This window comes from Puntigrus tetrazona, chromosome 24 (genome assembly GCF_018831695.1).
Source record: "Puntigrus tetrazona isolate hp1 chromosome 24, ASM1883169v1, whole genome shotgun sequence".
In the NCBI taxonomy this organism is placed as follows: Eukaryota; Metazoa; Chordata; class Actinopteri; order Cypriniformes; family Cyprinidae; genus Puntigrus; species Puntigrus tetrazona.
The window spans coordinates 9,464,796-9,536,884 of NC_056722.1; the positions used below are offsets into that span (position 1 = coordinate 9,464,796).

Sequence of the window (72,089 nt, forward strand, 5' to 3'; positions counted from 1 at the left end):
TAGTGTAATTAATAGGCTACAGTTTACTTTACAGTTTGTTCGTTTGGTTATTTTTTTTATTTATAGTTAACAGGAAATAGCTTCGGCGTATAAAAAATGCTTTAGCGACTAGTTCAGCATTCAGTACGGTGGTATATCCATTTAACTCACGAAAACAAATCTCATTATGATTTGAGAAGGCGGCAATAATCTCCACAAGAGTCTCTGCCTCCTGCAAGAGATTTGTTTTAATCCTACTATGATGAAAACCAGCCCTTATGAATATTAATTAGGACGCGCTACGCGTTATACCGAATTGATATTCATGAGTCAAGCCTTTCCTGGCGCTCACTTTCAAAACAACTGCCTTTCAGCCAATCAGACGGTACTACACGGTGACCGTTACGATACCTAATTAATATTCATGATCAAAGGCTTACCGTAGTAGGATTTGTTAATTCGCTTCCGGGAAATCTCGACCGAAGCGTAATGACGTATAAATGAGCTTTGGAGCACGTGAGCAGCATGTCAGCCAATAGGATGAGGCGTATAATATGGGGCCGAGTCTCTTAAGTCAGCCCGTTATAGTCCTTATCATAAGAAGACGCAGGTGAGTTTTGATCTTGTAAATATATTTGCGCAGCAGATTTAACGCCCCGCGGGCGTCATGCTGCTTATAAGCCATGCTTTTAATTTTTATTTGTATGAGACAAAATCTGGTCGGTCACTAGAGGCAGATCAGCCCGGAACGCACTTGCTGCATGACATGAACTGTTGTGTTTCTTTAGGTCCTTTTGCTATAGCATAATAATTTGAAGACAGAATGAGATTAATTATATTTCCTCTAGTCTCTAGGCTATTTATAAAACCATACAGTATATTTAGATTTAAATAGCATCGTGTGTTTGCCTGGTTCTATGTCTTCTGGACGTAGTCATCTAAATTTAGACGACTTCTATGTTATGGTATTTTCTCTCAGTGCATAATTGTTTAAATGTTAACCTGCTGAAAATATAGATTTTTGATCATTATTATTGTCGCAAAACTTTCAAATTCTTGAATGCTCGTGCATACAGATCTAACGACTCACTTCTCAATTCATTCCATGGTATATATTCTACCCTACGTTTCATTCGTACAAAATATTTTGCAATGCTGCAGAACTATTTATGTTCGTGTTATTTGCTAAAATCATTCACAAATGTACGTTTTTTTTATTTCTCGTCTTCACCACAAGGATAAGGCAGCCATGCAGCCTATGAATATGTATATGGTTCCCAATCCAGGAATACCAGGCTGTCCACCGGGATTAGAATACCTGACACAGGTTACTTAACATTTAATAACAATAATAATAATATTAATAATATGTGTGTGTGTAATATTTGAACACAAAAAAATTATATATATATATATATATATATATATATATATATATATATATATATATATATATATGCTTATTGAAATTATATTAAAAAAAAAAAAATATATATATATATATATATATATATATATATATATATATATATATATATATATAGTGATTTAATATTGTGCATGCTTTCTGTGACATTGTATTATGTTGAAAATGAAAGCCTTTTGTGTATATTTGTTAATGAGGGTTTGCGAACACATCAGTGTTTTTAATTTAAAAGTTAATTTAAGTTAATTTAAGATTAATACATAATGATGTAATAAATGGGGCTATTATTCAATACTTGCAAGATTTAGATACTTTAGAATTTTTTTACTTTCCATTAAATATATATAATTTTTTTATTATTATAATTTTATTTTTTTTTTAGGTAGATCAACTTCTTATCAAACAGAAAGTTGAGCTCATCGAAGGTTTGTATAACAGTTTATCACAGACCTATTCCTAATACGAAACGTGTATTATGCAATGAACACGACTTGTGCGGTTCCGTGCAGCTCTGGCAGGCTTTGAGAGCAACAACAAATATGAGATCCGTAACTCCGTGGGTCAGAACGTGTTTTACGCGGTGGAGGAGAACGACTGTCTCACCCGTCAGTGCTGCGGCCCGCTGCGATCCTTCACCATCCGCGTCCTGGATAACTACGGACAGGAGATCATCACAGTCAGCCGTCCTCTGAAATGCATGTCCTGCTTCTTCCCATGTTGTCTGCAAGAGGTGATCTGCCTGGATGCCAAAAAAAGCCAATTCAGTTTTGAGAATTGCATAATGTTTGCAGATGCCAGTCACTTTGATATAGACCGCAGAGAGAGTGTTTATGATCAATAGAGCAGTTTTGACCGTCTTCTCTCTCTTTCTTCCTCCCGTCTCAGCTGGAGATCCAGGCTCCTCCTGGAAACACAGTGGGATACGTTCTACAGCAGTGGCACCCTTTCTTCCCCAAGTTCACCATAGAGAACGAGCACCGAGAGCCGGTTCTTAAGCTCCAGGGGCCGTTCTGCGGCTGGAGCTGCTTGCCAGACGTGGACTTTGAGGTATAACAGCTCCGGCACCTCGCGATCAAACGGTCACAGACAACAACGATGGCTAACCATCACTGAAAATGAATGGCTTTGTCGCCGCATCACACAGCCTTTAATTCCCTCGAAAGCTTTGTTAGGCTTCTGAGCTTAAACCGGTGTTTTATCAAAAACTACTTTGCATAAATAACAGAAAGCCTATTTTTATGCATTATTAAGCCTATGTTTAGCATTATTTTCAATTAGGCACGTGATCTTCTCAAATTCTTTTTACTGTAAGGTGAAAAAAATTGCAATACTTTGCAATAAATACAAACACGTGCATGTAAATATTTAAGAAATATATATAAATATAGTATAATATAAAAATATCAATGTAATAAAAAAAAAAAATATATATATATATATATATATATATATATATATATATATATATATATATATATATATATATATATATATATATATATATATATATATATATATGAACATAAATATTACACAGTACACATAACTAACCAAAACTATTATTTTGGATGCGATCACAATTAATCGTTTGACAGCACTAGAATCTAGAAATTATTATTTTTTTCTCTCAATTACGAATCTATATATCTCATTTCTTTGTTTTCTTGTGACAGAATTAAAAATGAAAAAGGTAACTGCAGCCTTTAACCTCACAATTCTGTCATATTTCTCTCACAATTAAAAAAATGTGAGATATAAACTCATAATTGCAATAAAAACTGTTTTTTTTTCTCCGCATTTTAATTTGAAATCCTGTAATTCTGTTTGCTTTTTATATGAAAAAAGGTAAAAAAAAAAAAAGACAAAAAGTTCTCTTAATACACTTTTTTTTTGCAATAGTTAATAATTCAGCTCTGTTAAAACAATAGCATTTAACTGGAAAGATACAGATACTTTTTCTCACTTTCTATTTATGTCTACTGCCCATTCTGTTCTTTCTATAAATTCCCACTAGGGGGAACTGTTGTTCAGGGGATGCATTATTTCAAGTTAATATGCGTGGATGTGCACTGACATATTAGTATCCAACAATTTAAATATGTAATATTTACTGCTTATCACGTCCCTTAAAGATTCTGACCATGGATGAAGTCAGTATTGGAAAGATCAGCAAACAGTGGACAGGACTTCTCCGGGAGGCGTTCACGGATTCAGACAACTTTGGGATCCAGTTCCCCATGGATCTTGATGTGAGAATGAAGGCAGTGATGATCGGGGCCTGCTTTCTCATTGTGAGTACGAGAGCACGGAGAATACGGTTCGAAGCGGCTCGTGAATGACGTATTTATTTTATTGTTCATTTTTTTTAGGACTTTATGTTTTTTGAGACGAATAACTAGTCGCTACGCAGACAGTGTTGCAGCTCTGTGGAAACGGGTGAAAAGAGAAGACGTTGACCCCTGCACATCATACATCTGTGAAACCCAATGGAATGCATGTGAATATGAAGCCAGCGGTGTATAAGAACGGTGTATGTTGATTGATGTGTGTTATTGTTATTATTTTCTCTCTCTCTCTCTCTCTCTCTCTCTCTCTCTCAAACTCTCTCTCTCTACATATATAAAACAGATTAATATAAATAATTCATGCCATGAATGCATTTGAAGGAATAGCTCACCCCAAAATCCTTTAAAAAAAGTTTTAAGACATTAATCAATCTGCCACTTTTTATTCCAAAGTCACGTGACGTTCTTTTCATCATTGTCTTCCATCGTCTAACATGAAAGGAGCAATTTAATAGCGCGTCCTGGTCTGATTTTTGGTTTAAAGCAAACAGCCGTGCCCCCCAAAAAAACGCTATAAAAGAAGCCATATCTCATTTGCGTGAGAATTTCAAATTGAAATAGTGAACTATTCCTTTAAATCGAAACAACTATGCATATAGCATTTTGCGGTGAATGACCAATATGCGTCTTTACGACACAAAGTTATATTTTAGTGTAAAATAGTATTTTTCAGAGCTTTTCATTTTAATCAATAACCCCCCTTTCCCAAAAAAAACCATGTTTTGCAGGCGAACAGATGGTCAAAGCGGTCACGGGCGCTCAGAATCTAGCGATTTGTTATTTATTGTATGATTTACTTAGCTTACGTATTGTTTGTTTGATTCGTAGTGTTGTCAAAAAGCTTAAATAGGAATATGTTTTTTAAAGAATTTGTGAGCTGTGTAGTATTCAGTGTCTCCAGAAGAGGGCAATATCGATCTTTAAGTACACAAACTCTTTAGCTCCTTCAGTGCTGGTCATGTTTTTCTTTTTTAAGACCCTGGTTTGCAGTTTTAACATATCTACTGTATGTGACGCTTCACGAATGCCTGTCGTAGTTGATGTCTGACTAACACAGAATGTATTTTGAACTGTTTTTTTTTTTTTACTATTTATTTTGACATATCACTAATTCCAGTGTTATATAGTGCAAAACAATTTTATAAACCGCACATGTTTGTCTAACCGTCGTGCAGGCAATGTACTGTTATTTGTGTTGCTTTTAGCAAAAATTCAACTGAACCGAAAAAAAAAAAGAAAAGAAAACGAACCGCCACAAAATCGCGTCTTGCGTAAACCCTTAACCGAACGGAGATATTTAGTGGAAGCTGAAGTTTTTGTTCTCCGGCTGCAGTCAACGACCTGGCAATTATGCCTCGTAATGAGCTGCGAGTTATGAAAGCTGATGAAAGAGAACGCCGCGCGAAAGCTGTTTATAGGTTTGAGAATTATTTCTTTTTAATGCCATTTAGCAGTCGAGCGTGCCATCGATGCGGCCCTGGCTTTGATCTGACCTCGGCTTGTGAAGAAATTAACATTTTAAAACGGTATTAGCGTGATGAAAACGCACGAGGCGCCGAAGTCTGATCTGGAATGCAATAAAGAGAATTATTTAGCTGAGGATTCATTTCTCCTGGGCTCTGATATTCAGTTCTCATCCCTCGTCCTGCAGGATAATGCCAAGCGCATCAAAGCAAATGCTGCTCATATGCCGATCATTACGCCGTAATGCTTGTTTTTTTAATGGAATTATATTGAGTTGCAAACTAGAAAGCGGCATCCGATATTTCTGGGAACTGTTCGAATGAAGCCCAAAATGAAACATTTATCGTCATTTACATCGTTTATTTCTTATATAAGACTCAATCGAGTCTCAATCAAAGCAGTGAAAAACATTTAGTTTTGCATTAAACATTTTGCTCAACGTCTAACTTTTACTGAACGGAGAACAGCAGCTTTTGTCGTAAATATTTGTGTTCCTGAGTAGAGAGGAGCTGGTGTGAAGAATAAAGGTAAATGATGACAGTATTTCTACGGTAGTGTTACCGTAATGTCATCTGTACTGTTTTTATGCACCAAATGATATTTTATAGTCCATTACACTTCCATGTATATTTAATCACCCATGTCTATGGGACACCGGGTGTTTGTATTCATTTGCAAGAACTGTTTTCAAGGAGCAAAACGGATCTTAGGCTTGATGAAATAGTATTGTCTCTTGGACTTTGGAGGATCTAATGTAACAAAAAGAAATATCTTTAAAGTCAATCGGATCGACTGGCTTTTATGGTTTCCTCAAAATAACAAGATCGGACCGGGCCAAATCGGTCTGCCAAGCAGGGTTCTGTGACGTGAAGGTTTCCTCTCGGATGCTCCTGTGAAATACGGGTGAAGCTCGGTCTGTGCGTGCTATATTCAGTTGCGAGATTTCGAAAGATACGCAAAATGGATTATAATTGCTCAGGTAGCATTACAGGCCAGTGTTGCGATGCTTTACCACAAACCGCTATGAGGAACAAAAAAAACGGGTGACTGATTGAAGCAACCCTGGGCCCTTTGAAAACCCTGCCTTTTTTCAGTAAACTGTATTTATTTCTGGCTAAAGGAGTTTTCCAAAGAATATACTGAAAACCGTGTCAGGACCAGTATGTAATCATGTGCACTGACCCAGATTTTACGATTTAAACATTTGTCTTTGTAATCGAATCATCAAAGCATTCGAGAGCCATTTTGTGCTATTTTGAAGGAAGACTCACGGTTTTCTTCTCTGCAAGACAACGGCATTTTTGGATTTTTTCGGACAAGGACTAATGTATACATACCCCTGAAGCTGTACTGGATTCTCCAGAGATGGGGGAACGGTCTAAATAAAGCGTTAATCAGGCAACGTGTCAAACTTTAAGAGCGAGGTTGAAACGGCTAAATGTTTTGTTAAGCCGCTATCGGCGCGAGAAGAACATCTCTGGCTTGGGTCTCCTCTCGTGTGTTATGACAGGGAAAGAAAATAGCAGCTGGAAGTGTCGTGAATCCTCATTGAAATCCCAGAGAAAGATTTTCTGTTGGTTCTGGAACAATCCCTAACCACTATACGGACCACTAAATCAAAGCAAACTGGTTGATAAGAATGTCCTCGAAGAAAAGTCTATTCTTCCAATACCAAAAAGGATGTTGATCCAGGAGCGTGTCCTAATAGCTAAATCTCAGTAGTCCACCCGAGATAATATAAGAGACCGCAAAAGTAACTTGTACGAGAAATTGTTTTGGTAACGCTTTACAATGAGGATCATTAGTTAACATTGGTTAACAACATTAGTGAACTAAGAATGAACACTACTTCCATATACAATACTTATTAATGTTAGTTCCAGCATTTACTAATGCATTTGTTAAAATCGAAATATGTGTTCGTTAACATCAGTTGATGCACTGTGTGTGAACTAACGTGAATATTTTCCTTGACTTACATCAACACAGTTTAATAAATGTAATAAATGCATTGTTTGTTCATGTTAGTTAATACATTAACATATGTTAATAAATGACACCTTATTAAGTGTCACCAATTTCTTTGTTTCACATATGACAACAAAGTTTACTTCTTACTTTAAATACTTAAATACAGATCTTTCAAATATAGATGAAATATCCCCATCGGATACATGAATCACTCCGTAGCAGAACTTTGGACATGTTGTATTTGCGACATACTTAATACTAATCATAACACCCATACTTAATATAATTAGTATACCCATAAGTATTTCCAAAGTATGATTTCTCTTGTTTTTTTCTTTCTCAGAACAGTTCTGATACAGTGAACAACCAACTCATACTTCAAAGCTTAATAAAACCCAGCATATCTATAGCGTCTATCATTCAACAAAGACATTTGGATTCTCCTAGCTAATACTTTATACCAGAACACCCCTACACAAGAGCGGGGCATCCACATTACCTTCAGATTGGGTGAACTTTAATTTAATGGCAAGTTCGATTTCATACAAGCCTTATTAAAATGTCATGGAAATGCTTTAGCATGACGGAAAATGTGCTATTTTTGTGAAACTGGATTATCACGTATACTTGATGATCGGTCTTTTAATAGACAAACGGGCAAGCAAATCCTTTAAACCTTTTCTTTTTTGATTACAAGTTGTGCCAAGTCTACTCGAAAATACAGATAAAAGCTAGCTTGACCACCGTATGCGAAAAGTTCTAACCTTCTGGAGGAGGTTACAGTTATTGTTCCCTGGGAGTGTGACATTCAACACTTATAGCGCGACAGTTTGTAGCTATTTTACATTTTGGCACCCTTGTAGTGAAGTCGTTTGATTTTATGATCTCATTTGTATGTTTTGATACAATCAGCTCTCACGCCCCACTAATAGTTAGGTAGGTTGTTGGCACTGCGTGCTTATTTTGGTAACACTTTATTTTATGGTGTCGCTATTAAACATATGCTTACTTTCACTATAAAAATTAATGACTCAAACCCTAATTCCAACCCTAACCATATGGTAAGTGTACGTAGTTTAATATTTAATATTTATTTAATATTACTCTGTACTTATATTTGTATTACACTGTAGTAAGAAAAAAGTATTTAAAAAATGCTTAAAATCAGTGGGAAGTAGGCTAATAAGAATGTTGTTTTATGGTAATACTGTTCTATGACCAACAATGATACTGATCCAACATGAATCACGCTGCTCAATCAAGAAATCACTTTCCACATTTGGTCTATGATACAGTGAATTATATTGTATTATCCTATAGTTAATAGGTTATATAGTACCATGGCTACATCCACAGATACTCCGAAAGGCATGCTGGCATTCAAATCGTTTAAACATTTGATTACATGTTATGTCAAGTTTATTTAGACAGACAGATGAAACTATAGCTTAACTACACGAAAAACCACAGCAGCTCAATTATAATGTGCATTAAAACCTCTTCCTTGAAAGAAAACATTCCCTGGAAGTGTCAAATCGTGACCATTCGTAAACACATAACATTTTGGCAAATTGGTGGTGAATTCATATGAAGTTTTATGTTTTCGTAAGATCTGCCTGCTGAGCGTATAGGTAGATTAACCGCATGTCCTCTTTTTCCTGGATATGTTCTGGCCGGGATTTCTAACTTGCCTAAAATGTCTGAGTTTTGGCTTTGCTGAAAATATTTTGCAGCCTTCAGCAAGTATGAAAGCAACAAGAAAACAAAGCCAAAACCTGTACATTTTAGTCAACTCAGAAATCCTGGCCAGGACATAGACATTGTATGCCACTTAAAGCAATATATTTAAGTATCCAAGAACATTGTAGTCTGTATTCGACTGTATCTATTCATTCATAAATAAATACATACATACGTGCAGTCCAAATCCGAGTAACAAGTACCTTTATTATAAATGTATCATCCTTCCAATTCATCCTTCATTACATTAATTCTACAATAGACTAACAGACATAAATAGTATCTTGGTTTCATCCAACATACTGTATATACGATTGGCCTCAATGTTGTCAACATTGTCTAAAAGACAGACAGGCTTGCATTTGATTACGTGTTGCGTCATGCCTATTTAGAAAGACCAATGAAAACTAGCTTGACTATGTAAAAAAATCTGTGTTGGGACAGACAGATAAACCTATAGCTTGACTGCACAAAAAGCCACTGCAAGCCAGTTATTTCCAATGCTCCAGAATATCCAATGCTCAGATTCAACACCCGATCATAATCAATCGTAACCAATTTTCGATTTTGGCACGTTGGTGGTGAAATTGTAAAACAATTATATGAGTTCATAAGATCTGCTCTACTGAGGGTTAGGTTTAGGAGAGGTTAGGTTTAGGAGTGAAGCTTGAGCTTCATGCTTTTTTCTAAAAACCATACACTTTTGTACAAATCGAATTGTACAACATCCTTCAAAAAGGTTTTCTCATGAGATTAGGTTGGTCAGAGTTTATGTATGCAAGTACTCTAATCAAGATCCTACTAGAGAAAAATGTTTGGTTTTAGAACAATTTTTTTTGCCCTTGTTTTTATGTTGATGTTTATGTTGCACCTTCTTGCAAGCCATGATTGGTCAATTATGCACAATACACACTAGTGGTCAGACTACCGTTCAGGCATTACCCCAGTCAAGTAGGAAAACAAAGCCAAAACTCAGACATTTTAGGCAATTTATCATGAGATAAAGTTGGACGGCAGATGTATAAAATTCCTGGATAAACATATTTTGTTGGTTCAACTTTTTTTCCCAAAACGACTCAAACCCTAACCACTATCCTTAAAATCAGTGAGAAATAGTTTGATTAAAAATGTTGTTATATCCCCAATCTCCCCAAAAATCTAGTTTCTAAGAATGCTGTTCCAAAACCAACAAGATTGCTGATCCAGCAACATGTCCCACATCACAGTAAGCCGCCCAGAGCAATATGCTTAAGTGACTAAATCAGCATTAGGCCTGTGATACAATGAACGATAGTATCATCCTTCGAAAATGAATATAACCTTACACATCCATCACTTTTCTCATTAAATGAATTCCGTGATAGACAACGCTAGCCGATACTAAAATACCAGAACACCCCTACACAAGATGGAGAGATTCACATTACCTCAGCTCCAGATACGCTGTGCGCCTTTCCTTGATTTATAGGGTTCAGCACAAGCGCACATATCAGAAATGATATGACTGATGGCTGGGCTTTAGGAATGTTTAGAGACGGAATACTTGCAAACTATTTAATTATGTCATTGCTTGAATATACAAACTACAAGGAGCCATAGAAACAACAAGGAATTTCCTGTATCTGTGTGTGAAGACCACACAGAGGACCTACAAACATCTGTGCAAACAAAACTTGGAGATAGTCACCGGTGGGGCAGGACATTGAGAACTGGCTCTAGATACAGTGCGGCTGAATGAAAACTGCGATGTTTAGTCATCCAGCTGGGTTATTGTTCGGAGTTAGCGAATGCCGAGGCGGGACTCTCATCTTGGGTCTCGTCCATATGTGATGTGCTCCCCTGAGATTTTCTCAGATATACATGGAACTGACCATACGGTTCCTGCTTAGAATGCACATTCCTCGAAAGGCTTGTCCTCTCTTTTTCCTCCTGGAAATGGTGATGGTCAGGGAGTATAAATATATCCGAGCATCTTATTTCAGACTGGCCTCTCTAATGATCGCTTTTGGTATTACTCTAATGAGAGACTGCTCATAAGGCTCACCCTGTATAATTAAACTTGAAGAAGTCTCCCAAGAGGACAACTAAAGTCGTCCAATGGAGCCCCTCCTTGGACCCACCAAGTTTTCATTCCTTTATAACAATCTCTTTGGTTAAACTTATGTGGAGCCATTGTGTGACCGTGTCTTTTACTATCAATGAAATGTATAGTTTTTCCAAATCCATATGACTTTCTTTATTCATTTTCCAAAGAAACACTAAATTAGTCCATACTTAGAAAGTAGTTCATTCATTATAAGTCGAGTCGAATTTGAGGAAAGTTATTCAAATTAAGACACTTTTATATTTACTTCTATTGTCATTGAACATTTATATTCAACTAAAATTAAAAACATTTCTGTTGAAAAGTGCATATTGTGTATTAATGACCACTTTGTAAATTGCAAATGTACAAATGCAGTTTAAGTACATTTAACATATATGAACCAAATGTATTAAATAGCATAGAAAGCTAAAATATATAACGTATAATGATTTAAATTATACATTAAGGTAAAACCTTTCATTTGACATTAGAAAATGCACTGCTTAAAAAGGTGTTTAGAAGCTGTCATGAAATTGTACACTAAGTACACTACGTGGGCTTTTATTTAACTGATATACGATTATCTGTAATTACAGTTTTTCTAAAAAGAAAACAGATTTTAAGGACACTACAAGTGCGCATTCAATACAATTAAGCACGCTTCTTTTCCACAAGGATAGTCTTTTAATGCAAATCAAGTTTCCTCCATGTGTGGCCGATAGACTCCATACATTCCACCCTGTATTCTTTCTTTCCGAAATGTCCATGACCAACACTACTACCTCCCTGTCTTCAGTGTTGCAAACGGCGCCACTGCGGATGCACAGATTGCCCGCTTTCCACCGTATGAATGATGGGTTCTTGAGGATGCTTATAGAGCAAGATGACAAATGTGTTTTCCTGGAGGTCAATTTCTCATGATTTTGGCTGAAATGTGGGATTTCCCGTCTTAACTTCACTCAAACCGGCGCACAGATGTGGAAACGAGGTGGTCAGACTGACAGCGGCTGGTCTCTCAGAGGCACTGGTCTTCTGACAGTTGCCAGTTTGTAATTAACACAAAGCGGCACGATCAAAGGCACGCGTTTGAAACAAAAAAAAGCTATTATTGGAAGTCATTATAGCATGGGACTCATCAGGTCCATGAGATCATGCCGTCGCGAATGGGTGACTCATCATTGTAATCGAGAAACCATTTGCCAGGCCCGCCGGTAACGCAGAAAGACACTTATATGTATTTTTGGTTTGCTCCATGCGTATGGGGAAAAAGCTAGGTGGGCTAAAGCTTTTAGATTGTCTCGCTGTGTGTGATTCAAGACAAAGGGTCCAAGGGTCTGTTAAAATGTTTAGTCCTGATTCGTTTCTTGGTTGTACTACTGGCTCAGCCGCATCGAAATTCACTGTACTTGACATTTTCGAAGAGTGGAAATATAGATGGATATTCATGACCGTGTTCATTGCCTGCAGACTTTGACATCTCTTCAAACTAATGTCTTTGCCTTTCAACGAAATTACGACAAGAAACATTTAACATTTCTTCCTTCTATTTTGGGGATCTTGTACATCAACGGATATTGGTAGGAATAGAAATCATCATTGGTTTTTAGCAACATCATGGTGCTTCGCATTCGGACTTTATCTCCATAACAATTATACACATATTTCCAAACATTATCATTACTACTGTACTGCATCTGGATGTTTTATTTGGGGTTTTGTCTTTTTGTTTGTATTTAAAACTCATTACTATAAACTTGTGAAATAATATGACTATAACATTATATATTATATAAAATTGTATATAATTATAATTAATCCATCAAAAAATGATATTAACTTATTTTATGGTAAAAATAAAATAAAATTATTTAGATAAAAATGAATGTTAGACACATTTTAAGCAAAATTATGCATTTTATGTTTACTTATGCTTACTAAATAGGTACAATAATACTTCTTATGTATAATAATACTTCTTATGTATAATATTTTACATTGTATTTAGGTTATGTATGTAACATACATAATAAATACTAAAAAGGTACAAAAATTGTATATATTATATATATATATATATATATATATATATATATATATATATATATATATATATATATATATATATGTATATATATATATATATATATATATATATATATATATATATATATATATATATATATATATATATATATATGTGGGAATTAAGAAGATATTATTGTCACAATGGACAATGTCAGATATCCCAAAAAAGTAAAGAGTTAGATAAGGCTTAAAATGTTTTTTTTTTTTTATCTTTGGGCTGTAATTTTGGGGTGAAATTCGAACTTTCGTGAGATTCACCCTCATTCATCCCATACTGTACATTTGACTTCCCCCACCAAACACACGCATTTTACATTCTCACATCTATATTGACTCTCAGTAAATAACCAAGACCAGATGTGCCATACGAATGCAAAGCCGGTGTGTTTCTCACTGTATAACACAGAAGCGATTTCAGCTGTTTACGTTACTAGCCCCTCCATCCAACCCCCCAAACACGCCCTGTCTCACAAAGCTGTGAAATGTCAAGGGACGTATTGAACAGATCTGCTTTATTTATCATTCCTGCCATTATTTATCTCCACTTCGAAACATCCCCCCATCTGCAGTGACAAAGACTCTGACAAGGCATCTTAAATGGCACCGCAGAGAACCGCGAACCTCTGGTGAACCTATATGTTGAGCGTTCGTACTGCTCGTAGCTATTTGCATGAGTGAAACCGAATCTTGTAAAAAAGAATGAATGGGAATACACTGGCCTCGGTTACATCAATCAGTGACTATTAAGAGCGCTGGACGTCAACCAGATTACCTCATTTTAACGCTGTGTGCAACAACACCATATGTCTGAAAGCTGGAGACCACAATAAAATCCATAAATTGCATGGTCAAGAGCCAGCTATGCCATATAGTTTTTGTTTGGCACGATTGATCTGTGTTTCACTGTACTTCAGTGTCATTGTGGTGTAGTAAATGGAGCTCAATTTATATGCCTGCAGGGGAAATTACACATTTTTTTTTTAAGTTCAGCAGTAATCAAGCGGTCAGTGGATGTATGTGGGCAGCCTCAACAGGCTTGTTTTTCTAAGTCGGGAATTCTTGACTTCAGTTGTTTTAATTCTGAGCTAACTATTTCTTTATAAGATCATTTAGTATGTTTATTAAGTTATTTATGGTATTTCCTTGCGTGGGCTGTTGATTGGATTCCACAATGCATGGAAATTTGTAAACAAAAGGGAAAAAAAACTGAAAGAGAGAGCGAGACTGTGTCTTTAGAAACATTTTTGTACTTTATAGAAGATTTTTTTAACTATATAACCATAACAAAACTATGTTGTACACAATCTGCTACAAGCCTTCTGTCATCAGATTAATAGTTCCAGCATCTATAATCCAAATGTCATATTTTCGAAAAAAATTGTGGTTCTTTTTTCATCAAGCATGAGCTATATATTCTCTCATATAATCATAAATGCGTGATGTATCACGTATGAACCTTAGCTTTTCGTATGCATTTATTTACTGAGATTCTGTCTAAATATTCACTGCTTCTTTAAAAATAATAATTATATTATATGACAGGCTTTAGAAGTTTAAAAAGGGAATGCTATGGTAATAAATGATTAATCTATTCATCTGACATTCATTTAATACCATGTCAGAAAATGTTGACATGCTTCAAAATAGTATATATATATATATATATATATATATATATATATATATATATATATATATATATATATATATATATATATATATATATATATATATATATATTTTACTTAATGCGCTTTTGAAATATAAAAGACAGTACGTAATATTATTATGAACCATATTCCCTTCACTAGACACCTCCAAAAGTTGTTTTTACTTACTTCCACTCTTTTTATAAAGAGCTTACGATATTTTCTACCACAAATGCAACCCTTTATATTTCAATTAAAGCTTTATTATTGTTTATTAAGCCGTTTTTCTCAAAAGGGCTGGCTGCTCCCCAAAATGTAGGGGATTTTTACATTTTATGGTCTTCGTGGGGACATTTGGTGCTAACAATGCGCGGAACCACCCACCAAACACATACATTTGGTTTTTTTATGATGATCCCAACCTCCCATTCTACTGGTAAATTGCACGAATTGTGAATTCTATAGACTAACCCTAAGCATTTGGAAAAAAGTGAGAGTTGTGAAGATCCTTAGGATGTATGCCATCTTTGCTTTTTACCAAACTGACACCGCTTTTACGCATTAATCTTTTACGAAATCATGCAATTTAGAAATTTCCCCGAGTTCGTTTTCTTCTTAATTTGGTCAAAGCGCTCCAAAAAGCGCAGTGGCTTCTCCACTTGTTTTAACAAACGCGTTGGCATTTTAATTCAGCCAATTTTCGCTTTTAGCGCGCATGATTTGTGCCTTACAGTCTGGGTCTGGGTGTGAATGAGGGCGGTGCAGGGGGCATTATTTGAGCTCGTGTTTGAGGACTTTGCAGGAGGAGGGGTGCTCAAACACAGCTGTACTTGTTCAATCACGCGCACTCCTGTCACCCTGTCTTGGGAACATCGAGGGCGCCGTCACAGTCAGCCTGTTCTTAAGGGACTAATCCACACGTTTATTGCTGCTGAATTTCGATAGAAATGACTTTGCTTAGGTGATCCACGAGAGAGCTTTTATTGCTGACCCCGGGGTTTCTGGGACTCGCCGCGCGCTGACCGGCAGAACCGAACAAAACTTCGCAAACTTGCTCGTTCTCTGAGGACTTCACCAAAGCGGCGATGGAGCGTCCTTGGCGCTTTTACGCGCTTGTTTTAACGCTGGTGTCCTGCGTTCGTTATTCCCTGAGCATGGAGAGAAATACGGATATCCCAGCAGGTAAGAGTCCGTTACGCTGGGAACGCGCACTCTGCTGCGTCATTCACGCTGAGCGAGACGCGACGCAACTTGTCTAGAACGCTCGCGTTACATAAAATAACCAGGATTCGAACGGTTTACTAATGTGAGGATGCGATTTAATGATCATTAATGCTATTTTAGATCGTTAACCTACCGGTAACCGAGCTTTCAAGTATTCATGACCTCAAAATATCATAAAGATTTCAATTTGCATGCACATTAATGCTCTTTAATATTTGAAAAGTAGTGTAAAATGTTATTTCTCCTTCTCTCGGTTATGGGAGACCAGAGCTACAGTCACATGGGAAAGTAGCTACTATAGGGGACGTTTTAGGACATTTAGCAGAGGTTCAGCATCACTTTTCTGTATTTTAGGTAACAAGTGAACACGCGTCATATATGAAACAAATGATAGTCTGTTGGAACAAGTTTGCACTTTAATTATGATCTCTGATTAGTTTTAGTGTTGATTTTGTGTTTCGGAATTGTTTCATGTATAAATGTAACCGAAAGACCATAATAGGCTGTTAAATGGTAAGTTACCTCATAGAGTGTGACATATGCCCCACAATAAGGACCATTATAGCCCAGGTTTGTGTGACCTTAATAAATAACCCACTCTGGGAAATATTCACTGGAGAAAGACTTCTTGTTGGGACGTGAGGGATGACAGGTAGACCCTTTTTTTCACGCAGTCTTGCCATTTGGGAACGCTTACAGTCGTGTAGCGCAATAACTAAAATGTAATAAAACTGTAATGCACACAGTTAATGCACACCCTAATGAGTAAAGCATTTCTTTGAAGCATAAACACATTTTTAATTACTTTCTGGATTCCATTAGCTTGTACAGTAATTTGTTTGTGATGGTAAAAACATTTACAGCCTAAAAACGTGTTTAAATAATTAAAACGCCTCTGTGGTTCGGGAACAGTTGCTCGTGCCTTTTTAGTTACTGTACAGGAACGTAAAGATGCTCTGTTGAGTGTCAGCAAGCCTAGTCAGAGGGATAAATGCGACTTACACAGATCTCATTCATTTTGGCGTTCGTGATTTTTCACGCGACACAACTGCTGCAATTTTTACTCTCGACAGTTTCAGAACCGCATTTGCATTGTATACAAGGCGATGTATCTAAACCGTCTATCAAACCAGCTCAAAGTGGGATAAAACGATGCGCGCAAACATTTTCAGAACAAACCTCTGTGCTTTGGATCATAATTCACAATATAATCAAATGCGTGTTTGATTTTCATGCATCATTTCCTTGACATCAAATGTCAGTCAGATTCTATTAGTGCCGTTAGTCACCGAACATTACATAATACATAAGCTGTACTTATGCATTCTTGTCTGAGAAATGGGTAAAAATTTCCAAAAGCAAACCCCAAAGTGCAGCCACATGTCACTTTTGAGTATTGTGTGACTGTGGTTTCACACAAACGGACGGCAAAGGTGTGTATTTTATAAGAATATGTATAGACTATCTGTGAAGCAGTAACGTTTCTAACATCTGGTGTCTAGTATAACATAACTAAAGTGCTGTTTTCAAGGAGTTAATCTTCTGTTTCACATTTTAAGGTGTTTCAATACAAGTCAATGAGCCTTGATACCTATAAGTGTGAGCTCTTTATTCCTTGTCATGGAAAAAAAAAAAAGAAAAAGATGACACAAAGCTTTCATTATTCATCATGGACAGGCGCTGAACAAACTTCAGGTCAAGTCAAAAACATTTTTGAGTGAAACCAGTAAAAGTAGCACTTAAATTTTTTACCATTCAGGGTACCTTGACACTTCCAAAAGCAAATAAAACAACAAAAACATACCTGTATGTACAAATTGCTGTCATTTTTTCATTTAAATGTGCTAAAACTCACTAAAACTCTTTTGTTCCTTCTCATAGAAATTATGATTTACAAGACTCAATCAGTCTTGATTAAGCAATAATTATCACACAGTTTCTTGAAAAATATTACGTTATGAGCTCAAAATGATTGGAAATTGATAAATCGATACTTTACAGCACATATAAAGTTTCATATGCATTCCTAACATAGAAGCATTCTGGTATGAATCCTGTAAACTGTGGTCCGGCAAAACACCTCAACCCGCGTTAAAACTTAGATTTTAGCACAGTTGCATCTGAAAATGTGTATTTATGTCACTTCTGCATTTATTAACATTTAACGTCACTCCCTGTAAAATTGAATTGTAAACCATCACAATACATACCAAAAGAAACGTAATAAAAACACACCGATAGCTTTAGCTACGTACATAATAAAACTGTGTTCAAAGTTATGCACTGAATACACGTTTTAGCACCAGTAACCGGACTTTACATCTAAAACTGTCAAAAAAAATGAAGTAATGAAATGAGCCTGAACCGCAATCAAAAATTCAATTGTGAGAAGTCACGTGAAGAAAGATAGAGGTGGAGCTGAAAAGTAAGAGGGCTTGATGACATCAGACGAAAGGAAAGTTTTTTTTCCAGAAGTGCACATTTACGGAAATTAAAAGGTTGATTTGGTATAATGTCCACAGATGAGTCACAAGAAATAACACCATCTATTATGCTGATTTTAAACTGTACCAAGTAGCATACACTGTCGGTTAAACCACTGACACATACCGGTCTCAAGAAATCCGGCTGTAAATTTCCAAATTTAAGGTGCAACGCAGATTAAAATCTAAATGGGTCTCTTAATTGCCCCTGATTTGAGGTTTTGTGTACCTTTGTGCACAGTAATTTAGCTAGAGTCATTAACAGTTACTGGTATCTAGATGACGCATGCTATCCTAAACACAGGGGAAGATATAGAAAGAAAAACACATGGCTTTATGTAGACTGAAAGGGAGTGAACGGCACAGAAAATCTCTGGTGTTTGCGCCATGACATCACCACAGTTTTCAAATCCATCCATTAGCCTGAATAACCTCGAAACCGAAGCGTTTAAATGTGAAAAGTCCGCTTCATGTCTCGAGGTCGTCTACTCAAATGCCTGTGGGAGAACTATCACCTCCTGTGAGTTTTCACTGTCCGCCCACATTTAGACTTGTGTGAACCTTTCACAATGAAACGTTGGCCTGTGAGTTGAACTGCAGTGTAAGATTTACGACTTCCGAGTCCGAGTAAAAGAGAACATATATGCTCGTCTATAGTGTTGAGTGCTGGACCTGGCGGCAGTAGCCTGTAATTGGCCTTGTGCAACATGGTGTTAGTCGACCGCACACTTGATTAAAGAAGTCTGGTTTATATAAGCAGTTTAGATGGATGTCGGCTGTGTTTGTCAAACCGTAAAATGATTGTCCGAGCCGAAACACAAACAAAAGTACAGTTGTGCAGTCACATCCAAACGTTGTGCCACAACCTTTTGTTCTCTGGTCTGTGGTTTTACTTATTCTCTAATCATGTTTTGCAGGCAGCTGATCAGATTTGTCAGAAATAACCTTTTATGTGCCTGTGACTTTTATTTGATTGAATATGAGCTCCGAGGGACACTCCAGAATCTAATTTTCATAGATCATTTTGGAGAACATTTGAATATCTAAAGTAATTTTTTAGAAGTCTTAATGCAACGCAAGAGAGGCTAGCTTGGGACTGGTGTGGAGCCGATTCATCTGGTCAGTTTCTGAACAGAATGTTCTTTGGTCTGGTCACTAGATCAGGATCGTTTATTCCTTTAATATAGGTCTGTAGAATTTTGTGTAGGAAATGTTTTATCCATTAATAACATGTACAACTCCTTAAGTAGCCATGAAATTGGAAATATTGTTCATATCCGTACTGAACAAGTTCAATGTCGATATTTGGGAAGACCCATAGCAGTGTGTATTCACTTGTAGGCATTTTCTGTTAATTTCTATGAGAGCAACACTCTTACGTGGGCTCTGTTGAGAGCAATTGCGAATGTCTCAAATCTGAGAAAATCACTGTGACATACAGGAAGTGGTACATTTTTCAAATGTAGTTTAAAAATTTTCATTACAACTAGACTGTTGGGTTAACAAAAGTGCATGAAATATATATTTTTTCACACATACTGTAAGGTTACACTGTAAGCTGATGGCTATTCCTATGCCTGAACCAAACTGGAACGACCAACAGCTCTTATGAAGAGAAGAGCCATGTCTTTTTTAGGCTCGCATACTTTGACATTACATATTGTTTTCGGTTGGTGTAGATGTATTTGGTTGGTGGGTTTGGTTAGTGTTTATACTTCAGTCAATCATGGCCAGGTAGGTTCACTTGTTTCACTCAGATGACAGCATTCATGCACATTCAGATGAACTCTACTAACAGAATAATCGCACCAGAGTTTATTTTAATCCGCCACAGTTTAAGAATAACCAACAATGATAGCTTGCTGTCGTATTTCATATCCTTATTCAACCCCTGTAACTGTGTGCGGTCTTCAAAACACGATGTTACGAGGGTTTCCAGAATCAAACAGAAGCTGTTCTTCAGTTTGGCCTGTTTAATTGCTCTGGCCAATACAGCATTCCAGCACCAAGTCAACGCTCAACTCAGTGAGCTGAGGCACAGGAAGTGACCACAGTAATTGCGAGCATTAGACGATGGCAGGCACAATTTTGGTGATGTCAACCAAATGACCCCCTTCTTTTCTCTGTTCTTCATACTTGTGATTGTTTTTCCAGCCAAGGGAAAATAAATAAGAGTTACTGGTAAGTTAAATCCTCAACTGAACTATTGTGGCCAAGCCCATGTTAAACCAGATGCTGATGACGTCATGCAATGTTCCATTCTAGAAGCATTTACAGCTGCACCGGAGGGGTGCAATCGACGCACAACCCCCCTTGCCAGTGTGCTACAAGATTCTCGGGTTATAGACACAAAGGCATGTTTAAACAATCAAGGAAATTTCCAAGCCTCAAGAGAGAAAACATTTCTATTTTAGTTGCGGACAGCTGAAATAATGTCTGTCTACAATAACCCCACCACCCTTTTACCCTCAGTTTGTTCTGCGCCCAGCCTTCAAATTTGGTTTCTGGTCCCTAAGTGATAACACATTTGCCAGTCACCTGGCTACAGCCACAACGATTTAGAGCGCGTTTAGGAATATCTGCATGTCTACGTTTACATACAAGTATCTCGTTGTCGAGTCACAGCTATCTGTGGTTACATTAAAATTCTTCCGATCTAACGTTGGTCTTTGTTTTCATAGTGTAATGAGGCGTAAGTCTGAGCTGTGGATATTTGTGTATATATATGTTCTGGCAGTTGATTCTGGTGATTTTGGTTGGGATTGTGTTAACACACTCATGTTAAGCGGGCAGAACAGGGTACTCCCTACACCAATTCGGAAGTGCTGGTCGGCTGGAGAAACACAGTGACACACTTACGGCATGAATGAATGGGCGCTGTGGTAGAGTCTGGCTGTTGAGGGATCAGACCGCCTAATGAGGTCAGTTATTTGACTCAGTAGTGTTTTCATGTTTCCCAGAACTGCCTGAAGTGAGATCACATCTGTTAATATCTGTCTTATTTACTGCAGTTACTCAGTGTACTTGTTAAAATTGGCTTGGTTTGAAATCGATTTAGTTTTTTACTTTACATTTTTTCCAGTGACAATTTACTTTTACTAAAGTCCATTTATAGTGCAGCAATTGTAAAGACAATTCCCTTGCGGAAATCTGGTGAGGGGGTTAAGCATTTTCCTTAAGCACACAAAATTGTGAGATTGTGATCTCAGTAATTCTTTAGTCCTACATTCTCTTACTTGAAGAATTACAGTACAAATCCTCAATCGTTGAAACCACCAATATATGCACCATTGTGGGGATTAATTTTGATTTTGTAGTACAGTAAATAAAATGAGGTGAAAACAAAGGCAATCAGCTCTATTTTGCAAAAGTAGTATCAGCAGTTCTTTAAATAATGTGGAAAAATGAAGAAAAACCTCATAAATGTGTAAAAGCAGTGGGTAGTCAAGAACTTTCAGCATTTTAAAGAGCCGCTTTAATTGCCTGATTTTCAATTGTGATGCTTCACAGTCCTAGATATACAAGTAACCTCCATTATTCTCCACAATCAAGCAATCAAAACTTACCAGATGGGAAATTACACAATGCAGATAGTACATTTTATTGGATGCTATTAGCAGGTACAATTCATTCTTAGTTCATTTATCCACCTGATGTATGCCGACCCTCCAGAGCCAACCAAAAAAAGTGTGAAAGACCATGTTATTGTAGGCTGAGAGCTTTCTTAAACACACAACGTCTCCAGAGCCCCAAGCATTACTTGGAAGATAAGCTGAGAGGGCCACAGAGAAAACAAAATGTGTTCTCTAGTTTCCCAGTCATATAGTTGGGAAAATAGTTTCTTTAAGGGGGGAGTCTTTCCCTTTTTCTTTGACTTTGACTCTCCTACTGAAACTTGAGTGTTCTGTGTGGTAGAAGTTCTAAGTGTATCACGGTGACCTTCCAGTGCAGCGTGAGAGTTTACATAGACGGCCCTGACTGTGTGCAAGGAACACTTTAAAAGCACCACTCTGAGAAAAGAAACAGCTCGCCTGTCTGAAGCAACATTCCTCTGGACCTCAGCAGTTCACACCGATCTGTCAAACACTGTCTCCTCAGGTCGGCCCAGACGATGTGGTACATTCAAAATAGCATCTTTTAAAAGTCCGAACTGCTTTTTCCACAATTTTATTTTGCTTCAGCTCTAAAAACAGTGTTGCTACATCAAGGAGCGGAAAATGAAATTCTTCAGAGTGTTGGACAGTGACCTCTCTGTCTACACTGAATGTCTGCTTGCACTACTTTAAGCACTATCTGTAGACTCCATTAACGGACATTATTGCCCTGCAGGGTGCACACTCCCATAATATAATTCCTCTGGTTTTGTAATTCTTTATGTTTTATGTGTAGCCTACATGAGTCAAAGAAAATACATCTTGATAGAGTGCTTTTTTTCACAGCTGCTTAAAGTGATTACATGCTGTGCAGTGGCTTGGTTTTGGACGTCGAAAAGATACCACTAATCATGTCTTCCTCTCAGTTCCTGTGAAGCTGACTTTCACTATACGGCAGAGATTAAAGACACTTTAAGAGAAATGAAAGGGTTACTCCACCCCAAAATGAAAATTTTGTCACTAATTACTCACCCTCATGTCGTTCCAAACCTGCAAGACGTTCATCTTTGGGACACAAATTAAGATATTTTTGTTGCATTCTGACAGCAATGTAATTAACACTCATTCAATCATTAGATAAAATAATTCATGTGACGTCATAGGTTTAACCATAATTTTATGAAGCTACGAGAATCCTTTTTGTATGCAAAGCAAATAAAAATAACGACTTTATTCAACAATTTGTCTGCCCCACTTACTCTTCTTTTGTGTTTCCTTTGCATACAAAATGGGCAGTAATTGTGTTAATTAAATTGATGTCTATGCATAAAAATATGCATAAAAATATCTTAATTTTTGTTTCGAAGATGAGGTCTTATGGGTTTGTATGGGTTTTTATTGCTCAGATGCACAGAGAAATCTTCCACCCTCAAGAAAATTTCCATCACACAGATTTCCATTCAAATAACTTAATTTTGACTGTGAAAATTTTCCAAATAACGGTAAATGTGACCATGCTTTTAAGTTTTATCTCCAGCTCCTCATTACTGATGCTTTCCCCTATCAGCAATCAGAAGACCCTAAGAAGACCCCAGAACACCTTTTCAATCGCATATAAATGCAACAACTACTCCGCGATAGCAGTAGAAATGGCCCAAGATATAAGACAAATATTCTCGGCAAATCCTGTATTTAAGCTGAGTGGAATGTCTAAGTCACCTGCTTATCTTCACATCATTGCAGACGGTGCTGTTCGACCATCACAGCAGGAGTTGTGCGTCATCACATGCTTGTGTGTATATTTGTAGCCATAGCAACTGATTTTCTCTTAGCCTGGATCCAACCCCTAATCTCTCTAGCATGGCACAAAGGAAAACAGTGAGTAGGGTATGCTTTGCCAGCTCCTTCGTTCATTGTTTTTGGCTGTTGTCTTAAGGGATCAAGCAAAGGTTAGGTCAACTGTGGGTCAAAGCAATTGGTGTTTATTTGCTGGCCTTAGGGGAAGACTGCAGAGAAAAAGTGTAACAATCCACACCGGAGACATCCCACAGTCATTCATTATGCAAATTATTCAAGACATGCTGGGAAATTGCCTTCAAATTCTGCAAAAGAACAAAATAAATCAGCTATTTAGATCTGTATAGCCACAGCGGAATACAGTCATACATATATTTTGTTGTGATTGATTATACTGAAATGGATTAGTGTGGAATTTTATTATAAGTACAAGGATAAAATATTGAAAGATGCATGCCGGCTGGAGAAATATGAGTCCCGAAGGTATAATAAATTCTAGATTGGCAAAAATGAATGAAAAAACATTGGCGTGTTCTGGAAGACCAAAAACACAACTGTTGTTTAAACGTGCAACCACTGATTTATCTGTGCTTTACAGATCCCAGAAGAAAAATTAAAAAGGTTTCTGTCTCAAAATTTAATGAAGATCTTTGTTATGTTTCATTCAAATATCAATATTGTCTAAGATCATTTTCCTAAATCCCCATAAGAGAAATAAAATAAATACAAATTAGCTATTTTTTGGGACACAGTAGGAATAGAAGAATCTATCGTAGCCAAGATTATTTGGTTTTGCAAGAATTTGTTAAGAATTTTTAAGTTCATATTGAGATCTTTGATAAAAGAAATTAAAGCACGTTTTCCCGAAACTCCTAGGGGAGTTGCATTTGCGTTTAATAGGGTCTTGAGAAAGGCACCATTCAATCACTATTTAATCTCGCTGTAAGAGAAGCAACTGAGATAAAGACATTTTTTTTCCTGCCTATGGGATTTTACAATGATTAAAGACCCTTCAGATTTTCTTTAACATGACCCATGTTAAAGGCTGACGTAACCGCTGAACGAGAACTAGAGGAAGCCTTGGCATATCGCATTTCAGAGTAGCGTTCCAGACACTTCATTGTATGGATTTCCACAGCTGGTTTTTTAAATTCAACCTGCTCACAGAAAGGGGCTTTCTCAGACAACAGGGCTCAGTGAAACTTGGGTGTTTATGAGATGCCGTGTGCACATGGCGTGACTCTTGCTGCCTTCCGTTGGATATAACATTACCGTCCAAGCATCCAGATGTGCAGATTGAACATTTACAGTATGTTATTGAACAGCATGTAGGTTACGTGAGAGGAAACAGGCCTTTCTGTCTGGAACGTAGACAGGAATCAGATGAATCACAATGAAAAGCAATAAAGTCTCCAAGGTTTTCAGGATTTTCTTAAGAAGTCCTCACCCACTGTAATGTGTTCATCAGAATTATAATTTATATTCTGGCATTTTACTCATGTATATATGCTTCTACTGAAAGCTGTGCAATTTTGTTCTAAATGTTGAGGTCATTGTGGAGCTGTGGAGGTACTTCTTTAGTTGGAAGGGTCCCAAGTTTGAGTCCCATCCTGAGATCTTTCCGGATCCTGTCTCCCTCTCTCTCTCTCTCTATGTTTACTTTCAACTTAAAAGGCATAAAATGCCAAAAATTAATCTTTAAAAAAGTATATGGCCTGGAGGCTGCCATATCTTTTAAGTTGGTTTAGATTTTTTTCAAGACGATCATTGAGTTATAATGCCATGTGATTGATCATAGCGCAAACATATGTTTATGTAATGCTGATGAGAGCTTAGAGTCACATAATTTAAGCCAAAGGCAACAGGGTCTAAGGAAAAACTCACTAAAATTGTTTGTTAAGATGAAGAAATAAACTTGAGACAGAATGTTGCACATTTATTCAAATGCTGATGTTACAACTTCAATAAATGGGCTGGTCTAAACCTCTAACCCTGAAATTTTCACAAGGGCTCCAAAATATTTTTTTTTAGTAAGCTATTTTCTTGAAGTGTGAAAATCTTTGAGATTTTAAGTTAGTCTAAACAGGAAGCTGTGGCTGAGTTTACTTCAGTATTCTGACATATTTCCAAGTGAAATAGAGGGCAGAGCTTGATTTTGTGCTCCCCTTCACCATATCTTGCTCACACAGACCGACGGTAGGAAAGAAGTTCTTGGATGTTCTGTCCAAGAAATCAAATTGTAGGCTTTTTTTCAATTGTTTGTTAACATCATATCCCACGCTTGGCTCAGCACATACAGAGTACTAGCACTCTATTCTGAAATGGTTCAGTTAAGCCATTTGATGAGGTGAGAATTCCTGTTGCCCCTGCCATAACTCCACATTTTATTGCTGAATGTGTAATAATGTGTTCCATTCCAAAATGAATGAGGCAAAGATGCTGACCTTCCCATTCAATCCGATGGCCACCAGAGATATTTAGAAACCTTCCCACGTTGTTCCTACTGTAGAGTAAACATTTCAAACATCACCTTAATCCCCTGAACGTTAAATACCATGTGACTAATCACTGTGATGCCTCTAGAAATGAGTTTTAAATTCACAGCAAAGCATTTTTATGAAGACCACACTATCATGTGCAAAGATTTGTTCTACATGCTTGCCATTTGTTTACAATCTTACAGTTGTGGTAAAGTGTTACAGATGACGAACACGCATCTTGTTTTTTTTTTTTTTTTTTTTTTCCTCAAGTTTGCTTAAGATTTCTCTGGGGCTGTTTTCTGAACCCTAGAGATGACGGACGATTGAAGTTACTCAGCTCTTCGCACCCCAGTCTGGAATGTATTTTCCCACACTGCTCTACTAGAGGGTCTGTACCTGCTCACTGGCACATCCAGCGGAAATGTAGCAGGCGCTTGCGAAACTAAGACCCTCTTCTGCTCACTAACCATCAGAACCACTGTTACTGCCATCATATGTTACACTACCAGTCATTATAGAACATGTCCTGCCAAAACCATTTCGAATCACGGTGATTTTAACTTTACTGTGCATTTATTCTCACAAGAGGAAGGGATGAACTTTGGGAATCAGTTTTGTGAGTGTTGACATAGGTTTGAGGTTTGGTTTGGAGTAACAAGATACCCTCTACTTCATACTGTAGGCCAAAAGGAACATATATATATATATATATATATATATATATATATATATATATATATATATATATATTTAGGTAAAGAGGCTCTTTAGGGAATGGCAGGGTTTTGAACAACTTTAACTTAGAGAATCCTAGATATCTTAAGGTTTTTGAGGAATCCAGTCTCAGAATAGTGGTGTTTCTACACTTTCACCCTCAGCACTTACAAAAACGTAAAGCTATTTTACTTTGCTAGAAATTCCATCTTTTTGTCTAACGTACACTTTTATTTCTCAATTTTCTTTCCACCAGAAAAACTGCTTGTACTTACTGTTGCAACACAGGAGACTGATGGCTTTCACCGCTTCATGCAGTCAGCAAACTACTTCAAATTCAATGTGAAGGTAAGGTCACATACTTTTTCCCCCCACTGCTTCTCACCTGGTAGATGCTTCGTTTCTTCGAACTGGTGGTAGTATTTTGATTAAGGTGCTGTTTGAACTGAAATATATTACACACAGGTGCTGGGAATGGGAGAGGAGTGGAAGGGAGGTGATGTGGGTCGATCCATTGGTGGAGGCCAGAAGGTTCGACTACTAAAGGAAGCAATGGAGTCTCTGGCTGACCAAGAGGACTTGGTGATCTTATTTGTGGACAGGTAATGCACTCTGCAATGGGCCTTTTGGGAATAAATAAATAAAACAATAATACATAAAACAAAATTTGTATTAGAAGGGTTGGATTATATTAACTAGTCATAAATTATAATAATAAAAAAAATACTCAATACACTTATTGAGTAGATGCATGTTTCTTTACATTGTACTTATATTTTTAAAAAAAACCTGCACGGAATTACCACCTAAACTTTCATAGTATTTAAAGCCACCTGATATAACGGTACCCAATTTCATGTGTGAAAAGCGCCATTAGGTAGTCTTAACAGTAAAAATAGTGGTCCACATACATATAGCTGTGATTAGACTCTAATTTGCTACAAAATACTTTTTGGTAATTACCTGTAATTGAAAGTAAAGTATGCTCGAGAAAATATATAGTGTAGATATAGTTAAAATTACTGGCTAAATGCATAGCTTTGTGCAATGTAAACAGACTATAACAAAAGTGCCATAAGTTTAAAAGCATAACCATTTTTTAACAGCCTCAGTAGGAGAAATCTTACAGTATCGCTGCCAGCTCAATGGGAAACAGCAAGACTCTGTGTGAAGGCAAACCGGTTGGGCATTTGTTCAACAATTTTGTAGACCTACCTTTTTAAGTAATTCTCTTGCTGAAATGGTGGCTTTTCACTCAATTTATGCTAATCAACCATAATAAATGGCCTGTTATTTAACTTCATCATTCAAAGGAAATTACGGCATGTCAATTTATAATGAAAGTGTTTGCAAGAGAGTTTTTTGCCTTGCAGGTCTGGGTGTGTTCTACAGAAATGAGTGATTATTATGATCACAAAGTAGAAAAAGATTAGTGTTTGAAGTTAACTTCACATACCTGACACAGTGCTGTTTTATCAAGGGGTCATTTATATAAAACACAAAATTGAATCAAAACCTTATTCCAGAACTCTCTGAACTATGAAGCAGCTTTTTATACACACCCATATCTGGAATAACTCATTTGTCTAGGTCTCCTAAACAGCTTAGAGTTCAGGAAGTTCAGAATAACTACATTCAGGGATGTACGTCAGACATAGTTATCCTTATGGGTAACCTAAACATTTAGGTAAGGAGCTAGCAAATCGGAGTTCCTGTGAAGGTTCCTCTGAAATACCTTTTACAGTATTATTTCCCTTAGAGGTGTAGTTCAGACTATTTTTCCACATTGAAGCTGTGTCACATATTCCAGAGATGAATTTTAAGTAATGCTAGAAAAAGGGAAGTTACTTGTATGCACAGGTGCTCCCCAGACGAGAGGAAACCATGGTGCCTCCCTCACAGTTTACTTCCTCTGATGACATTTATAGTTACTAAAGTTACCAGGCATATTAATAGTGTCTGAAATAGAAGACCTAAATGCCTGTGAAATGCCCTGCCCTCCCTTCCATGAGTTTAGTTAAAATAGACATGGTTGATTATATAAACAGGACATGGATTAGCAAACATTGTTTGTATAATGTCTTAAATTGCTGATTAGGTGTAGTGAATAACGCAATTTACTGTTCCTTCTCCCCTCTTTAGTTATGACCTCATCTTTGCCGGTGGACCTGAGGAGATTCTTAGAAAGTTCCAGCGGACCAATCATAAGCTGGTGTTCGCTGCTGAGGGAATCATCTGGCCAGATCCTCGACTGGCAGAGAAGTATCCTTCTGTTCGCAGTGGGAAACGCTTTCTTAACTCTGGAGGTGCGTAAAAATAGGAAATTCCAACTGTATAAAATTTCAAGGTAAATTAAGCTTCACAAATCAAGACTTCACAGACCAAAAGCCAATGCGTTACTGAGATTTCAACTCATTCGGGACATTTAATTGGATTTACACTGGGTTTACTCATTGTATCAAGCACAATCTTAAACTTGTTATGCATGAAACGCCCCAAAAGGTCACGCAAAGTCATGTGAATGCCTTAATTGATATCCTTTCAAAGGTTATAGACACCATCCATAAAAACTAGAAAAAATTATGTTCACTTGAATAAAGGCATAAGTATGTGCTGTTCATGTGCAACAGGCTGATAAGTATGTCAAATCTTCAGTTACATGATGTTAATTGTCAGGTTTTTTTTAGCAGTTTTGGTTAGAAATCAAATAGACATTTGCATATAACAGGCCATACACATAATTTATTCATGTAAACACCTTTATTATCTGGTAGCTTATTCACTGTGCGCACATCTGGTTACATCTTGACTATAAAACCATGTCATTCGATTTTTTGCATGTTTTTCAAATGTAAATGCATTTTGAGTTTTATGAATGTCTTGTGAAGACCGAAACAAGCTATACATGCATATGACCAAAACGTGGTCATATGCATGGTTAGCATGTATATAACAGGTTACCTAAATCTGGTTTGCTGTATATCAGTAATGAGTACAATTAATTTATACATTTGTTCAGTCTGTAAATGTGCCATTTGTTCTTCACCATTCCCACATTTGGGAGGTCATTCTTGGACGAATTCGACTGCATATCACTGGGATAGGTCATGGCCACCTGCCATATTAGCTGTATCATAATAGCACAGTTTCCTCCAGACGCTTCTGTGTGGGCTTGTTTTGTCTGGTAGGATTTAGAACAATACAAGCCGGATGGTTTTAGAGAGCAAAGGACAAACAGTGGAATTTCATTATCGCTACAATGTGATAGAGAAAATGTTTTTTGTGTAAACTGGCAAGCGGCGGTCACTCACCCTGTGGAATTTCCTGAGGGCCACCAGGCATAGTGCACTATTCATTCAGGGGTCTTCATGAATAGCGCTTTCATTTGAGTGTGTACGTGTGCATCCATCCATCTTACCCAGTCTCTCTGTTACTGAAGAACAGTAATGTCAGCCCCTGTTTTACTCAAAAACCCTGTGGTCATCACTCGTCTAAACTCTGAAGTCCTGGTCTCTTCTATTTTAATCTAGCAATTACTGCTTTGACTGCGGTGGTCACTTTGTCTTGTGTAGTGTCCTGTCAGGGCGTTTAGTCTATGTCATTAACAGGGCAAGATTGTTTATTTTGGACTTCCTGTTCGATAGCCTGTACATCCAAAATTGAAGGTTGGTTTTATCCCTTCGGCTGCTCCGTAGATTGTGGTGGCTACTGCTTTGTTTCAGTTGGACCAGAATTGTCATGTAGACCAGTGTGTTTGTGGAAATAAGAATGACTGCACGGCATGGCCTGTCTCTTTCCGATCATCCCTTGCTTTGCCCAAATTCAAGTCTGTTGAAGGTAGCGTTGTTTCGATCGGTGGGAAAAACATTCTGAATTCTAAATTAAAACCACATGCCATAATGCCTTACATCTGGCTTTTGCTATTGCTTTCGAACCTGGGCATTATGTCAAGGGATTTACTTTATTGCACCGTAATAAAACAAGATTCATGTCACCACATCTTAGGTGACCGCCTTCAGACTAAGACGATCCGCTAATTTAGCGAATGAACTAACATTTAAATCATACTTGCCAGAAAAGATGCCTTGTTTATCTTCTTCTCGTTTTTGGGAGACTGATAATTCTAGATTTCCAGTAAAATCATTTGAGCTGTTATAGTGTTTCTGTATAGACTGGCACTGTCCAGACCTTCTAAACAGAGCTGAAGATGGTTTTTAGATCAACCTATGAATCTAGGCTATAGAAAAAAGGTTATTAGGAGTTAAAAACGTAATAGTCTAGGGCGGTAACTTAACATAGCTCCTAATGCCTGCCAAATGATGGTATCTAGGGCTCCAAGCCCTACAATTTTCATCTGTGGTCAGAACTTCAGGAAAATGATGAGAAATCCGTATGCAGGTTGCTACAGAAACACAGAGAGCCAGCACATAGCTGAGGTCCTATACTGATTACAGTCCTCTATCATGACTAGATGTAGAAAGTCTATGCCATCTGAGGTTAGACGTGGCCACACAACACTTGTTGCTTGTCGGTCAGATACTTGTGCCAGACATCTCCCACTGTTTTGAGGGTTTGAGGAACCGCACCAGAATTGGAAGTGAGATTTAACCTTCTTAGTGGAGTCGTAATTGAAATTGGAACTATTGTATTCAGGCATACCATTATGCCAAAGTTTCACACATTCTTTTGCATCCTATACTTTTTTTTTTACAACACACAGCCTGTAAAAAAACACATTGCGATGTCTTTCACAGGGCTTATTGGGTATGCTCCATACATTCAGAAGATTGTGAACCAATGGGACCTTCATGATAATGATGATGATCAGCTTTTCTACACAAAGATCTACGTGGATCCACGTCAGAGGGTCAGTGAAAAAACCCATTCCCAAAAATTAAAATCATTTATTCACTCTCAAATTGCTCCAGCTCTTTCTTCTAAACAATTAATTTTGTGATCAACAGAAGGAAACTCATACAGGTTTGGAACAAGTGAAGATAAGTTTAGATTTTTGGGTGAACTATCCCCTTAAGGCACTCTGTGAGAACATAAAATGTGCTTGTAACTTGACCACATGCACTTATAAAACGCCTACAAATGTATCATACCACTCAAACAAAGCAAACAAACTGGTTAAAAATACACAACTATAAACAGTTTACACAGGGACAAAGGTCACACGGTCACTTTTACACAAACTCCACTGTGTTCTGTTCTTTATTTTAGGAAAGACTTAATATGACCTTGGACCACAAGTGTGAGATTTTCCAGAATCTGAATGGAGCCATGGGTGAGTCTATGCAAGATAGTGTGTAAAACTTGCTAAAAAAACTACAAATAAAGGGACGTCAAGGTTTGTTGTAAATTTCCCATCACTAATACTACTGCTGATATAAAGATTTGAATGAATCCATAAATTTAACTCATTTCCTTTTGTCTTAGGACTCAACTTACAATTTTTTGCCTGCTAAAAGAATTAAATGGAAAAACTCAATCTAAGACTATTTTTGAATTTAGATGAAGTTCTCCTAAAGTTTGGAACGGAGCGAGTGCGAGTGAGAAACACCGTCTACAACAGTTTGCCAGCCATTATCCATGGAAATGTAAACACCAAGGTGAATGTCTTCTTTCTCTTCATGTCAGTAAAAAATGGCACAGTGTGCATTCAGTTTGTACATTCTGCAGTTTATTCACTTTAAACAGAATGTTCTGTCTTCTACATTCCCTCATGTCGGGCAAAACTGATTAGAACGCATCAGAAATTACTATCGAAATTGTGTTCCAGACTGTAATTGTACTATTTGTGATTAAATACTAGACAGTTCCTCAGCCAAAAATCTTGCAGTCATTGCCCAGCTGTCTTTGCTAAGCTGTAGAGTTGAAGATTTTAGCAGGATGTCTGGGTGATAATGTAATCTCAGACCCATAGAGCTTTTCCTTCTGCACCTCAGTGACAGATTAAACAAACGCAGCACTGTGTGGAGTCATCTTCTCCTAATATGCAACCATCTGTGCGTTTTCTAATGAATAATCATCCACCCAGAGCTCACCCTTATGCTCTATGATTCATCCAAGCTGCCTTGTGTCCATCCCAAAGGATCTCTCTGATCTCCAGGGTCTTTAACTTGCCCTGAGGATTACAGATGTTCTCGTAAATACTCAAACAAGGTCCAATAAAAGTAACAAGGCTTGAAGATACACAGTAGTAGCTTGTGACCAGAATGCAAAGCCAACGAATTGGTTTATTGCTTCTCTTCATTTGGAATCAGTGAGCAACTCCTGTTTTCTGTCGGAAATGTTTAACCAGTTGACCTCATAGAACGAGGTCATGACCCGTGTCTCTAAGGAGTTGTAGGTCCTAGCAGCCAACTATAAATGTTAAATTATCTAAAACTGTCTAACATGGCTGTACATGGGATGAATTAGAAAGATAGCATCTGGATGCCACCTGTAATGTAGCTGCGGCTGGATTGAATTTAAGATTCCCTCCTTTCTATTAAAGTCTAACTTCATGTAATCGAAAGCAGCATGACAAGAGAGAGCACAGCTGTCCAGCCAAAATCTGTGTCAAACTGCCAGTGAACAAATTAACAAGGAATATAGACTTGACTTCCAGGAACACAAAGCTGCTTTCCTTCAGCCAAGTGCAGGAAAATTGAGCTGCAATATCCCCAAAATCAGAATCTACAAATAAAGTCTGTAAATAAAGACTTTTTTGGAGAGAAGTGCTGAATTATTAAATTTGTGATTGTATCTTGACACAAACCTGTCTAATGTTCATGACAGTAGTCGTCGGATTCTATACGCCGAATATGCTGTAAAGGTAAATATAGCAAATGTTTGTTGGTGTAAATAATATTTGATGCAGTGTCCCATGGGCTTCACAGAGGGTGGGTTGCTGTAAAAGGCACACCTTTATCGCATCAATCAAAGTACAGTAAATATTTAAGGTTTACTTTTTCACCAGAATTTGAGGCAAGCTTGTTTATGGTAACAAGTAAATTTGTTTCAGTGTCCCGATCTGAGATAAAGCAGTTGTTTCCCACAAGCCAACATGCTTTTGCAAGAGCAACAACATCATTTCCTTCGGAATGGCTAATCTGTTTCATCTGTCACACTATTTAAATGAATAATGAGCATCGATGCGAAATTTCCCTCCCTGCGATGCTATCCCGTAAATTCCCGAATGGGATAAAAAAACTCAACCTTTGATGCATGTTGTGTTGTACATAGAAAGTAACACATCAGCAATAATTATAGTTCCAGTCACTGTAGGTCATGACAATTTGACAGCAAGATTCATTTTTGGTTTGTTGTCCTGACCAAAATTGGATTTAACTACTACAAGCTGGGATGGATTATGGGTGTACATATCCTATCCTGGATCATAAATTATGTACCTTGTAAAATAAATATTTTAATACTTTTTTTAAATGCTTTTGATTACTATTATAATTTAATAGCACTATAAAAATGAATAAATACCTAAAATGTATTTTTATTATTCTCCCACAGATATACTTCAATTACTTGGCCAACTACATCCCCAATGTGTGGAACTATGAGCAAGGCTGTACCATCTGTGACCAAGACATGGTGGATTTGTCTCAGCTTAAAGTGAGTCATCCAATCAAAGCCACAGTATCTGTTTTTGTTCCTTTTCCTCTCAGCACCAGAACGTTACATCTTGAAATTGCTTTAAAAAAAAGAAACATTTCCAGATATATTAATGCATGCCTGTATATGTTAAGTGAACAACTAGCTATTCCTAGTTTTACACATTCCTTAAATTATAAATGCCTACGAGGAGCCGCTTGAGGAAGAGGAAGTTCTGCACTGCTGTGGTGCAGGAAATGGCTTTTGGTTTTAGGACGCTTTCACTTACTGGGGTGTTGCTGTCAACCAGACCACTCTTTAGCGGGCGGCTCAATGTGGGGTTTTATCCACAGGGTAACTTCAAGTGGTTGTCCTGAAAATTTGTCGTAGGGTTCAGCTAAGGTTGGCAAAAAGGGCTTTGAGTGCTTTCCTGTGAGCTTGAGTTTCAAATGTGGAAATAACAAATTCCTACTCGTAATATTCCCCAGAGCAAAATTTTGATTGCAAGCTGACCTGATAATACTGACACATTTATCAGCATTTGGTAACACACTGCTAATGTTTCTTGAGAGGTTCGTAGAATGCATAGAAATGCAGTAGCAACATATATTTTCTTTCATATCAAGAATGAATGCAACTGAATGATAGAATGATATATTTTATATTAACATGTTTATGTTGGTTGCTCTGTGGCATTGCAAAGTGCTTTTCGATTTACCTGGTTCAGTGCTTAGTTGCCCAAGTTAAAAGATCCCAAATCTAGTTTCTGATTATGTCTTTGTTCAACTGTCACACATTTGTAGAATTATAGACTGTTTTGTGGTCCTCCAGGCAGAAATAATAGGTCTAGTCACTTAGAAAAATAAGAGCATCAGTCTCATCATTCCGCATGATATGAGATAATATATTCATAGCACGAACAGTGCAGGGCTGCATTTCTCAAAAGCATTGTGAGAAAATCTGATCGTAGCAACCACTGTTAACAATGGAGCTACCATATACTCAGTTTTATGATGCTTTTGGAAAATGCAACCCAGGACAGTAAGGGAATTCAATACAGTGCTTACTATAATAAGAATTAATTGAAACAATGAGTAATACAGATTAAGGAACACTGTTCAGTATTAACTGTTTGCTTTTTAGCATTTGTATTACCAGCACGTTGGCTACTACTTACAAAACACCTTTTTCATATACTAGATCCCTTAACTCTATCCATATAACTACTACAACTACAACTACCCTATTTACTATCAAAACTGAAAAAGTATACAATATCTTACATTAAAAAACAAATGGCAAGAGAGCTTTTCCTTTCAGTCATAGGTCAACATCAGATGACTGGTCATGCGAAACAAAAATCCTTTTTGTAACACATCAGGCACATTTAGGTTATTTCTAGGAAGCTCTGGAAATGTTGATGAGACGAAGCCCAGAGTCTGTTGTTTGTCAGGATGAGGGAGTGGCTGAGTCGTACCACTCTCATCTGCTCAGTGGTTTTGGGTTGGTTCTTGAAGAAGGGACAAGGGTTTAAAATCTCACACTGCGTGTACTGAGGTTGAAAAGGCCCTGTTAAAGGGAACTATACCAGTCTAGACTCTGCAGAATCCCCTGAGTCTTCTGTTTAGTCCTTGCTCTTCTGTCGGTAACAATTTAAAGACTTCTGGCTCGATTCTAGGACACTCCCTTCAGAAACCCATAGCCAAGGTCGGAACTGGGAAATTACATGGTGCCACTCAGGTCTCGTTTCATCTAGTGAGCTGTGTAGACTGGTCAAGAACCACAAAAACAGTGGTGACAGATCTATATAACCTTAAGCTCAATGTCATGGGAAAGAAGCTTTAACTTTCCAGACCTCCAGCAGTGCTTCTTGCAATGTAAAAAAATAAGGCTGGATGCTATACGTTATTTTGCTATACCATGTTAACCACTGTAGATATAGGATAGAACTTGATACTGGGATACGCACCAGAAGCCCTATAGAGGACAAGCTGTTTGGAGCATAGATGGATGAACATGGATAATAAAATTCAACGCAATAAAAATACTCATACAGTGACATTTTTTGATTATATCACTTAAACTAAGTGAAAACATTGTAAAACATTTCATGAACTGAAATTCCTGAAAAAGTCGTAATGTTTGACCAGACTTTTCTCTTTATCTAAACAGGAATTTCCACAAGTGACTGTTGGTATATACATCGAGCAGCCGACTCCGTTCCTGCCAGAGTTTCTCGAGAGGTTCCTGAGTCTAGATTATCCCAAAGATAAACTGAATGTCTTTGTTCATAACAGTGTGAGTGTTTGGCAGACAAAGCAATGAGAACCATTTGACCTTTTGGATTTTAGCACCTGTCTTTAACTGTGCTTGTCCCACGTCTTGTTCTTCAGGAGGTTTACCATGAGAAGCACATCCAGAAATTTTGGGAAGAGAGCAAGGATGTATTCCGCAGTTTTAAAGTTGTTGGCCCAGAGGAGAACTTAACTCAAGGAGAAGCGAGGAACATGGGAATGTAAGAGTCCCTTTAATTTCAGAGTCACTCTTGAAAATATGCAAATAATGAAGTAAATTACAATGCAAATCTAAGCAATTCAAACTCCTGATCAAAGATAAACACAAACCCTTACCACATGTCAGCAAACATTTCAGATCCTTACAAATAAAACACATAGGAATAACATCCGTCTCACCACAAAGCAGTAAATCTGCCTCTTTGATAGCAATGTACCAATGAAATGCAGAAGAAGCTTGTGTGAACCCTTCTATTTGCTCTTAGTTTAGCACTCCCCAAAACACTACTGTCTACAAGATTCTTATCCCAGCTCAAGAACTAATTTTTTTGTACATACTCTGTTTTAAAGGGTCATATGATGTTGCTAGAAAGAAAATTATTTTAACCATTACAAATGAAGCATTTGTTGCATCCAGTGGGGACATAATCACTGATTATAATTACTTATACTCTCTTTTAATGCATTTTATTGCACAGCGATAAACTCGTATTAGTTACTAAGCAGCAGATTCAAGTGTACTTACAGCCTGTGAGTCAGAAGCAACAGACTGTTCTTGCAAAAGTTTTATAGCATTTGTGAACATCTTTTCCCCTAAAAGACGAGGACGAGTGTGGATGAGTCTTAACGTATATAAAAAATATCTCTTTGGTTTTGAGACTTTAGTCTTTGAGACTTTAGGCACAAACATCTTGTAACACTCCAAAGAGAAAGAAAAACTTGAAATCGCATCATATGACCCCTTTAATACAGTTGTGTACAATACAAGCTTGCACAATATCAAACCAAGTGACATCTGCAAACAAATGCTGTTCTAACAATGATGTAGTATTAGCAATAGTGCTGTTTGTTTGTTATTGTTAGTAACTTGAATAAACCTGTAACCCCACATATTAAAGTTCAGTACGCGAGTTGTTGGATTGCATACATAAGCATACATAACTGACATTCATAAGCTTTTGGTGGATGTATTGAGTCATATGCTATCACATATTTTTAGGGCTACTCTGCAGGATGTGCAGTAGACACATGTATTCTCTTAGCTCTGTGTTTGGCATCACTGGCTGTTGACATGGTGATATCACTCAAGTTGTTTGACTTAATTACTAGGTCCAAAAAATGCTGGTTTGCATGAGATGTCAGAGCAGAAATTAGGAGATGTTTGTTTCCTGACACTGTGCTTCAGAGCAGAGCTTTCTAAGAAAATGTAACAAACATTCAGATAATGATACTCATATTGCTCAGATATTGGTCTTTAATAGTTAAGTTTCGTTTAACTATTACATTTTCTCAGATGTTCTTCTGAAAGACTTTTATAGGACAGAAGGTATCATGCAATTTGGGTCTTGGAGGAATAGAAAGTTAAGTTAGTGTTAAGAAGTTAGTGTTAGAGACTATAAAATGTACTGCAGAAACCATCCTAAATTTGATATTATGATCATTTCTAAGAATAATAAAAGAAATTGCACATACACGTACATGTTTCATATGCGATATCTATGAATTGCAAATGACCTTGAACTTGCGCACAAATTAATGGTTTCAGCTCTCTGCTTGTAAGCGACTCGTAATTAGATTCATTAACACATAAAATATCCCCAATCATCATCATTTAGAACAGATAGCTGACATTTTCAAAAACCTGCAATACTTCCACAGTAAAAATTCCTGACGTGACTTTAAGTGTACACACACTCTATGATCAAATCTGAGCATACACACATTTTGTAAATGAGGTCCCTAATCTCTGACATTTGTGTGCAGTTTGCCACATTTCAGGAAGTAAAAACGATCAGCAGAATTCTCTCAGTTCAGTCTTACTGCAGTTCAAGAGAAACAACATTGCTCTGGATTTTGCTATAATTAATAATGACACCCTCACAATTTTTAACAGGGATTTGTGCCGGAAGGATCTTTCCTGTGATTATTACTTCAGCATTGATGCAGATGTGATGCTCACCAACCGACAGACCCTAAAACTCCTCATCGAGCAAAACAGGTAGTTTCCCTTTAATCAATGCTGAGCGTTTCAGTGCTTTGGAATCTTCCGCAGTAACTATTTTGTCCGAGGGAACAGACTCATGTGCTAAAGCCACAGGAACATTATAGCCCACTGAATGCAAATCTCTCAAGGTTTAAAAATAAGCAATGGGTGGCTTCCTGTTTTCTCATGGTGCTTAGGAATAGTCTGCTCTCTATCGCATGTACTCTCATAATGCCACTTGACTTTAAATAAGAAACAAGGCTGAACTCGGTCGCTTTTAACGTGACAATCTTAAGCGGTCTTTCGCATGACTTTGGAGGAAGCCCTTTTTCAGATATTTTAAGAAGGCTTGGGAACTCTTTCTGCTGGGCTCTGGCTTGTGGGGTGAAATCGTAACCGGGAACTTTAGAAATGTGGAATTTGACTTTCTTGCTTTCACATTGTTGACCAACACTATAATTTACACTAATGTGTTTTGAATCACATGTTTACCTCAGTAAAGCGATATTCTGCATGCTTGTTGAGTTTAAGGTCACGTTAGAGGTGAAGGGTTTGACTGTGTTACTTCAGGGTCAGTCTCACGATTACTGGAACAACACCATATAAAACTGCGCTCATGTGCCTTAATAACAGGATGGATTCTTCACATCTGACAAGAATATATTCTCATGGTATCATGGTATCATGGTAACCATTTATGTACTATATATTTAAGCCAATCCATCCATTCTACCTATTTATCAAACCACGTATCCTCTGTATGGATGCTAGAGCCTTTCCTAGCATCTCAAGACACAGTCAGGGCACATCTTGGATGGATGGACAGTCCATCATAGGGCTAACACACAGACACACCTACAAGCAATTTATTTTATCCAAATTACCATCACACATAAAGGCCTTCTGGTTTAAACCAGAGGACCTTCTTGCCACCATGCGGTGTCATCCTGGAAAGTTGATTCAGTACAGACTACAGCAAACTTGATCCTGTTTTGTGGTTTTCCTATAATTTTGGAGTCTTCTTGTGGTGGCAAAAAAGCAGCATTATTTTATGCATAGGCCTTTCATAGTGCTTTAATGGACTGTTGATGATTTCTGTGTTGATTTTTTCTTTTTCCAACTTAGAAAAATTATTGGCCCTCTTGTCACCCGTCACGGAAAACTGTGGTCCAACTTTTGGGGAGCCTTGAGCCTAGATGGTTATTATGCGAGATCTGAGGACTACATTGACATCGTGCAAGGAAAGCGTGTGTGAGTGTCTTGGAGAATGTGTTCCAGAAATTACTGATAGTTCATTGCATATATATGCTTACTGGAACATTATGAAATTTATCCTTTTATCCCCTGAAATCAAAAAAACTACTATGTTCAAACTCGGGAGCTCAATGTCCATTGTTCACTAGCTCACCAAATTTTAAAATAGTATTCAAAATAGGAACATGTGATATATGACTATATTTTTATCTTTCCTTGTGTAAATAGTGGTGTGTGGAACATCCCCTTCATGGCCCACATCTACCTCGTAAAAGGCCAAACTCTGCGGAATGAGCTCAAAGAGAGGAATGTCTTTGTCTTGGAGAGATTGGACCCCGACATGGCCATGTGCAGGAATGCCAGAGACTTGGTATGACCGCTGGAACACAAAGATGTACAATTATAGCAATTACAGTATTTAATCTACATCAGCAACATTCATAGCATTTATTTTATAACAGTCTAGAGTTGTTTAGGTGTGCCGTGTAATTTAATATAATTTCTTGCTGTGTAATAAGGTAAAAAAAACAACAACAATATAGTTTTTGAATAATATTGTATTTAGTATTTATGTTAAGCTCCATCAACAGTATTTTTGGCATGCTGTTTTATTAATTAAAAATAATAATAATAAAAAAAAAAAAATCACATTTACAGTTACATATTATAAAGAAGATACCAGGACAACTGTTACAATATATACTTGATATTTCAAAAGCATAGTCATGGATTTTATTGATAGAGCTAAATTGGATTAAGCAAAGAATATAGGAGAGTTGATATGGAAGTCCTTTTCTGTCACTATATTAAATAATAATAATAATAATAATAATAATAATAATATGATTTTTTTATCTCACAATTCTGCACTTTTTTTCTTGATAATGAAAAATTAAGATTTAAAACTGTAATTTTAAGACATAAACTTAGAATTCAGAGGTTTTTTTTTTACATATTTTTTGTCTACATATTTGCACGTAATTCCAATTCTGAGGGAGAAAAAAAAACATTTACAATTGCATGTTTACTGTCACACAATTATTCTAGAAAAAGTCAGAATTGCAAGAAAAAATAAAAATTATAAAAAAATTTTGACAAAAGGTTTTTACTCTGTGGCAAAAACGAGCTTCCATAGATTCAAGCAGATTCAGTAAATCATAAAGAATCATTTCTTTCCAAAAACAGCAATTGTTCTGTATTAGTTTTCATATGTCAATTTAGCCTGATGTCTTAATGCTTTGAAACATCTGCTACGCCTCTGTGACCAAGATGTAACTGGCAAGTATTCTAAATATTTCAGTGCACTATCGTGAAGGCATGGCGTGTCTGTCCGTTTATGGCAGCCTCTGTGATGCATTTATTGTGTTCTCTGCCCATCCTCCTTTCCCTCTCTTCATTTTTTCACATCCATAGTGTGACCTTGAACCATTGGGAATGTTTGGCTGTGTGCTTTTTTGCTCCTCCTTAAAAAACCTACACCACTAATAACTAACTATTATGTTTTTCTAACTGTCTACAGCTAACTGCTTAGGACACCTAAAGGCAGCGCATAAGCATTTTCTGAGCAGAAAATCAACTAAAAAACCTCAACATGAAAGTGCGCAGGTTTAATAATGTACATGTGCTGTGTCCGTATCTTCCCTAATATTCTAACTTAATATCTCTCTCTCTCTCTGTATCTTACTCTGTTTATGTCTCATTATATAATTTACATGGTGCTTTTCCTTCGTTTTAGACAGTACAGAGAGAAAGAGAATCTCCTTCTCCGGAATCATTCCATATGCTCAGACCCCCACAGGTTCCTCTTATTTTGATTATTATATCATGCATAATTTAATATTTAAATGTTTTAAAGCAAGGCATCACTTTTTTAAATGGTTATAAAGTGATATTCCAACCAAACTCAACCAAACCCAAATGCAGATTTGAAGAAAAATGTCTACTAACATTTAATATTTGCTTGCTTGGGGAAATATAGTCCCAGAGGATTGGGTGAAACAATTTTGAGGTGAATTACTATGCATGTGGAAAAACCATAAATCCCCATTTCATGCTCAATGCGGTTGTTTCATGGTTTTTCTATTCCATAAATGTATGTCCATCTGCTGGTAGGCATTTAAACATTTGATTTAAAACTACGGTCATTTTTGAATGCGTCTTGCACTGACAGATGTGTTCTCCTAACAAGCGGAACCCTTTGGAAAAGTGATGCTATTGAGTTTGATAAGCTACATCTGCTTTTTCTGATGGGGTTAACCTGGACAAAGCACCAGATATTATATATACACTGAACCGTGAAATTCTACATATTATTCTGTACAGCGGTGTTCAGAAAATGAAGAGTCCGACAGACTCCCTTCATTATAGTTTTCCCTGCAGTAACATCTATATCCAAGAGTAACCCCCTTCCAACCACACTAGTACCAGTAACAAGAAACTTACCCTCACTACCTTAACTTATCTCAGTCTAGGTATTTACGCTTTTTACATTCGTATGATGGCATTGGAATGAACAATCAGACTTCCATGAGATGACATGTTTTGGTAAAGCCTAGACTGAGACTAAGTCTGAATCTCCTCAATCTTAGGTGCAAGAATCCTTGTCCCTGCTTCTAGTATAGTAAACAGGTGCAACTTCGATTCCCGAAGTTGCACTGTTCCCAGCACTTCCCTATGTTCCCGTTCCAATCCCTCTCACAGTCCTTCCCAACATCTGTTCCTCAATTGTTACCGATTACACATTATCGCAGATTATGCTGATAATTTGTGATTTCTTTTCATTGTAGACTTGATATTATTTGCATGATGTGTTTTGTTTATTGCGGCATCGTTCGATTTTTGTTACCATTCGACTTTCTCATTAAAGACATCATTTGTAGCATCTAACTACCTTTTTTTGTCCACCACAGGGAGTTTTCATGTATGTTACAAATCGCCATGAATTTGGAAGGCTTATTTCGACTGCCAACTATAACACATCTCATTTTAACAATGACCTCTGGCAAATATTTGAAAACCCACTGGTGAGTGACTAGATGATTTGTGATCAAATGTTTTCTTTATACAAAGTCTTGTCCAATACATACACAACAGGATCCAGATGTGTTTATTTAGTGCATCATTTGTTAAATGTATGTGTAATGATGCGGAGTGCTGACAGGGTAAACATACAGTAAATCAGTGTTGACCTCCATCTAGGTTTTAGTCCGAATGACGAATGAATGCAGGGAGCTAATCACTTTTTGCAATGAAGGTCAGTCAGTAGGCTAACGTACTAATCCTCTTTTTTCTTTTTTTCACAGGACTGGAGAGAGAAATACATCCATCCCAACTACACTCGAATTTTCACTGATAACCTCTTGGAGCAGGTGAACAGACATTCGCATTCATTTAATTAGCAGATGCCGTTCGTGTAGAATAGAAACGATCATTCCACCACGGCGATTTAGTTAGTATTCTGGAAATGTTCGCTGACTCACCGACCAGTGGTGCATTTCCCAAAAGCAACTATAGTCGCAAGTTCCATCGTTACAAAGATAGTTTAATGTAAATTACAGCTATAGCTAACAATGGCTTTGGGAAATGCAGCCCAGACTTGGTCTGACTGAAGATCAAGTGAACATCCATATTTTAAAAAAAAGTTTGATTAGCATTGCAGTATTTCATAGTCTAGAGATGATTGGAGCAAACAGACAGAGCCTGGGACCTCATTTATAAAATGTTGCATAAAAATGATCCTAAATTTGATCTTACGTTCATTTCTCAGATATGTAAAATTCATAGAATAATTGTATGAACAGAAAACGCATGTATGCCTCTTTTTGCAAATTAAAATGTATGAATCGCAAATGATCTTGAACTTGCGCGCAAATAAAGCGTTTCAGCTCTCTGACTCCTAATTAATGTCATTAACATATAAAATATCACTAATCATCATAACTTAGAGCAGCGAGCTGCAAGAACAGCTTAGATTTTCAAAAACCTGCAATACTCTGACAATAAAAAGTGTGTGTCTGCTCAAATCCTGCCGTGACACCGATCACGTCAAAGAAGGTTTTTATGAATATGAGCATAGGTGTGGATTTAAGCGTATACACACTCTACAATCAAATCTGTGCATACGCATGCTTAAAAAATGAGGCCCCGGATCTTCTGGATATAGTCCAGTTTGAATCTACGTGACTGGTATGCGAAGCTGAAAAGGTCATCAAACATTACCTTGAACTTCTTGTCTGTTCTCTGGAAGCTGTGTTTATTGACCAGTCATTCTGTACGATCTTACTGAATTATGGGCTTGCTAGAAGAAAAGGACCTCTGTCTTAGCTATAGCTGAATTGTTCTTTTAACCAGGCCAAGATGTCTACCAGACAAGCTGCGATTCGGGCAGCCCAAGGATAGAAGGAGAAGTAGAATAATGTGTTGTTGTAAAGAAGTGGAAGGAAAATAGATTGGTATGATGGGTCCAAGAAACATTGTGTATATTGAGAAAAAAGAGGCACCGATCATTGTATCACCACTGAAGTTTCTTAATGTGACTTAAAAATGGTTCTCTTATCGGATCCCATAAAGCACTGGTCTCCAATCCTGCTTCTAGAGAGCTACCATCCTGCATCCAGATTTAGGCTCCTAGCCAATAAACACACCCGAATGAGCTAATCAATGTGTTTAGGATTATTTGTCAATTTCAGGCTGGGTGGAGCTGCATTAATGTAGTTTTACATAGCAGAATGCATTACCTTTTAGAATTTTGTCAGATGATTGTTATAGTAATACTGTATAAGGAGGTAAAGGAATTTTTTTTTTTTTTGTAAAAATAAGACATATTTGGCTGAGAAACAGGTATTTGAAATCTGCAAAACAAATCATCTTTAAAGTTGCCCAACTTGAGTTCCTAGCAATGCATATTAGTAATCACGCATTACTTTTTAATATATTTACAATAGGAAATTCATGAAATATCTTCTTGGAACATGATCTTTTATTTAATAATGTTTTTGCCATAAAAGAACATTTTTGGGCTAGGTATGACAGTTACTGTATGACTGTGTGTTATGCTGCAATAGCCAAACTTGTGCTGGGTGTTAAGGGCAAAAGTTGACCTGATGATACTAAGCACCTGTTTATGTTTCTGCAGCCATGCCCAGATGTTTTCTGGTTCCCTGTGCTCTCTGAGAAAGCCTGTGATGAGCTGGTGAATGAGATGGAAAATCATGGTACATGGTCTGGTGGAAAACACGAGGTCAGATAAACCCGCCATCCTTAAAACAGTCTGTACCCTTTGTACATGGATTGGCTATGAATGAAAAAGACTTAAACACGTGTAACTACAAAAAGTTCTATTCTTAATAGACAAAAATTTGTAAATATTCAGTCATTCACAAATGCAACCTTTTTAGCGGAAATGACTCTTTACTAGACTTTACACAGTAGTACAATTGCTGATGACATTTTATGTTGTTATCACTGACTGATTGCCCAGTCATTGTGTTTTTTTTTCTTCGCAGGACAAGCGTATCACTGGAGGCTACGAGAGTGTCCCGACAGATGACATTCATATGAAACAGATCGATTACGATAAGGAATGGCTACACTTTATCAGAGAATTCATCTCCCCTGTCACTCTCAAGGTCTTCTCTGGCTATTACACCAAGGTGAGCCAGTCTGTATGGGTCTGGACAGAGTCATAATGAGCTGTTATATCAGAATGTCTGTGTGTTTGAGGAATTTCTCACCTCTACATCAACCTCATCTTTTGTGAAGCATTTTATCCTTTGCTTTTAATGTTTGTTTGGATGAAACCCATGAAGCCTATAAAGAAATTATATTTATAAGAACTTATAGGGGGTTATATTTCACCACGTATTTAGAATATTTTGAGCTTTAGGGTCATTCTAATCATTCAGATCAAATGAAGCGTTTGAGTCCTTTGAGTGTAGGTAAACTTATTTTATTTTTTTTTATTTTTTTTCAATTATGTTTCATTATTAACCCATTAACCATGTGAGAATCACAGAATCATTATCCACTATCATGAATCATGCTAAAGGAATAGTTTACCAAAGTGATAATTCATCATTTACTCACCCTTGAGTAGTTCCAAACCTGTGCAAAGGACACAAAGGAAGATATTTTGAAAGTATATTTATTAGTATATATTTAGTATATTTATCCTACTGTGGAAGTCAATGGTGACTCGAAAGAGCCTGGTTTGAACTTTGATCAAAATATCCTCTTTTGTGAAATATGTAAATGATGGCTGAATTTTGGGGTGAACTATTCCTTTAAATATGCTTTTTTATTGGAATTTTCAGACATGGTCTTGCTAGGTTTCTTGAAGTTCCATTAAGTCATAGCTTCACACTCTCAAATGCAATCACTGAGCTGCTAAGTACGCCGTTTTTTAGAATTTGCCCAATTTAAACTAATTTTGCATTTTGTCAGCCCCCGGGATCTTCTTAGCACATTACACATTGATTTCTGAAGGCTTATTACCACAGCCAACCAAAACACAGTTTGCTAGATGTGCTTTGTTTGGTTTTTGGTTGATGTGACTCATGGAATGAGTCAAGTCATCTTTTTCTCTGTAATTTTCAACTTTCTCTCTTGCGCTGTTCTTTTAGCAGGGCTCTGTCCAACTGAATAAGCGTAGTTAGGTCTCTGGTTGATTTGACTCAAGGAATGTGAACTCTGGTTGGCACAGTGAGTCTGAGTTCTCTGTGGGTCAGCCATTAAAGGGATAGTAGACCCGAAAAAATTTATATATAGCACTCATCCTTTCCAAATCCATACACTGTTATGTTTTCACAAGAAATCAGAAGTCATTTCAGAATGTTCGCTAAGCCCTCTTCCATACAGCAACAGTGCAAAGTGACCAAGTCTTTTATAAGTACCATATACTCCATATTGTCCTTACTGTACTATTTCAAGTCCTGTAAAGCCTACATTTTAACTATAATCCATCGCTGTTTGTCCTTCACCAACTGTTTGTTCCACAGAAGAAAGTTTAAATGAAAAAAAACAAATGAAATCTGTCGAATACATATAAGAGTTGGGTTTTGATTGCATCTTCCATCTGTTTTTCTTTCAGGGTTATGCAGTCATGAACTTTGTGGTCAAGTACACTCCAAACAGACAGGCCTATCTAAGACCGCACCACGATTCCTCAACATTCACCATTAATATTGCTCTCAACAACAAAGGCTTAGATTTCCAGGCAAGTTGATACACTGGCCTTACGTTTCTTAAAACAGGCTTTAAATACATTGTGCAATCACAGCTCATTTCCTTCTATTTCAGGGTGGAGGCTGTCGATTTCACAGATATAACTGTTCCATAGAGTCTCCTAGAAAAGGATGGAGCTTCATGCATCCAGGTAGACTCACCCACCTTCACGAAGGACTTCCTACGACCAACGGTACACGCTACATAGCAGTGTCTTTCGTAGATCCTTAGACTCGCGTATAGTTCTAGTAGTTCTACACTAGGAATTTACTAGCCTTGATATGTCTGTGTAGCTGTTTGTCTGTTTTTATTCTTGGTTCATGTGTTGTGTGGCTGTTGTATTTGCTGTCTTTTGAAACATTTACTACTGTCGAGAGAAAATGCTGTTCAATAGAAGTTTAATAAAGTCTATGGATGCATTCACACAAACACAAACACGCAGGCAGAATTTCATACATATAAATTCACTGCTCAAAATGAGAGATTTGACCATGATGTTTAAAATAGTAAGCATTCAAGTGATTCTCGTTGCAATAAAATAAACACCACATTGTTCTTATGTTTTAACATTCCAACAAATACAGAAATATTTAGTGCCATTACAACACAATTAAGAGCAAATGATACACATATTTTGTGTAATTGCACTTTATTGTTGCATTTTAATCATTCTTGTGTTACCGCAGAGAATGATGCAAACTGTTATAAACCTTATAAACCCTATCAAGTATAATTTTCTGGCCAACCTTTGGGCTATTCTTCCTCAACAGCACATTCAATTCTAAAAACTCAATTGCGCCATCAACATTTAGAGTTACACCATACAGTATGTTCAATATCAGTTAGTTTGTGTTGTGATCTTCTAACTGACAAACCCCTAAGCTCTAAGCTCATAAACACAAGTTGGAAAAAAGGAAGATGAGCTCAAAGTACTGTAAACTATTAGTGTCAATGGTATAACACATGACTTCAGTGATTCCTCCATGTAGCAGCTGACCATGTTTTTAAAAGACATTGGTCCTAATTACTAGGGTTACATGATGTGAAACTATGAATGCTGTCAACAAAATATAATTTTGTATGTTTGCACAACAAGAAACGGCAGGATTTGAAATTAATCCTAGTGTATTTTTTTTTTGGTTTTTCATGGACAATGTTTTACTGAAGGTGTTTTTACTGTAAAATACAAGATAATAATGCCTTTTTTCTGAACTGAAAATGTCTCGGAGATGTCAAAATGTTTATACATTCTCTTGTTCCTTACAAATGTTTCAGCCAGGTCAGTCTCTTAACTTATTTTGAAATTGTTGAAATAATAAAAGATGTTTTTAAAGAGAAATCGCTGTCTGTATTTTGGCTTTTTTTTTTTTATATGATCAAGCCAGTTGAAGATCCAAAAAGTCTAACAACTACTAAACATGCAGTGCAGCTACAGAAAACTCTAAAAAACTTACAGCAAATATGACATGCCTTGAAACATCCACATTCCTATAGTCCTACTAATGTAATATAGTACATGTGTGAACACTAACATGCCCATCACATCACACTTGTTCTGTCAAACCATGCAAGCCTCTTTACAATCAATCAGTACATCTTAGAACATAAAGTGTTGACGGAGAGAAAATGTAAACAAGAATCAGATTGCAGATTTATGCAAGCAATCTGATACATGGTCAGTGACACATATTTGAACTCCACTTTAAGTGAGATTAATGAGATGTTGGAATTTTACCGTAATAATCAAAGGAATGTATGGAGGAGTATGAATCATTTTAACTGGAATCAGAGATGAGTTTAAACCTTAAAATTCATTGTAACAACACAAGTGAGCAAAGCGACTAAACATCCTTCATAATCAACCAATAAAATTGATACTCGTATCACTAGCTTCTATCTCAGATCCGCACCAACTGTCACTGAAATGAATGACTTTGAGATTCTTTGTAACGGCAGATCATTGTCATCGTGACCCGCATGAACTTTGAAAGTTTGAAAGCTGTCATAGCAAAGGAAGGTGTAGGATGTGCCCTCTGATGCTGAAGTGTGAGATCTTTTTCCTTTCCTTCATCTTTCGTCTCTTGGTTGGGGTTTGCTGGGAAGAACTCCCTGACTTGTTCAATGTTTCCGTCTGGGTCTGCGGGTTTGAGAAGCTGCTGAGAAATGCAGCGAAAGAGGGAGGCATGTAGGTCAAAGACACGAGCGCAGCAGCAGGCTACAGAAAGATCCCTTTGTGGCCGCTCTCCCCCCTGCACGCGGCTCTGAAAGATGACATTGATGCAGGGCAGCGGCACAGGAAACTCGCAAGGCTAATAAACTTACAGGTTTGCTGAGGATAACTTATCAAACAGAGCTGAGAGGGAAAGCTGTAGTCGAGACGATCAGTATGAAAGGTGAAAGTGGACAGGAAGTGTAAAGTCAGATCAGGCCACTTGGCTAGATTTATTATTTTTCAGACACACTGCACATTCTAGTAGAGAGTCTAAGTGGCGTTTAGTTCATATATGAGTGCTCTGAACGCCCAATTCATTTGAGAGAATGACTGTCTAATTAATAAATAATACAATCTATGCATTCCTTTGTAATTTGAGGTGTAACATAAAGCATAAATGAAAATATTGGGAATATATGAGTAATTTATGCAACATAACTAATATAACAACATAACTAAGGGTATTTACACAGCACAAAATATAAGTTTTGACCATTAATTTACACAACAATGGTGTTCTGGGAGTCTGAAAATGCAAGCTTTTGAAAATTGTATCATTAGCATGTCTGTGTAAATTATGAGAAAGTACATACATCATACCCATGTGCATTACATGTACAGTCTGTAGGAATACTCAGGTAAATTGAAATCATTTCTGGTTGAAGCTGTATCCATTTTATTCACAACCGAATACATGTGCGCTTAATGTAGGGTTTCTTTGCAAAGTGATATCGCCAACTACTGGCCTGGTATGCATAATGCAGCCTTTTTTTGTCAATTTGTCACATTGTTTCATGTGAATGGATTTTATTCTTAGTACAATCGTTGTCATTTAGCTACTGTCCTAATTGTGTATTTTCATGCATTCTCAAACGTGACTTAACTTTTTTTTGGCACAGACAATTTTTTTTTTTGTGACTTACAAATTGGGCAATACATAAAGCGATTTATTGTAACACTTCCTCCGTTGGTCAGAACAAATGTGGCTTGTTACTTATTTGTTCAGTTAACAATATCTGGTAAAAATTCTTATTTGGGTTATAGATTCCAAAACACAGGCTAGAATCTGTGATTGTGAAGTTTCGTATTTCATTATTGTGTGTATTAAAATTCAGTCACAATTGCAATCACGTCTTCACACCTTTTGCAATAATTCATGATAATGTCATTTTAAATCCTTTAACTGTAGTTTAATACAAGAGGGAATTTGTGTATATTACATTTTACGTCTACATTCTTCTGCAGTAGCCTACCAAGGAACATCTTACAATGAGATGCTTTTGCACCCAGGAGGTAAATGTGTAATAAAGAAAATGCTGAGTACTTTTAAGAAAAACTAGTTTTCATCCTCTTGTACTGCACTTTTAAAAAAAAATATGAGACACTTCAGTTCTTGTTACAAAAATCAATGTCTAATTTGAAATCTCAGGTTGGGTAAACTATTTTATTTCTGATCAATCAGTCATTCAGCACAATAGACTTGCAAAGCTCCTGGATAACTGATAAGATAGCGACAGTTAACTGAGGCTGTTAACAAAAAACGCTGAAAGTAACTTTTATTGACCACCTCGATGATGAAACATTATGGTGAGCCATCATCTGTTAACAGCTTATCCTTTGAGACGTGAACTGAAAATATTTCATCACATTGTGCATTTTGAATCATCATCCAAAATTGATTATGCTTACCTTAAAATAACAAGGTCTAACTGTTGTACAATCTGCTGAAATTTTAAACACAGCATCGTATATGTACGTTGCTTCATGTCAGAGTTCTTACTTCATACATTGACTACTTCCTTCTGCATTGATACAATTTCAAGCGATTGCTCCAATTACCTAAATATGTTTAATTCCTAAAACAGTTATTACAAATTGTGCATTCATAGTGTCCATTTAAAGTCAAAACCAGGAAATCATGGTTTGGTGAAGGAAATTCCAAAGTAGTTGTTGAACGTGTAAGTCAATTGATGTGTCCCTTTAACTGCAGTGGCCACTGACAGGTAATGATTACACAGCTCAAGCCTGACCACATAAGGAACTTGGCCACCCATCTGTTTATGTCTAAGAAGAAATCCAGACACACAAATACCCTTTCCATTTCTCTAATTACACTCTCACACATTTATTACGGGGCGGAGCAGGGGTAAATCTGGGTCTTTAAAGTTATCACTGGGTTGAACCACCTTGTTTTCTGAGCCATCAGGATAGAGTCCTTTGTTTATCAGTTGGCAGAATGAAGGCCGGTCTCTGCAGACCAGTGCCAAACATCCAACGGAGCAGACTAACCAAACAGTGTTTGCTTACAGGCTAGAGTTTAGGTATTGGAACTATTCTGCAATTTACGGCACTCATACCACTAGAAGGAAAAAAAAAATAAAAGTCTTTATTATCTACTAAAAAAAGGCCAGCATGTTTTTGGATACTGATCTACTGTTTTCTGGTGTTCACGTTCTATATTCAGAAATCAAATTAATTCTGTTACCATGATCGGGTTTGGTCTTAGTTCATTGGGTGGATGAGAACATTCAGATCTTTCTGGTTTGGAGAGAATGATCAGAGGTCTGAAACTCAGACATGACATCAGGCGTGCGAGAGGAGCAATGTAGACATTTCAGACGTTTGAAGAACAGCTCACCATCTAAATGAGTCCTGAATTCACTCGACTCCTCTAATTTGGGATGGTAAGTGTGATTGAAAAGCCTTTGGTGTACCTTCAGTGAGACAGACATTTCACCACAGCTGGACCGGCACGGAAATCGTAGGGGGAAAAGATGAATCGGTGAGTCAGTCCCTATTTTGACACATGGAAAAGTACTAATGGAGAAAATGATGAGTAATAGAAAGCAATAGAAAGACAAGAGCTCAAGGATGTGCTGTACTTGTGGTGTACTATTACAATAATATTGAGTGTTAATGTGCCTGTATTCATAATTGTCTGAGTTTAGTTGTGATTGTCTTGAAGCTAACCGAAAACCAAAAGCACCATCCATACCACAAAGTCTAATGAGTTTGTAAGTAGTAGTTACCAAGTGTTGTGTGTTCAAGTGATTTTATTTGAAATAAAACAGTGATTTCTAATGCTACCTCAGAGCTGGATGGGAAAATTAGTTAGGTCACTGTATAATAGCAAGTGTTATCACCATTATTCAACTAATTGCAATGTCAACTTTCACAATTAAAAGTTACCAGTTAATGAAAAAAAAATTGCAATTTGCATCTGATATTATTTTAAACTGAATATGACCCTAATTAAAATATCTCATCTTAAAGAAATTATGAGATTACCCACTGGTAAATAAAATATTCTCTCTATTGCCTATTGTCTACATGGACAGCAGATAACAAAAACAACAGAGTAAGAGTGACCATGTTCATTTGTAACTTCAACGTACAAGGCTAGGTTCATTAGTTCCAGTTATTTTAGCTGTATATAAAATATTACCGCTGTGAGGATAACAAAATATTAGATTTCTTTTAAAATTAATACTTTTTCCAAAATTTAGTTGTCATAGATCATGGGTCATCAAACTTGATCCTCGAAGGTCGCTCCAGTGCCTGGAAGTTCCTAGTATTTATAGAAAGACCTTGATTAGCTGCATCAGGTGTGTTTGATTAGGGTTTGAGCTAAAACCTGCAGGACACCGGCCCTTCAGGACCGAACCTGGTGACCCCTGTCGTAGATGTTAACAATTTTAGTACCTACAATTTGAGACTCCCCACACGGCTAAAAAAAAATGTAGGCTGCTCATTTTTGAAACAACTAATTTCACAGCTAAAGGCATTTTGCGACCCATTTAGTCTTAACGTAAATGCGCTGTCATCCTCATGACCTTTCTAACAAACATTGGCTACTTGTTTTACTTGAGATTCTGTATTCGAATCTGTCTTCTGCTCAAACTAATTAAGTGAAACTTGACATTTTGTCTATTTGGATGATATTTAAAGTTAATAACCTTTTTGAATGCATTCTCTTTTATGCTCGTTTTGAAAAAAAAAAAAAAAATGCCTGTGGACGAAAAAAAAAGAAGCTTTTTCCTTTTGTTGTGCTATTTTGCTTATGTGGCATAATCATATTTTTCTGAGACCCAGGGTGTGACATCACACTGACTTCCAGATGGTTTAAAGGACATTCAGCCTCTAGGCAACACAGCCAACACCCCATAAAAGTCAGCTCATTCTTTTTATTTAGTGGGCAGTGAATGTGGGCAGCTGCCACTGGGGCCCTGTAGGTCCATTTCAGACCTCTCACAGGCCATAGAGCTAAACACAGACACCACAGTGTGCAAAATATGTGTTAAAAATGCCTACTGCCCTCATAGTTAAGACCAGTCATTTGGCGCTAACGCCCAGAGCCATTACTACTTTTTCAGGTGAGTGGTATATCCTTTCTCCTAAACAGTAATTAGGGTTGATTGTATGCTTGTGAGTGCATCAGCTTATTTACTTTCCAGCCTTGAGATCCACTCCCGGATTGTTTTAAATGCAGGGCAAAGCCCATTTAGCCAAATTACACAGCAACACTCTGGAAAAACAATCTAAAAACTAGAACACTCCCAGACATTTATCCTTCAACTTATGGAAAGACACAAAAGGAGATCTTTACCCACAAATGGTTTCATGAGAAAGGGTGCGTGGCACTGTCTTCAAGGCAGTCTGTTTTTTTTTTAATACCTACCCTCTCTCTCGAGTGGATTTATGAGTCTAGTTGAGGGTAAAAGGGTCGTTGGCAAGAGTTCCTGTTTGAGAGCTAAGGGTTTATGATGTTGACACTGAGGTGTTTCTGGAAATTGGAAGAGATCACATCAGTGTTTGTGTGTGCAATCATAAAAGTACGATGCCTATAGGTCCAATCTGTCAGCATGCTGTGCCAACCGCGACCAGACACTGAGTACATAGAAAACCAGTCAAGTTTGTGTGTCAAACAGTCTGTTCTGACATAGACACATACTTCATGTGGTTTTACAGGATGAACGGACCCAATGAAGTCTGTTTTTTTCACAATAGTCTTTCTCTTTCTGCGCTACCAGACGCTGAGGAAGAGGAAGACTTCAGGGTGGATTTAATGTATTTTTCAAGCTTGAGCAGCGAACCGAAACACTCCTTCATCAAATCTGACGGTCTGAGTCAATAGGGCCGTAACTCCACAAAGTGCACCTCGGTGCGCCGTTCTGCCCGATTTGGCCTTTGTCTATCAACCGGACCACATGTGTGCAAGCAACTGCAAATGACCAAACAAAACAAACATCTAGTCTTCTGTAATTCAACAAATGGCCTGTGGGAAAACCTTTACGAGAAACAAAACAGAATCTTCAATCTAGGTGGCTGAGTTCAACAGGTACATGAGGGTTTTTCAAGGCATTTCAAAGATGTGGGTCTGAAGAATGTAATCAAATTTGTTCTCTGATAAATCATTATATATTGCTCATAACAGTGGGAAAAATCTGGAAGCGTGGGGTGCATCCCTGTCATTTTTGTTTGCAGTGCTGTCATCTTGTATTTATGTTGATGTCTTGCATCACGGCTGTCTGCTCAGTATTTATTACCTGGGATTACCTTTATTATTCCCACCTGGGAGCTGTCTCTCAAGAGACGTCCAAAATTAGTACTTTACACAGATACGCATCAAACATATGACACACATGCTAATAAACTATACAACTACAATTAAACTTCTTGTACCCTGTATCTTCCCAAAATACCAAATTCCCTAACCTTGCATAAACTGGACACCTCAACTGTAGACATTATTCTAAAATTTGTTCTCACACAAATAAACATAGCAAAGGCTTGTGATTGTGTTTAAAGCATTTATTTAAAGAGAATAAAAAGCGGGGAAAGGAAATAAAAAGATGTGAACAACTGTATGATGTGTTATTTTTGGCCCCATCTCCTGCCTCACCTTTCTCTCACATTTGTCTTGCAGTTTCACTGGTTGTTGCTCATTGCTCATAGCTGGCCCTCGGTATTTGGGACACTGCTCATGCCTGACTAGTCTGCCAAATTTCAAAACAGTCTGAAATCTGTTGTAGCATCTGTGACTAGTCACAGCACGTCTCACAAGTGCTTATACTAGACTAGAAGACCGTCTGGGATAGGCACATGCTAAGAGTTGGGTACAACCCGGGGCTTTTTGTTGCAGACTAAAATGTGAATGGGCGACAATTTTCAGTCTTGTAATGTTTGCTTGGCTTAAGATAAATGTCTTACATGAATCAGTTCCCTCCAAATTTAGTAAATGAGATGGCTGTTGAATTCTCTGGCAAGACGAAATAGAAAACACTTCAAACGGAAAGTTAAGGAACTGTTGGAATAATTATTGGAATTAATCAAACATTCAGCATCAGTAATTAAAAAGCAACTTACAGATTCAATTGATAGAGTATATCATCAAATGGTTAGATCTAGCCAAGAAAACCTCGTAGAAGTGCAATTACATTACAACCTCTAGGCATATCGGATTTTGCACAAACCTAACATTGAGTCAACCCTAAATTTGGGATGCTAATCATGGGTCTCCATGATTAGAAAGGAAGATGAATTGTCTCACTATGGAAGAGAGAGAGAGAATATCCCACACAGGCAGACTGATTTTTTTTGCTGCTGTGGTTTAAATCAAAGCTGACTATGCATGACAGCAAATAACCCATTCAATTAGAGCCAACCATGCGCCAATACTCCAGACTTAGCCTAGCTCTGCAAATGCTGGTTGTATATAGTAATTGCATGCTTTTGGCCCAGTGCTGATTTCATTTGCTTTTAGCACTTCTCCAAGTTCACATCTGCATGCAGAAGGAGAGATGAGGAAAGAAGAGCACATTTGGGGCTGTCTCCTTGAGCCCATCACCCTTCCTTTTCCAGCTTTAAGCTGGAAAGTAATACAGATCAACTCTGTGACCTCAAAGATCAAATCTGTCTGAGCTGTATCCCAGTGACTTTTGGAGCTGCATGGTATGACTTGGCTCGGCACAGATCAGTACAGCACGGCATGGCTTGGTTCGCATTTCTACCAAATTTTTTGTACAGCTTTACAGTGGGCGGGTTTATTCATGTTGTTATACTCCCGGAAAACGCTTTCATTCAATGTCACTTCATCAAGGTCTTGCCCAATCAGCTATTCTGCTAACAAGGAGAAACGACAGGAATGTCTGTATTTCCTAACAGACCGCAAAAAAAAAAAAATTGTTGTTAAAAGATGCGCTAGTTGCATTCGTTCCTTTGCCGGTTGTCATTAACTATTGTGCTCTTCAAAATCCAAAAAGAGAAGAGTCCAGTCCAGTGCATCTGTTATTACTGTAATGATGGGGCTAAAATAAGATGCAGCAGCAGAAGAGTCCGCTGCTCACATGTTCACTAGGAAAAACAAGTACTGCAGGTAGGTAGTGCTGATTCTCTCTTGCTAATCAGTGTTTAGCAGAGCGTACATGTCACGTTTTGGTAATGGTTCTGTATGCTTGGAACCGAGGTGGCACAAAAGGGCATTTTCCCCCATATATATTTCAAGACTTGCTTCTGTGTCTCTAGAAAGCATTGCAACTGTGGATCCTAAACAGAAGACTGAGGTTCTGTCTTGTGGCAAGTCTAATTTACTTTTAGGCTCCGTGCTTTTCCCTTTCTGTTCTCTCTTTCTCTCTTTGTATAAATTTACAGTCTTGGTGATGAATGCATAGCGTGAATCGTATTTCATCATGACCGATTTAACAACAAAGTCCTTTTACCACAATAACCATGCCATCTTGTATTTCTACACTTTGTCCTCTCCAACTCTCTGCCAGTCTCGTTGGAAGCATCTTATTTTAGCCCCATCATTACAGTAAGAACAAATGCACTGGGCTGGTCCTCTTCTCTTTTTGGATTTTGAAGAGCACAATAGCTAATGACAACCGGCAAGGTCTTCCAGTAAAGCAGCCACTTGGGGAGGAAAATGAGCTAAAGCAGCCAGACTAAAACAACAATAGATTGCCACTTCAGAACAGACAATGAGAATGGAGACGAAGCAGCTGAATCCGTTTGGCTGTTCTGAAGCACCATCTCTTTCTGAAGTTGTTTCTTAAATCCTCCTTTTCCCTGAAAACCAATAAAAAAAAACCAATAACTTCAAACTTCACAGAGATATACTTAACCACAAGATTTGCTGTTTCATACCCAGGGTTTTAAACAGCTCACTCTCCTTCATTTATTCTTTTCCCAGTTCTATTGCTCCTGCCAAACACTGTGCTATTGGGAATAATGGCTGCTTCGGATGGAGGGCTGTTTTTCCTAGTGAACATGTAAGCAGCGGACTCTTCTGCAGCAAATTCTTGGCAACTCTCCGATTTCTTCTACTCTATCAAACCAGCCCTGCTCACATTCCATGATGTCATTACGTTGTGCAAGTGGAATTTCCTCCACCAAACTCAGCACTAACCACACTAAGTGATGTTTAATGGATCAAGCTGTTCTCTGAAATTATTACTTAAAAGCATTTCTTTCCATATTTACCGCATCGAGTTGGATGGTATGGTTCCTGGAAATTGCTGGATGTTTTATGAGAAATTAGTGTCATTACTGCAGGGCAATGAAGCACAGCTTCCAATTGGCTGACAGGTTGCATTGAGTAGAGGTACAGGTTGATGTCAAAGAAGCACATCTTTTCAATATATACCAGTGTTTTAAATAAGCCAAAGAGGTCTTGACCAGATCATGCAAAAATCTTCTTTGGTATCAGAAATTCAATGAATTTATGTTTAAGGCTTAGAAAAATATAGACTGAGGTATATTAATCTCATGTACACTGTAAAAAAAAATCTACTTAAAATAAGTTGTTACATTGCTGATTAAAAAATTTTGTTTAGTCAACTTGACCTAATATAATTTAACATGAAATTTCAATTTGACTAAATTTAACATTTGATTTTAACCATAATGAGAGAAAATAGGCTCAGGAGTTATGGGTTTGTTATAAAGTACTGGAAATGCATTGCTGGGTGATTGCTTGCTATCCCAAAACAAAACAAACAAACAAACAAAAACCCTCCTAAAAGTCTATTATGCTCTGCTCTAATATAGCTGCTTTGTCAGTTGGATGTATTTGTTTTCTCATCAGCCATTTATCACAATGCTTAAACAATTAATATAACAACTTTTAATAATCCACACAATCTGATGCAGGCTATCATTCATGCCCAAAGCACAAATTGTGCAGATTAAGTTTATTGCTTAGAATTTGCAGCAAACCCCTTAGTAATACTGATGTTTACTCTAGTACCACTAATGATTATGAAGGTTTGTTAAAGAGTTGGTTTGCAGAAGTTTTTATTTTCTTTCGCTGAAACTTTTCATGCTTCTGAACAGCGCAAGACTGCATATTGCGAAACCACATCGGGTGGTGAAAAGTAAAAAGGCGTTGCTTATTACAACTATAAAAAAGAGCTTTGGGTTTCTCCGGGTAAACTGTGAACGAGCAAGTAGGGTTTATTTATTTTACTTTATCCAAAACAACACCGCTGGATAGATCAAAATTCATGCAATGGACCTGTTTGTGAGGAAAAGGCAGCATACTCCTCCTCAGGCCTGAATGCACCCACCACCAGCCTGTGGGAATCCAGTGTGTCTGCTTTAAGAACAGTGAACTGTGAGGTATTCTGAAAGGCTGAATGAAAGCAGAGAGATTATGTATTTCATGGCTGGTGTTCAGTTTCACACGACAGTGCTGACCAAGTGGAACAGATTCTGTTAATGTAAAGAAGGAACGGCTGCAAAACCCATTAGAATGAATGAGCTTACATCATAGCTCCGATCTCAGATCGAGTGTAACATTTTTTTGACACTGATGAACATTTTGAGTACATTAGTTGAAAAGTCATGGTGCAATAGGAGCTTTGGCCATTATGTATTGGCAGCAAAATAATTTTAATAGTACAATATCAAGTTTCTTCCATCCTTGTATTAGTGTGTTTTTAAAAGATCTTGTTAGCTCACTCTAACAATAACTCCAGAAATGCTGTTAACATTTGCAAACATGTTTAAACATAGCAGAAATTGAGGTTATGTCTGATATCTGATATTCTTTATTTCATGTGACATCTTCAGCTGAATTTGGACTTTTTAGCTCTCTGTATTAAATATATTATATATTGTATTGTACACTTCCATATGACCAAATAGGGTTCAGCAAGGTAGAATATTCACCTCTTCTGTTTAATGGAAGACCTTTCAAAAGAAAGTTAAAATAATGTAAGACCGTGTGCAGCATGATGCTAAATTCAACCCTTAAAAGAGCGCCCATGGTAAATGGTGTTACATTTAATGACAATTAAGAGAAGAGAAGTTTCAAAAGTGTTTCATCACAGTGTTTGTGATATGGAGATACACATTACCAAGTCCAGGTCAAGGCTTGTGAAAGTCTGTGCATTGTCTTGACTGGATATAATTCAAGGTAAAATAAATGCTAAGAGATAACTGACACAGGGGAAATCTAAAAAGGAAAAATTACATGAAATTACTGACTCGCTCCAATAAGAGCATTTGATCAGTGCTTATAAAAATATATGGATGGGAATCTCAACTGCTCATTTAACAGCCTAGTAAAGACCTTCAAGCAAGTAATCTAGCCATTTACAGCGAATACCAAATTATACGCGTCCCATCTGCAGAACTTCTACCAACGTCCTTGGGAAAAAAAGTACAGCAAATGCGTAAGAAACTTTAAATACAACTAAAAAAAAGGAAAGAAAAAAAAAAGAAATGCTAGTGGTTTTAAGTTGGTTTAAGCTGGTCTCCCGTCCTGACCAGCTGACAAGCACACAAACCTCCTCTAAAACCAGCAAACCACCTGACCAACAAATCAGCATGGTTTAAAGCTGTGGAGAAGTTGTCCACATAAGGCAATGCGCAAATCCATTTGGATAGGCTGCGATAAAACCGAACCACCCTGCCTTAATCCATCAGGCTTAAGCAGGCCTCCACAAGGTGTCACTGTATATACAGGGTAAAACCCAAACAACTAGACCTAAACACGCTCCACATCCCCATCCACATTCTGCCCCCTTGAGGATAAGTGACAGAAACAGGACCAGTACATCAGAAGTAGGAACATGCACCACATTAACCAAAAGTCATCTTTGCGTTACAAAAGAAAATGCTATAAATTAAACAAACTATGGCTTAAAATTTCAAATACCGGTGAAGGATTTCTGTTATGAACAATGGCCTTTTATTTTCATCACTTTACACCACAAGGAGGAAGCAAAGAGCTTTGAATCAAAACTTTGCAAACTTGTCCCCTACTTCACATAAACATTATTAATCATGTTTGCTAAGGCAACCTCAGCAATTACTATGACTCATGCTTGAAGTTACACATTTGAACGAACAATATGGGCTCATGACATAACTACGAGTACAGCCATCCAACAATGCCCTGGCAACCACCACTCGCTCGGTCTTGTAAGAAAAATAAATAACTTTCTTGTTAATACACTGCAGCTGTGACGCCAGGTAATATAGCAAAAAATATATATTAATGTTAAAGGAGGAAGACATTTGGCACAAGAACATGAGCTCATTAATGACGATTATAAAAGTTTGTTTTCTTAATGGCTTTCATTAATTTTGAGTGCTGGTTTTCTATGGCAGACAATATATTAAAAGAGATGAAGAAACAAAGGCAAAAAAACAAATCTTTTTATGGTGAACAAAACTGCATCATAGACACAAGGGTCCCTCAAAATCCCTTGTCCTGCACACGGTCCTATCTGTGACTTTCTAATAATCCTGGAGGCCGTTATTAGGTAGAACCCTCTAGGAAAATGGACCTCGAGGGCCAGAGCTGAGGAACCATGCACTAAGCTGATATCTCTTTACAGTATATCATACAAACCAGTGTCTTTGTTTGTTAATTGGGGAAAAGGTCAAGCTGAACAGCATGGAAATGGATAGATAACAGAATCACCTTCAAAAGTGTGACTCAACTGAATTGACCAAATTTATGTAAAATTTTAATGTAAATTGTAGCATCAGTTAGGGACATTTTTGTTGATGTTGTTTTATATGAATTCTTCCTACTCATCCTCATGCTGTTTCAAACCTGTATGACAAAAGAAAACAATCTGATGAATGCTGGTAACCAAATTAAAACATTCTGTAATTTCAAAACTTTTCTTTTATGTTGTTCCTAAGACTGTCATACAGGTTTGAAACAGCTAAATGATGATAGAATTGGTACTTCTGAGTTAACAGGTGTCCTACTTTTCTGATGAAGAAGAGGAGCTGCTCTAGTACCATGTCTCTATATCATGTTTTTTTACACTCCGGTTCCAAAACCCTTTATTTGGTCTTCAGGGTGGACAAACTTATTTATTTGAGAATATGGTTCCATCATTGATGAATAAATACACAAGAACACATGATTAATGCAATATTAGCACTCTACTAACTAACAGAAAACTCTGATTAATGAATTAGTAAGTAACAGTGCTTATGTGGTAGTTCACTATTAGCTAATCAGTAACTATTATTTTTTTCATACCTTCCCAAGAACTACTAAGAATTAGTGTATACTGGTTTATAATTAATATGAATAATATATAATGTACAATTAATTCTAAAGTGAAGGTCAGTTTTCGATTAGCTAATAATCAGAGTTTCTTGTTAGGCAATAGTAGTTAAATTAAGTTATTAGTAAGTTATTAAGTAGCTAACTAGTATGTTACTAGTTACTTAGTCATTTGTTCTTGTCTAGTTATTCATTAATGACAGAACAGTATTCTAAAGTCTTTTTTATACTTTTTCTGAACATTATAATGTTTATCTGTGTTCTACATATTTACAGAGCAGTTAAGCTCAAAAGCTTCTATTGCTTTCTGTTGCATCTGAATAACAGTTTTAATGTAGTTTATTTAATACTGTTCTAATCAAATGATGCTACATTTAACACATATTATCTTTACACTTCTTCGCAGTGACTGTAATTACTTTTAAATGGCGTATAACATTGTCAAAAATTACAAAGCACAAAGAACATATCACACAGTTTTGAAATATCCTGTAAAATCTGTTCTATATGATCCCTTTGTTCATAAACATTCTCAGCATATGAATCCATTTTTTTAATATGTTAAGCAGTTCACCACTCACAATAACTAACCAATCAGAGCACATTTTAAGTTCATTGAAACAAAAACTCAACAGGGCATTAATAACATACTGAGAAAGAAATTCTGCAATTATGTCAAATATGTGAATAATAATGCATTTCTGAGCATTGGAAACCTATTCTAGTACACCCCAAAAAACAAATCAAGGCTTCATAAAAAGGGTAAAACAGAACCACTTCAGAACTGGTCGAAAAAAAAACTGTCTCTGCAAGCTCATTAAAACCTACTCCAGAAACTAAATATAATAAGAAGTGAACTGAGCGAGAAAAACAATCCGTGTCAACATGCAAAATGAATCAAACAAACTTTAACATTGTAAAACGTCAAAAAAAATCTACAAGTTGTGATGGGATGAGTGTATCCTAGTGTGTAAAAAATACCCTGGCTTTGTTTTTGACCAGGGACACAAGATTGATGACCATGGATGAGTTCTGCCATGAGGCTCGTCCTGGTCTAATGGAACGTCAAGGATTCTTTCAAGGTTAACTCTGTGGAGGCAAGGTGTCCAGGGCCCGAGGTGTCCAACCAGACAGCCGAAAATGTAGAAGATGATCAGGAAATCATCGGAGAACTCACTAATCTCTTCGCATTACAGCCTAGAGAGACAGCACAAAGATGCGCACAGCACCCATAATGCCTCTAGACCCATTTTTTGTGTCAGATAAATGTGACAGCTATGGGATTTCACCATAATAACCTCTCTAAGGACCCTGATATCTGTGTCACTTTCCAGAGCGTCCACAAACCTGCCCACAGAACAGATGACTGCTATACGAGTAGGAAGATATATTGTTATATAATAAATAAAAGCAAATCAGCAAGTCCATGAGTTAGAGAAATGTTGGCACTGTCAAGGGTACGTTAAGCAGGAACTCCCTTAAACCTGGCAAAATCACTGTAGCACAACCCCAAATGGCTTATTTTGTTTTGTTAAAATTACAACAACCATAATATGTTAAAGACCCCCAGGTGTCAATATTAAAAGGGTAACAATAAAATAAGAGTAATATAGTTGCTAAGTAATATAGTTCATTAGCCTAGAACCTTTAATGTGTGGAGTCAGGGTTTCAACACTTCTATCAAGTCATGTACCGCTTTGACCTCCACATGAAAAGCACTGCAGATAGTGTTGTCACGGAAGGGTGATTTTACAAGGTTGCTAGGTAGCAAGAAAGAGGGAATTGCACACAGTAAACAGCGACAACTGTGAAAGAAAATGAAAAAGGTAGCATGCATTTGAGCTTAGAACAAGTCACAGGAAACAAGCCTTTGCAACTGAAAAAAAAAAAAAGTCTGAAATGTAAAAAAAAAAAAAAATCTGAGACTGTTTGGGATGCTCATTTTAACCTAGAACTAGTTTAAGATGTGCTCATTCTCTCTTCAGCAGACCCAGCAAGTATAAAAGCGTTCCAATGAAACCCAACGGATCCACTGCAGACTTCTGTTACATTGGAACATCCTGATTTCTTTATGCATATGTGTGATGCAGAATTCTATAAATCTGTACTGAATTTCTTTGTTCTGCCAAACACAAAGGGATATATATAAGATATATATAAGTTTGTAACCAGGCTGTTTTGGGTCACTATTGACTTCCAAAGTATTTTTTATGTGCCTACTATGGAAGTCTTAACTATCTACAACAAAATAGAGTAACCTATAGTAAAAACGAAGCAAATATTTAATAACTATAATATCAGCCTATTTTCTCGCTAGAAATAACATAAATTGTGCAAAAAATGTTCATTTACACATACAGAGGATTGCTAACCACAACTTTTTTTAGCACAGATGTCACAGAATGGAACACACAGGATTGTGGGATATCAAAGGCAGCGAAGGATATATCTAACATTATGCATCCTTCAAAAATCAATCATACGAAGGCATCTCATGAGACAGAAGGTGAAGCTAACATTGGATTTGGATATGCCTTGATGCCTTCCTAACTTGAAATACATGCTCCAAAGGCAGCATTTTTCAGCTTTTGAACATAGCCCACAAGTACACACTTACTACTGTGAAGTCTCTGGCTCCAAATGTTGCTATCAGTGTGTAAGATGAGATGTTTGTGACATTTTGGCTACAGTTTTCTACAGTTGGAAGAAGGATGTGAGAGATGTCTTTTTTAGAGTCTGGTTCAGGAGAAGAAAGCTGTGTTAGAATGTTAGGATAAGCAAAAAAAATACAGAATGACATTTTTGTACGCTTTATCTCTTAAAATCATGGTGAGGTTTTAGAAAGTTTTGTCTTTAAATCAATTCAGTGTCTTATTTGGGGGAAAAAAATACCAGTTTTTTTTAATAGGGTTGTTTCTTGACTTGTTACATTCATTCTGTAGGCCTAATCTTCTGTGTTATTACACCAGATACGCTAGTCTTTTTTAAATCACGTTTGATGCACGTTTTGTCCAGCCATCACTATTTGACTCTAGTCGGTCACTCGGATCGAATCGTTTAGCGATTATTCAATACGTTCAATTCATTGACTGACTGTTCATTTGCTGCCTAACATAGGCTATCCTACCCCTTGACAGCTGCCATTGTAACAATATAATCAGTGTTATTTAGTCCTTTCAGTGTTGCACCTGATCATTGTGTCAATAATCTTAAGAGCCTCTGGTGTCATCTGAAGAAGGACCTGCAATTAAAAGAGAAAAAAAGGCCATGAGGAAGAAGGAAAGAGAAAGGTATATTGTATGAGAGAATGCGTACATGAAATACTGACATCCCTTTTCTCTGGCCTTCCCTCTCATAAACGCTGTTGTCAGCCAGCGACACAGGGACAATTAATCTCTGCATGGGAAAAAAACACAAAGCGCAAACACAAAAGCCATCAAGATGACAAGACAAGGCAGTTCAATATTCCAGATTTTCATTGCCATCAAGTACACAAATAGCAGTGATAAACTTGTTCAGGCTGAACAGTAACAGATTGCCACTGTGGGATTTCGTTCATATGTCCGTAATTGAGATTTTAATTTGGTAAGATGAGCTGTAACACAAATTTGTTTGTTATCAGAATGAAAACTAGTACCCAGAGACAGGGGAAAACAAAGCATAAATTGAGATGAGGTTTTCGATAAAAGGAAAAATGGTAACCAACTTAAGACCACGTGTGGATAATTTTGATTAAAGGGGTCATATGATGCGATTTCATGTTTGCCTTTCTCTTTGGGGTGTTACAAGCTATTTGTGCATAGATAAGTTCCCTAAAGTTGCAACGACTAAAGTCTCAAAACCAAAGAGATATTCTTAATTAAATGTAAGGCTCGACCACGCCTTCCTAAAATGCCTCGTTTAAACATGCCTCCACTTCTCTACATCACGGTGCGGGATCATTTTCATAACACCGCTCAAATCTATTCTCACTGTAGTCTTGTTGCCGCCATTGACCTTATTTATGGAGACGCTGTGTTTCATTGTGAAAGTGAAACTACTTTGTTTGGCTTCCAAAACATGACAAGAACTAAAAATCAGTGTTTCAATTGTATTTACAACACTGCTCCTGAATTGTTAAACCTATATATTCAGATGTGTTTATCGCATTTTACGGATAACTGATTCTTGAACCAGACAGAGGCTATAAAGTGGTGCAATTCCAACTCTGCCAGGACAGTCTGGAGCTTCTGACTCGCAACCTGTAAGTAATTTATTATTAAAAGAATCTGCTACTTACTATTTAAATGCGAGTGTAGAGTACTGCTTGTTGTTTCTCTGGTCACGAATGCAGACATGGTCATGTTTATGAGGGGCGATGCAACACAAAGCATAAAAAGAAAGTACTAAATCTTTATAACCAGTAATTATGTCCCCGCTGGAAGCACCAAACGCCTCATTTGAAATGGCTTTAGTTGTTTTTGCGTCATTGCGCCGGGACACAGCATCACGTTATGGGAAGGGGTGTAACATTTCTATCACACACTTGTGATATTTATGCTTTTTGGACTTTAAACCACATAAACGCATTGCATTATATCAAATACACATAATATTGGTCTTTTTAGGAACATTATATAACTTCTTATATAATTTCTAAAAATACTTTTATTGAAGGTATGCATTAGCAATGCCAAATTCAGATGCATAAACCTAAATATCAGATGTCTCATATACAGGCATATTTTACATGGAGTCAGGGAAGGCATACAAACTTAACAACAAATGAAATTCGATAGCAACTGTTTCCTGAAAACCACAACAAAGGAGAAGCACTCTAGCAGTGCAGATGTAATTATTCACTAGATATTTATTACCATGGTGTTTTTTTGAACATATCAGCTTGTTTTTCCAGTGCCCCGTCTATTTCACCTTCTCTCGGTTCTTTTCATAAAATCTACAGTACCGGCAGAGCACAGTGAAGACTTCTAATAAGCCTGAAATCCTCTTGTCTCTCGCCACGAGTAGAGACGGCGCATGGGAGAGAGGGGAAAATGCATACCAAATCAGAAATCATTATTTTTGCCCTTCAGAAGTGCAAAACAAAGGGCAACAGGTTAGCTGGTGGAAAGTAGATAGAATTTTACTGCCGTCATTTGTGTGTAGGTGTGACAGAGAGAGACAAATGGAGAAAGAAAAAGAAATTCCTGTTCAAGCTGTGCTCATAAACCCGCACATACCAAACAGGAGAATAAACTGAAGAAATTGCTTCTCTTGTGTTTATATATGTATATATATATATAAGCATGGTATTATCAAGGTCAGTTTAAAGTTAACATCTGCCAGATGATAAAGCACAGCAATTTTGACAATGACCTTGTATTTCACAGCGCAAGTGGTTGTTCAAGTGGCCGTGTCCATAAAGCTGTTGTATAACAAGCTTTGTTTGATGAAAATGCACTTATTTGGGAATCCACGCAGTCATTAGCGATTATTGATTTTATTAGAGGCCATTAGAAAGCTAAGAGTGTGCACAGTGGGCTTGCATGACCCTTTCACCTCGCTGCGGTCAGTGAAAGAAGCACATGATGGAGCTGCAGAAGCAACACGTTTGACAGAGATGGAGGCAAAAGGTGTGTAGACCTCCACCTAGAAACCGGCTGCATCCTTGACACATGAGTCCGCAGACGAGTGTCCATTTCAGGTACACCCTGAATCTGCTTGTCAGTTCAAGGTTAATAGATGTGCTAGCAATTTGGCTTAAATTTCAGTTTTGCGATGTTACGAAAATACTTTTTTTGCACAAAGAAAATAAAAATTGCATAATTTACTAAACCTTTCTTCTCCCTTGAGTTATGTCTTCTGCCAATTTGGAGAGTACTTTAGTGCGTATGAATGTTGCTTTCTTTACGCTTAGGGGACAGCGCGCATATGGATTTTGATACTCTCTAAAATGGCGGAAGATGTAACCCTGGAGTCAATTACGTTCATTTTGTTTTCTTTGCGCTTAAAAATATTCTCATAGCATCGCAAAACTGAAGCTGAGCCACTGATGTAACATGGACTGTTTACCGATGTATTTAGTACGTTTCTGGATCTGGATTATTTCAGTTGTGTTGCTGTCTATGGAGGGTCAGATAGCTTTCTGATTTAATCAAAAGATATTATAATTTGTGTTCTGGAGATGAATGAAGGTCTTTCAGGTTTGGAACGACTTGAGAGCGAGTTAATGACAGAATTTTCATTTTGGGCTAAACTAGACTTTTAAGTTAAAGTTGATTATATCTTTAATTTAGCGATATTAAACTATAAAAACGGTTAAAATGAACTAATTTACCTAGTATTTATGTGTGATATTTATTTCTATTTCATGGAGTGCTTGAAACATGGAACATTTTTTTCAACATGGCACATTTTTGTACTCACAGCTTTATTGTCCTGACGTTTTTTTAAATAGGTGCTTGATTAAATGCCTGAAATAAGTGCTGTGATTAACACATGCTCGAGATATTCTCACATTTTGATCTACGTCATAAAACGCATCACTAATACCAGCTTGCGACAAGCATTTATTTATCTTGAAACGATAAATGACACTAAAGAGGTTGCTGTGTTTATAAAAGCTCCCTTGCGAACTCTTACTGAGGAATTCAGGGAAAATATATTTTAAATAAAGCCTGATATTTTAAATAAAGCCTGAAGCTTAATAGTGAAGAAGTCTGCTAGTTGTAATAAAATAAAAATGTATATTTTTAAGGATATTTGGGCCAATTTGTGCATTTATCATCGAAAATCCGCAAAATTATGTAATACATTTCTGCTATGTTTAATTTTATTCAGCATTTTCAAAACACTATATCAATAACACCCCTAAACACACACACACACACACACACACACAAAGCCTGAAGCTAGAAGGCAATAATTTATCATTACCAGCTTTCACTTTGATGGAATACATTCTTGACTGTGGCAAAGGCGACATTATTTTCCCTTAAACTCTTGCTATTTCGCTAACTCTTTCTTTAGGCGAAACTCTCCTCAGGATCGGAAATGGGAATCTTACTCTTCCTCGCGGCCCTAACAGGAGTCACGCCCGTAAAAGGCTGAAGTCTTCACAGGACTTTCTTTACTAACCTTCTGCGCAACAGGAAATGAAAAATAAAAATCGCTCAAGCAACACAAGCCCACCTCTATAAATTAGAGTGTGAAAAACATAATTTATCATCTGCCTGCGGATAGCCCTTTTCAGCTGACTCTATGAAATAACAGTGCACATAAACAGCCAGCATAAAAGGGCTACGGCCGCACCCCAGAGAGTGCATTACACCATGAATCAGTTTATTAACGTCTGCCTGTGGCACAATGCCTTTGGAGGTGAATTTATTCATTCGTAAAGATCTGTTTACGACGTTTATCTACACTCTGGTGCCAGACCACTAAAATGTAACAAACAACCCGAAGATAAAGATATGGCATGAGGGGTTTATAAAGAAATGACATTAGGGGGAGACATTAGCTTTGTTCCAAAGCACAGTGAGCTGTCTCACTGTCAGGATACATATATAGGATGATACATTCTAGCACAGTAATTTAAACACAGTGAAACCTCATAAATTAGATGCTCATATGCATAAATAGCGCTCATTGCTTGAAGTGTACAAGATGCTAACACTTTATTCGGTAAAGTTTGATGTTAGCACGTTGCTAAGCTAATGCTATAATACTGTATGTTACACAATAAGGAACTTTTTTTTTTTTTTTACAACAAAGTTTTAGTTTTTTTAATGAAACGCTGCCTGATCTTCGCCCTCCAAGACCACGTCTGAACACCCTCATAAATCACATATCAGTCATAAGTCGCATTAATATTTCTGACATACTTTACTTCATGTCATGTCTAATTTTATATATATATATACATACACACACAGTATATATATATATATATATATATATATATATATATATATATATATATTAATATGAAAGAAAATATGAAGAGTACAGTTGCAAAAGCCTCTAAGTGCTGTTTGAAATGCCTCTAAAATGAGCATTTTTCCCAGGCTCCTGTTTATGTTCATGTATTTCACTTTAATGGAAATTAAAATAAACTATTCTTTGCCTTTAAAACGAAATTAATTGTAGGAGCCTGATTAAAATGCTCATATTATGAGAAAAATTTAAATGTAATGCAGTCTGAACACTTCGCACATGAAAATGAGCTGAAGCCTGTCCTCCGAAAAAAGTACCCTATAGGTCGTAAAGTACTTTATTATGAAATATTTTTATGTTTTAAAGTTAAGTGCCATCTATCTATCCTTTGTTCCTCCATACACGGATCCATTTTGGTATTACAAACAATGCCATAGAAACAATTAACAGTTTTCGAGTGAGAACGTTCAGTGTGAGTAGAATGAAAGTTTTCTTGCAATTATGATAATGCAAGCAACGTAAAGGCTGAACTATTCTAGCTCTTGTTTAAATTTATCCCACCATTGACATCTGTTGTCTTTTGAGGCATCGCGACAATAAAACAGATTTGAGTTCCTGAGCTCCTGCACCGAGCAGCTGAGCTCAAACCTTGATCTCCCTCTGAGTATGTGACACACAGGGCTTTGCTCATATTTTATGCCTTCTAAATAAACTCAACAGATGTCTCCCTTCAAGGTAGGTGCTTGATAACTAACTCTGTCGGTTTCCCTTTAATGTTGTCATTCATCGTAGAGAAATGAAAGGGGCTGGCTGGCTGTTTGAAATATCAAAGGGAAAATACTGGCTAACTAATCATTCCATCAGTTTGTTTTTATCAGATTTGATCAGTGGAGCTCAGAGATAAACAAACTCTATGGAGAAGAAATAATTCTGCTCTGTTTGAAGCTCTGCATACAAGCAAGCAGGGGGTTATAAGTAATATTTGACATGAATCATATCATCTCCCCAACATGCTTGTAGAATTTTGTTCACGCAAGCTACTAATTTCTCGGTATCTCGTCATAAAATTGGTAATCAAAGTTTGTCTTATTTCAGTTTATTATGCAGAAACTATTAGAATTAAGCCATTAGCTGAACGACTATCTAATTTGATCTCAATCATAGATTTTCATGCTGTCGGTAGATATAATATACAATATATATATATGTATGAATTCATATAAAATCATCACATTGTAACGTAACATTTATTTATTTATTAAATATATTCATAATGACTAGCTTTACTTATTGCAGAGATTATTGTACAAAAGCATATATTATTGCAGCATATATTATTGTACAAAAGCATAATATATATATATATATATATATATTGCAAAATAAGTGTGTTTTCTAAATTAAACAAAATACTATGTACATTTTTGTGCCTTACTAAGAAACATTGTTCCTAGTATCCAGTTCCTATAAATCCTGTTCAAATGTTTCAGTCTGATAAGGAAGTTGATGTCTCTGAATCAGCCTTGAAGGGTCAGAGCACAGCAGGGATCTCATAATTGTGGGCTGGAAAAAATGTCATCTGTCTCTTCAGAATCGTTGCTGTACCTGCCAACCGAGTCCCTGCTCGAGCCTCATCAACAGAACAGCTCCAGGCACACAGAAATGACTGCAGATTTATTAAAAGCTAATTCAACTGCACACTAAAAAAAAAAGTGGTTCTCTCGTGGTAGCATTCCAGCAATCAAATCTTGGCTCTTTCAGAGAATCTGTCAGATTATTTTAAACAGACATTTCTCTGAATTGGTTCTTTCAAGGTCTTGGTGA

At 37.1% G+C, this 72,089-nt stretch overlaps 2 protein-coding genes across 3 annotated transcripts; both read left to right on the forward strand.

Annotated features, from left to right (window-relative positions):
- Nucleotides 1-501: 501 nt before the first annotated feature.
- On the forward strand, nucleotides 502-6,613 carry si:ch73-206p6.1 (phospholipid scramblase 1). Its single transcript, XM_043225579.1, has 7 exons — nucleotides 502-589; nucleotides 1,217-1,306; nucleotides 1,788-1,830; nucleotides 1,915-2,135; nucleotides 2,291-2,452; nucleotides 3,538-3,696; nucleotides 3,775-6,613. Exons 2-7 carry the CDS (start codon nucleotides 1,229-1,231, stop codon nucleotides 3,802-3,804), a joined length of 693 nt encoding a protein of 230 aa, XP_043081514.1. The 5' UTR covers nucleotides 502-589; nucleotides 1,217-1,228; the 3' UTR covers nucleotides 3,805-6,613.
- Nucleotides 6,614-15,542: 8,929 nt separating this feature from the next.
- Nucleotides 15,543-48,943, forward strand: plod2 (procollagen-lysine, 2-oxoglutarate 5-dioxygenase 2). 2 transcript variants are annotated; one of them, XM_043226636.1, is made up of 20 exons: nucleotides 15,543-15,927; nucleotides 27,293-27,384; nucleotides 27,502-27,638; nucleotides 29,179-29,342; nucleotides 31,791-31,903; nucleotides 32,263-32,326; nucleotides 32,554-32,651; nucleotides 34,552-34,653; nucleotides 36,805-36,930; nucleotides 37,026-37,147; nucleotides 39,040-39,144; nucleotides 40,255-40,380; nucleotides 40,612-40,753; nucleotides 42,119-42,181; nucleotides 43,293-43,406; nucleotides 43,686-43,751; nucleotides 45,518-45,622; nucleotides 45,888-46,034; nucleotides 47,471-47,596; nucleotides 47,680-48,943. In XM_043226636.1, exons 1-20 carry the CDS (start codon nucleotides 15,831-15,833, stop codon nucleotides 47,833-47,835), a joined length of 2,265 nt encoding a protein of 754 aa, XP_043082571.1. In that variant the 5' UTR covers nucleotides 15,543-15,830; the 3' UTR covers nucleotides 47,836-48,943. The 2 variants fall into 2 exon arrangements, with proteins under 2 accessions (XP_043082571.1, XP_043082572.1); XM_043226637.1 differs by lacking the exon at nucleotides 42,119-42,181.
- Nucleotides 48,944-72,089: the final 23,146 nt, after the last annotated feature.

Excerpts from the sequence above, each read along its gene's own strand:
- plod2 (XM_043226636.1), top strand. The coding sequence starts at position 15,831 with ATGGAGCGTCCTTGGCGCTTTTACGCGCTTGTTTTAACGCTGGTGTCC. Across the intron at positions 34,654-36,804 it reads TGGATTTGTCTCAGCTTAAA|GAATTTCCACAAGTGACTGT; the intron begins GTGAGTCATCCA and ends TTATCTAAACAG. Across the intron at positions 40,754-42,118 it reads GCAGGAATGCCAGAGACTTG|ACAGTACAGAGAGAAAGAGA; the intron begins GTATGACCGCTG and ends CCTTCGTTTTAG.
- si:ch73-206p6.1 (XM_043225579.1), top strand. The coding sequence starts at position 1,229 with ATGCAGCCTATGAATATGTATATGGTTCCCAATCCAGGAATACCAGGC. Across the intron at positions 2,136-2,290 it reads TCCCATGTTGTCTGCAAGAG|CTGGAGATCCAGGCTCCTCC; the intron begins GTGATCTGCCTG and ends CTCCCGTCTCAG. Across the intron at positions 2,453-3,537 it reads TGCCAGACGTGGACTTTGAG|ATTCTGACCATGGATGAAGT; the intron begins GTATAACAGCTC and ends CGTCCCTTAAAG.